At 37.1% G+C, this 72,089-nt stretch overlaps 5 protein-coding genes across 9 annotated transcripts in view; 4 read left to right on the forward strand and 1 right to left on the reverse strand.

Annotated features, from left to right (window-relative positions):
- The first annotated feature begins 7,314 nt into the window (after window positions 1-7,314).
- On the forward strand, window positions 7,315-11,340 carry LOC115430592 (dnaJ homolog subfamily B member 5). The gene is made up of 4 exons (XM_030150685.1): window positions 7,315-7,579; window positions 8,323-8,581; window positions 8,948-9,483; window positions 10,455-11,340. The coding sequence occupies exons 1-4, from the start codon at window positions 7,472-7,474 to the stop codon at window positions 10,686-10,688; spliced, it is 1,137 nt and encodes a 378-aa protein (XP_030006545.1). The 5' UTR covers window positions 7,315-7,471; the 3' UTR covers window positions 10,689-11,340.
- A 4,445-nt stretch (window positions 11,341-15,785) lies between these two features.
- On the forward strand, window positions 15,786-22,895 carry hwa (huluwa). The gene is made up of 3 exons (XM_030150262.1): window positions 15,786-16,439; window positions 20,064-20,262; window positions 22,729-22,895. The coding sequence occupies exons 1-3, from the start codon at window positions 15,786-15,788 to the stop codon at window positions 22,893-22,895; spliced, it is 1,020 nt and encodes a 339-aa protein (XP_030006122.1).
- A 1,526-nt stretch (window positions 22,896-24,421) lies between these two features.
- On the reverse strand, window positions 24,422-37,374 carry atp5fa1 (ATP synthase F1 subunit alpha). Its single transcript, XM_030149961.1, is given in 12 exon segments — window positions 24,422-24,641; window positions 24,724-24,874; window positions 27,564-27,708; window positions 27,787-27,894; window positions 27,981-28,163; window positions 28,165-28,206; window positions 28,334-28,634; window positions 29,855-30,021; window positions 30,924-31,097; window positions 32,361-32,530; window positions 33,631-33,706; window positions 37,222-37,374. Coding segments are annotated over 12 exon segments (1,656 nt in total). The 5' UTR covers window positions 37,282-37,374; the 3' UTR covers window positions 24,422-24,562.
- A 6,738-nt stretch (window positions 37,375-44,112) lies between these two features.
- Window positions 44,113-53,754, forward strand: ark2n (arkadia (rnf111) N-terminal like PKA signaling regulator 2n). Of its 3 annotated transcripts, XM_030148601.1 has the most exons (5): window positions 44,122-44,372; window positions 45,112-46,011; window positions 50,571-50,741; window positions 51,238-51,349; window positions 51,441-53,754. In XM_030148601.1, exons 2-5 carry the CDS (start codon window positions 45,177-45,179, stop codon window positions 51,628-51,630), a joined length of 1,308 nt encoding a protein of 435 aa, XP_030004461.1. In that variant the 5' UTR covers window positions 44,122-44,372; window positions 45,112-45,176; the 3' UTR covers window positions 51,631-53,754. The 3 variants fall into 3 exon arrangements, with proteins under 3 accessions (XP_030004462.1, XP_030004461.1, XP_030004463.1); XM_030148603.1 differs by lacking the exon at window positions 50,571-50,741 and having other exon boundaries at window positions 44,128-44,372; XM_030148602.1 differs by lacking the exons at window positions 50,571-50,741; window positions 51,238-51,349; window positions 51,441-53,754 and adding an exon at window positions 47,616-50,243 and having other exon boundaries at window positions 44,113-44,372.
- Window positions 53,755-60,022: 6,268 nt separating this feature from the next.
- Window positions 60,023-72,089, forward strand: part of ark2ca (arkadia (RNF111) C-terminal like ring finger ubiquitin ligase 2Ca) — a 27,888-nt gene continuing 15,821 nt past the window's right edge. The window contains exons 1-5 of one of the 3 annotated variants that reach the window (XM_030149266.1): window positions 60,057-60,249; window positions 61,315-62,940; window positions 65,850-66,150; window positions 70,649-70,774; window positions 70,919-71,048. In XM_030149266.1, coding sequence (XP_030005126.1) covers window positions 62,919-62,940; window positions 65,850-66,150; window positions 70,649-70,774; window positions 70,919-71,048 — 579 coding nt within the window. In that variant the 5' untranslated portion in view covers window positions 60,057-60,249; window positions 61,315-62,918. The other 2 variants (XM_030149267.1, XM_030149265.1) reach the window with 2 other exon arrangements.

Raw genomic sequence — 72,089 nt, forward strand, 5'->3', positions numbered from 1 at the left:
TGATTGGTCGATTGGTTGGTTGGTTGGTTGGTTGGTCGGTCGGTCGGTCAGTTGGTTGATTCATGTTCTTTCTGGACCATGAATAACTTGCCTGGTGTAATTAAGTCCTAGACCTGAAAAAAGCTGATCACAAAGGTCTGCTTTTGTTTGTCCAAGAAGAAATGAGTGGCTAAAAATGACACCAGATGGAAGGCTATAAGTTTACTGGTCCCAGTTCAGCTAACTGACATAAGCTGATGGTTAAGATAACTATATCTTAGTCAAACCACCACTCAACAAATTGAGTCAATAAGAGCCAAGTTGTCAAACCAAGGTGTAACTCCACCAAATACACCAGTCTGGGAGAACTGAAGATAATAATTTTAGTATTTACACTTCTCCGATAGAGAATACTAAGACTGTAAACAGATGCATGTACATATAAATACTGAGAAAAGTCCATTTTCTCCTCCAAACTATATTTAATTTCGAGCTGGCGCCATTGCTGATATGTGATGTACAGCCTGTTCCATCTCCTATTTTCATCCCATGTCATGAATACAGCTGATAAACCCTGACTGACAGGGGTGGAGTGATGTGGGCTGTCACACATCTTTAAATAGTGTTAGAACCATCTCTTCATATAAATCCTTTGCCGCTGAGATGTCCTGGCCTATGATTCAGATTCTCCAGATGCAAAAGAACATGTTGTTTTGTACAGACACCAGCTGAAATCACATATTTAGGCTTTTTTTTTTTAATATTTTGTTCTGTGAAAATTAACACTCGCATTAAAATGATGATTCATACCACAGTTGTTATATCATTTTTATATCATTCTGCCCTACTTGTAATAGTTGTTTTATCTCAGTAGACCACTTTTGAGGGGCATATCACAAAGCGGGGGCTTCGGTATTTATTTTATTTATTTATTTATCTTACTTGTTATTATCATCAGGTGTGATCGTACAATTACTCCACAGGCAGGACACAAGTACAAATTAGCTCAGGGGCAGCAAATGGATTCCTGCGATGTTCACATACAGCTCCATAAAGACTGAAGAACATGAGAAAGAAATGAGAGAGGAAGGAAAAAGAGAGAAAACAAACGGCTTCTTGTTTTTGTTGCTTTTGTTTAAATGGTGCATCTTACCCAGGGAACACCATGTACCTGACATTAAAGCTCACTGCTGTTGCAGAATAAGAACACAGGCATTGTGTTAGACTCACTTTACTTAAAAGACTGGGAGTTTTATTCTTTACTGTTGTATTTGTTACAATTTCAGCAGAATTACTGCAAAATTTAAATGAATTTTGCATTAATTAGTTAGTTTCCATATTGTTTCAGAAAAAATTGCAATAATATGTGAGACTCGTCACATCAGGATTATTTAGGTGGATTTGTTGCTGATTTTCCACAGTTTTGTTCATTTTGTTTCATTTGCGCCTGTTTTGTTCTTTTTTTATTTTTATGCATATTATGTATATTTCTATCTGTTATATCAAAAATTTGGCTCATTTTTGTTTTTTTCACTGATTATTTTGCTCATCATTTACTAATTTTGCCACTTAATTTTTCATTTTATAGAGTATTTCCTTCATTTTCCTGTATTGTTTATTCTTTTGCTCACTTTAAGTTCATTTTCTTACTGATTTGATCATATTTTTTATTGTTTATTTTATTTTGCTCATTGTTGCTTAATTCTTCTTTTTTCATTTTGGTGATTATCCTTTCATTTAATTGGTTATTTTGTTCATTTTGGTTATTTGTTTTGTACATTTTTGTTCTTTTCATTGGTTCTTTTCATATTCTTTTATTCATAATATTGATTTTCTGACCATTTTTATGCAGATTTTTATGCATATTATCTATTACTGTGTTTATTCTTGTCTATTTTATTGAGTATTTTGTTAATTTTTGTTTTTTTATTGATTATTTTGTTCATCATTTGTTAATTTTGTCACATATTTTTTCATTGTATGGATTATTTTTGCTTTTTTTTTTTTTTTAAGTTTTAAGTGAGTGACAGATGCTGAAGAAAAAGCGTTAGGCTAAAAACCTTACCCAATGTATGTAGTATATGTGTTAACCCTTAAAGACCCAAACAGCCACCGCCAACCAAAACCATCTACTGATCTAAAATGTTTAATATGTGTTGATCCATTAATTCTATCAATACATGTAAATAATTGGTGTAAAATATAGTTTATCATCTTTTCATGGTCATCAGATATGATCCATATGGACGTTCAGAGGCTCCGTAATTACTATGGAAACATTGTCATCTTCTACAACATTGATTCACCAGGAGTTGGATCAATGACAGTGGATGGACACACTGGCTTTATGTTCAGTTAACCCAGAGCTACTTTTGTGGCAGTTCCCAAATGATTTTTTTCTTTATATTTTATCTTAAGTGATTTATCCCTATTGATTCCTTATTTAGCATTTTTTCCAGTGTAAATCATGCATTTTTCTATATTTAATTTACTGATCATAGATGTTCATTAAAGCTCAGAGTAAAGTTGAGGGTTATTATATCAGAAACAGAGAAAACTAAAGAAAAAGTGACTTTTTCAGCAAAATATATCATTAATTGAACATAAACCCAGTGTGTCCATCCACTGTCACTGATCCAACTTCATGGGTTTTACTGGTGAATCAATGTTGTAGAAGATGATGGTGTTTCCATGGTAACTATGGAGCCTCTGAACATCCAAATGGGCCATATCTGATGACCATGAAAAGATGAAAAACTGTATTTTACACCAATTATTTACATGTATTGATAGGATTAGTGGATCAACAGGTGCTAAACAGTTTAGATCAGTAGATGGTTTAAGTCGTCGGTGGAGGTTTGGGTCTTTATGGGTTAATAATAGATTTGACTAAAAAAGTAACTTTTTCATCAGTTTTCTCTGTTTTGATATAAAAACCTTTGAATTTACTCTGAGCTTTAATGGACATCTACATGATCAGTAAATTAAATGTAGGAAATTAAATGATTTACGCTGAAAAAACTCAAAATAAAGAGGATAATATTACAATAAATGATGATAAAACACTCGAGAAAGTTTATATAGAGAGAAATATTCATTTGGGAACTGCCACTGTATATTGATATTGTATTATGTGAGACTGATTGTTCTGTTGATATGTAGATATGTACACTTCTGTTGCAAATCAAATTGCTCTGCGGGGACATTAAAGACTTTTCAATTCTGTGCAATTCACAAAAATACACAAAACTTGGAGACCTCTCCAATTATATTGAAACCTTGACATCACTGCCTGATCGTGATGACTGAGCCCCCCCACCTCCTTTTTTTGTTTTGTTTTGTTGTATTTTAGCTACTTTTTTTTAATTAGACAATTGTTGTATCTATTCTGTACTGATTACATGTCAATAATGGGTTTAGATTAAGAATTGTCTTCTTTTGGGTAGGGTGGGATTGTGGGAGGGATAAAAGAAAAATGAAAGAATCCTTTTATCTCATTGCACTGTCATGCTGCTGCCTGTGAAATTACCTCCAATAAAGACAGTTAATAAAAAAAGGACCACTGAGTCTGTATGCACTAAGGAGCTCCATCAGTGACAGAATATGATACTCCCCAAGTGTGTGAAGGAGAGGTATCGAAGGTCTTTCCTTCCTGCAGCTGTCAGGTTCTACAATAAGAAATGCTCCAAAAATTCTGTGCAATAAATAATACAGTAAACTGTGCAATAAACCTGTGGCATGATCAGCATGTACACAGCTGTAAATAATGTATATAGCTTTCTTGATTGTGTATATCTTGTTTTTGCACTTCCTTTGCTCTTGTGTGTTTTTGTTCTTTGCTGCTGTAAACCTGGAATTTCCCCTTGTTGGACTAATGAAGGTACACTATTTTGCCAAAAGTATTGGCTCACCCATCCAAATAATCAGAATCAGGTGTTCCAATCCCTTCCATGTCCACAGGTGTATAAAATCCAGCCCCTAGGCATGCAGACTGCTTTTACAAACATTTGTGACAGAATGGGTCGCTCTCAGGAGCTCAGTGAATTCCAGCGTGGAACTGTGATAGGATGCCACCTGTGCAACAAATCCAGTGGTGAAATTTCCCGGCTCCTAAATATTCCACAGTCGACTGTCAGCTGTATTATAAGAAAGTGGAAGTGTTTGGGAACGACAGCAACTCAGCCACGAAGTGGTAGGCCACGGAAACTGACGGAGCGGGGTCAGCGGATGCTGAGGCGCAGAGTGCGAAGAGGTCGCCAACTTTCTGCAGAGTCAATGGCTACAGACCTCCAAACTTCATGTGGCCTTCAGATCAGCTCCAGAACAGTGCGCAGAGAGCTTCATGGAATGGGTTTCCATGGCCGAGCAGCTGCATCCAAGCCATACATCACCAAGTGCAATGCAAAGCGCCAGATGCAGTGGTGTAAAGCACGCCGCCACTGGACTGTAGAGCAGAGGAGGAGCCTTCTCTGGACTGACCGATCGCGCTTCTCCATCTGGCAATCTGATGGACGGGTCTGGGTTTGGCGGTCACCAGGAGAACGATACTTGTGGGAGCGCATTGTGCCAAGTGTAAAGTTTGGTGGAGGGGGGATTATGGTGTGGGGTTGTTTTTCAGGAGCTGGGCTGGGCCCCTTAGTTCCAGTGAAAGGAACTGGGAATGCTTCAGCAGACCAAGACATTTTGGACAATTCCATGCTCCCAACTTTGTGGGAACAGTTTGGAGCTGGCCCCCTTCCTCTTCCAACATGACTGTGCACCAGTGCACAAAGCAAGGTCCATAAAGACATGGATGACAGAGTCTGGTGTGGATGAACTGGACTGGCCTGCACACAGTCCTGACCTCAACCCCATAGAACACCTTTGGATGAATTAGAGCGCAGACTGAGAGCCAGGCCTTCTGTCCAACATCAGTGTGTGACCTCACAAATGCACTTCTGGAAGAATGGTCCAAAATTCCCATGAACACACTCCTAAACCTTGTGGACAGCCTTCCCAGAAGAGTTGAAGCTGTTATAGCTGCAAAGGGTGGACCCACGTCAGATTGAACCCATAGACTAGGAATGGGATGGACCTGAAATTCATATGGGAGTCAAAGCAGGTGAGGGAATACTTTTGGCAGTATAGTGTATATCTTCTGTTTAGATATGTTCATTAAATTTCAAATACAGAATACACACAGCTATTCAAACACATTAAAAAAAACAATAAACAAACAGAAAAAGAAAAAGGAAAGAATAAAAAATCAAACAAATCCCACTTAACCCCTTCAAACCCCTTGCTGTCACCAGATCCATATGCATGTACAATATGGCACTGCAAATATAAATAAAGTCACATATCAGAGTGTTACATACACATACATCTTAACTTGTTAAGGGCCTTGTACATGCGTCATAGGATTGTCAAAAAAAGATTAAAAAAGATTTCCACACTTTATGACAGTTCTGTTCAGATCCACGTAATGTATATCGGATTTTTTCGAGTTTAAGGTTGGAGATCACCTCTCTGACCCAGTGTCCAACAGAGGGTGTAATAAAGGTATATCTTATCTTATCTTATCTTATCTTATCAAAAGTCCCTCCATAAGCTGCAAATGGTCCATAACTCTGCCGCCCGTATCATCACCAAAACCCCCTCCTACCACCACATCAACCCCATCCTCCAGGAACTACACTGGCTCCCAATCAAACAGAGAATTGAATCCAAACTCCTCCTGTACACATTTGAATCCATCCACAATCTCGCTCCTCAGTACCTGTCAGACCTCCTCCATGTCACCACTCCAGTCCGTTCCCTCAGGTCCTCCTCCTCTATCCACCTCACCGTGCCCCCCTGTCCGCCTCAGCACCATGGGAGGCCGAGCCTTCAGCCACTCTGCTCCTCAGCTCTGGAACTCCCTCCCATCATCCATCCATAACTGTGATTCTCTTCCCACATTCAAATCCAGACTCAAAACTCACCTTTTCAGAACAGCCTACCCCCCATAAGCTCTACTCTCCATTCTACATCTTCATTTCTAGATATGGTAATTATTTTTTAATCTGTTTATTTCTTTGTAGTTTATGGATTGTTTATTTTATCTTTTTGCACAGTGTCCTTGGGTGTCTTGAAAGGCGCTTATAAATAAAATTAATTACACTGGGTTACAAAAAATTGTTTTTTGCAAGTTGTCTAGGTTTTTTCAACTGAATTAGGACCATTTTGCACCGCTAAATCCAAAAATGACATCTGTTTTTCTCAATCAGGTCAGGTTTTTTTTGCTAATTTGATTTTGAAAAATTTGATCTTCTCACAATCTGCACCCAAACTTTATCTTGGTCACCAAGTTTAAAACCAAAATAACATTGGTAAGCACACTTCATGAAACTTGTGACTTGATTCCTGTTAGGTCCAATGGTGTATTCACCACAGATGTAGCAGAATATGTCAGGCTTATTTTTGCAAGATCTTCTAGTCGAAGCCATTTCATTCACCTGTAATATTAAAAAAACCATTAATCATAAATTGGCAAAAGTAAAATCTTCAGAACTCATTTATTGCAAGAAATATGAAAGAATTTTGTATCATATGATGTGAAAATGCCCATAAATGTAAGCAAAAATGTTAAAAAGCTAATATGTAGCATAGTTCAGAAAGTTGACCTGATTGAGCAAAATTAATATGATTTTTGGATTCAGCACACCAAAATTATCCTAAATCAGCTCAAAAAACTTAAACAATAAATTTGTTGTTGACCAGAGTTATCATTATTATTATTATTATTATTATTATTATTATTATTATTATTATTATCTTATCTTATCTTATCTTAGCTTAGCTTATCTTAAATATGTTAGAATAGCGGTGTGCTAAATCCATCCAAACAATCAAACCATCTAACTTCTGCATCATCTCTTTTATTAGGCTCAGGTAGCTGCTCAAACATAAAGAAGCTATAATAAATAGTGTCTTAATAAAAGCATCCATGTCTAACTATGAGTGTGCTGGATGTAGATGCAGGGGTGTTTAAGGACACAGTTCCATCGCTGAGCAGCTGACTGTCTGGGGCTTGTCTGGGCATCCATCACATCGTTATTATTTGTCTGTTCTCAATGTTCCCAGTTTAACAAAAAAAACAAAAAAGGACTCTCTGTACTGAGTCGTGACTGTCTGCTCAGCCCGTCTTCAAGAACTCCGGAAACAAGTCTCGAGATGGCGAAGGAGGCCGCAACATCCGAGTGATCATCCACCGAGCACCAATCGCTGCTCACCGAGGAAACTGAGGACACGGTATCCCCTGCCGCGCGTGAGGAAATGGGCGGGCCCGGGGAAATCTCTGTCACGGTGCGTGGGCGGTCGAGCGTATAGTAAGGAGCTGCCGCGGCAGTATTTATGAGAGAAGCGAGCAGATCTCAGACAAGACGAACCGAAGCAGTCCCGATAAGAGGAGACTTTTCAGATTTCAGCACCACATCACTGGACAGCGCCCCGTAGCCTCAGCCTCATCACCATGGTTCTGATCTGGACTCAGTTTGGTGTCAATCACAAAAATGTCAATGTGAAGTGTAAAGTACGGATGATGCACAGAGGTGACAGCTCAGGATCCTCATCATCAGCGGTAAGTCCAGCTCATTCTACAAAGTATTTTTAACTGTTATTTCTAAAGCTTTTGTCGCATTGTCTTATGTTAAAAAAACAAAAAAACGCTAAATCCTAAACCATTTATATATATATATATATATATATATATATATATATATATATATATATATATATATATACATATATATATATATATTTTTTTTTTTTTTTTTTTTACGAAATAGAGAATATCACATTTAAATACAGCATGTGTCCTGTTTTAAAGGTTTCCCTCTGTAAATTAGTGATCTTGTCTTTACTGTAAATTACCGCTAATGAACCGGCATCACTCTCGTCACTGATGCTGCGTTCATTCACATGCAAAAGTCGCTGTTGTGTGATCAGCCAATCACTGCAGAGGATCTCGGTCGTTGGGGGAAGTCTTTTAGCCCCTCATGATACCTACACAGACGACTAAACCCCCTCTCACGTTGTTGGCTTCAGCCTATGAATGGCAAACATGGTTTAATGCAGCACAGTGATCAGGATGCTGTCCCACAGTGTCATAGCTGGAGGCTGTTTTTTTTTTCCTGTGAATTCATACATAGCCTACAGCAGATGATGTGGAGGATGCTGACTGCATCATCATTTTAGGGCCTGAACATTTTAATTTACATATGTATTAATTATTCAGCATCCCTTTGGCTTGATACAGAATGTAGCATCACCAGTGTTGTCATATGAAGATGATTTAACTCATGCTTGTATTTGTTTCTGCAGGAAAGCACCAAGTCTGAGCAAGACACGCCCTGCCTGTCCATCAAACCCACAGGCAAAGACTTCTACAAAGTCCTGGGTGTGTCACCTGACTCCAATGAAGACGAGATTAAGAAGGCCTACAGGAAGTTGGCTCTGAAGTTCCACCCGGACAAGAACAGCGATGCTGATGCAGAGGACAAGTTCAAGGAGATCGCAGAAGCCTATGAGATCTTGACCGACCCCAAAAAGAGAACCATATATGACCAGTATGGAGAAGAAGGTGAGAGCCATGGAGTTTGTGTTCTGAGCTAAATAACTCCAATTATTTAAACTTTTACCTATAAAAAGGGAAGTCTCCTGGTTTAATTAAGTGATGAACCTTTAGTGCTTTAATGGAGTAAAGCTGACATGAACTATTTATGTAATCATCAACACTCAATACTGGAGTGGGAGGATCATGACTTAAACACTCCCAAGTAAAACAGCTAAATATCTGCAGCATACACAGCTGTGGGGTTCATCAATTATTCAGGCAGCAATACAAGTATTTTCTTGCAAACTGGTCCAGATTTAGAAAACATCTCAGAGGAAGAGGCTGCACCGAGCTGAACTTAACATGATTCTCTGTTTCCTTTGTGTTGTTTAGGTCTTAAGAATGGAATGTCTATGGCGGGCCCAGGCAGCGTGTTCCGCAACAACTATCAGAATGACCCCCATGCCACCTTCTCATCCTTCTTCCATGGCTCCGACCACTTCGACATCTTCTTTGGCTCTGACTTTGATGCCGAAGAAGACTCCTTTAGACGGTACACCTACAGCAACATGGGGGGCCACGAGGGTGGGCAGAGGAGAGGCCAGCAACGTCTGCAGACTGAAGCTGTGGTGCACGACCTCCTGGTGTCCCTGGAGGAGGTACTTCACGGGTGCACAAAGCATGTGAAGATCACCCGCAGCCGCATCAACCCCGACGGCCGTAGCGTACGTTCTGAAGACAAGGTGTTGAACGTGGTGGTGAAGAAAGGATGGAAGGCCGGGACCAAGATCACCTTCCCTAGAGAAGGGGATGAGACGCCCAACAACACTCCTGCAGACATCACCTTCGTTCTCAAGGACGAGGAGCACCCACAGTACAAGAGAGACGGCTCCAACATCGTCTACACAGCCAAGATCACTCTGAAAGAGGTGAGTTAGGTTCAGAAGTTCTTCAAGGTGAAGGCACTGATTGCCAGAGAGCCCTCAGTTCTGGCCCACTGTAGCCATTAAGTCACACAGCACGTAAATAATATATTATATAACACATGACTGGTGTATAAATAGATATACTATGCAATTGTGCCAGCTCCTACACCTACTCAGAGAAAGGTTAGATCCATCCACTCGTTGTCTTTTACATAAGCGCTGAATAAGGCGTTCAGTGGAATGCCAAACAAAATCGATTACAGAAAAACATGGCTGGTAGGGAAAAAAACATCTAGAATTGTAGTCTGAGAGCAGAACACAGTGTTCTTTTCTGGGCATCTGAGTCCTCAGCTCAGACTGGGCTGACAGACCCCTGCTAACATCGCAGTAGCAGCAGCCTGCAAACGCCTCCGTTCCCTCATCAGCCCCTGCAGAGCCAGAGAAGAGCACAAGCTAAATTTAGACTCAGTGCTGACTGCCCCCATGAATTGCATTGCACTCCACACTCTCCCTCTCAACTACTATGCAGGCTGCAGACTCCTCTGCCTCTACATGGCAGGCTGAAAGGCTGGAGAGGCTTTTTTTTTTTTTTACTTGTTCTGTTTCTGGCTCTCACTTCTTACCAACCCACACACAGATTAGCTAGGTAGCAGTCACAGAGACTGGCATTTCAAAGCTCTCCTCCATCTTTCTTTGGCACCTCTCAGTCACCAAAGCACTTAACTCCCACACACAGAACAGCAAATAGAGCAGCCATTATAACATCTGTAACACTAGGTTATTGCATAACATAAATGTGTTATGTTGTTTCAAAGACACACATTCCAAATTTATCCGTTATGTAACTTGACACTTTAAAAGTTCATTTAATTGATTTTGGGTCCAACCATAATGAGGCCATACAGCTATTATAAAACCTGTTCCAAATAACGGATCTGGAGAACTAACTCTTTCTTCTTTTTTTGTCTCTGCAGGCGCTCTGTGGCTGCACAGTTAACGTGCCTACACTTGACAGCCGGATGATGCCTCTCCCATGCAGCGACGTCATTAAACCTGGTGCTGTCCGGCGGCTCAGGGGTGAGGGTCTGCCCCTGCCCAAGAGCCCGTCCCAGCGAGGCGACTTGGTGGTGGAGTTCCAGGTGCTCTTCCCTGACAGGATCCCACCTCAGTCCCGCGAGATAATCAAGCACAGCCTGGCCAAGTGCTAGACTGCATCCCCAATACTTGATCGACACAGCTTCACCGTATGTGTGTTGTTAACAATTCACAGCCTTGCCCAAGGTGCTAAACTCACAACCAATCACAACCTCTTATTGTGTTTGGAAATGGCAAGCAGCACTGAAGTGAGTTGTAGCTTAGAGAGAGAAGGTGAACCTCTGCAGGAAGACGCACTTTAAACAGAATAACATGCGCAGTGAGTTCAGACATGATGAATGGGGTCTTTGGTATCTGAGGTCATCCACTGACTTAATTCTCTGGAAGGAGAAGGTTATCTGTACTGTTATACTTGCAAACCTACAGCAGGATATCAGTGTGCTATTCGAGTCTATATAGACTTCAACCTGAATGGTAGACACATGTGAAAAGAAACTTTATATTATAGTTATATGGTGCTCATATGACTGATTTTGCATTGATTTATTACAATAGCAAGAAGTATACTTGTGTACAAAGATCTACTTTGTGTACAAAAAGCTAAAACATTGTCTCTAAGAGAGATTCATCTGTCAAATGTTCTATTGAATTACTTGAGATGTTTGTACATATTCTGCAATGAGCCAGTTGTTGATGTATTATTACCTTATATACTGCACATATATTTGGAGAGCATGTAAAATAAAGATGAACAAACCATTTGAACTTGTGTTTCCAGTAGTTCTTTGTGATAAATGATTCATAACCTGCTACACTTCTCTGAAAAATGACCTAGGAAACATCATTAAAGTCCATAGAATCTAGTTATGTAATGGAACTATGTACATTTAGAGATTAGAAGTATTTTCATTTTCATCTCAGAGGCAAAGATTGTACTTTTTCTTCCAATGTATTTGTGAGAAACAAAACAAAAAAAAAAAAAAAGAAAAAAACACCACTTTTTACATCTACTTTTTTTTAATCTCCTTCCTATGAAGTGAAACCCAGGTAATTGTTAATGTATTGATTTTGAATGTTCATGATAAACTGAGGGATGAAGTGTCCATTTATGGATGAAGTTTCAATTTATTATACTCCTTAATCTAAATAAACTCTTTGACTCTCTAGAAAATGCTTAGTCACTGAGGTGAAAACTCCTGCCCATGAAACGTGACACAAACATGACATGATCTAGTAGAATATGATGCATTGGTGTAATTAAAGTGTAGATTGAGTTCACACTGAAACATGTACAGCAGTGATATATAAGTATCCTCTTTCCCTTTGCATTAGTATATTAGCAGGCTCTGATAAGAACAAAAATAAGCATGACTGACATCTTCATATGGGAACAGTGGGTAACAAAGTATAAAACTGTGTATTTGAATGACTGGACAAGGCTGTGCCAAAAACTAAATTGCCAACAAAATTAAAAGGCATGATTTATTCCATACTTTGAAACCGAGTACATTTTCCTCACTCCATGTTCCAGACTTGAACTGTTCTTTTTGTCTGCAGCGTCGGTCTGTCTCATTTATCAGCCAGTGTGAAATACTGCCTCGTTGTGTTCAATTTTCAAAGCACAGGAACACTTCACGTCACACAATTTCTCAGCAACACAATGGCTCTGATTTCCACACTTCCACAATTATCAAGGTCTCCGTGTCCCCAAATGAGTACATCTCGCCCGTAACTATTTCTAAACTTGACATTTTTTCCTGCCACATCATAACTAGGCATAATTTGTCTAGTTTCTAGTCTCTACCCTTGGATTTGAGAAAGTTTTGTGCTTTTATCCACTTTCATCCTTAATGTGACTGTGGCAGACTGTCCACTGAGCATTCTGGGTAAATCACAGGGGTCTGTGAGCATGTCCACTTTTAGCCAGACGGAATGATTCAATTGGTAGCATTCAGTCCCTCTTATATTTGACACTGACCCTCAATTATATTCTTGTATAACATGGCCCTATAGTAGTGGTTCCTAACCTTTTTTGGCTCGTGACCCCATTTTAACATCGAAAATTTCTGGTGACCCCAGACATTCAAAACAGAGACATTTTTTTGCTAAAATGTATTTGTTTTTGATTATGTAATGGTTTGCTGTACTATGTTGCAAATAACACTAATTTTAGTCAACATTTAGTCTATATAATGTAAATCAGGGGTGTCAAACATGCGGCCCGGGGGCCAAAACCGGCCCGCCAAAGGTTCCAGTAAGGCCCACGGGATGAATTTGCAAAGCGCAAAAATTACACTTAAGATATTCACAATCAAGGATGTCAAACTCGTTTTAGTTCAGGTTCCACATACAGAACAATGTGATCCCAACTACAATAATAGCATAATAACCTAAAAGTAAATGACTCCAAATTTTCTTAGTGTAATGAGAAAAATATAATATTACATTACACCTCTAAATAATGACAACTCCAAATTTTTCTCTTTGTTGTAGTGCAAAAAGTTACATTAAATTATGAAAATATTAACATTTACAAACTATCCTGAATGTGAAAAACCTGAAAAGTGAAACTTTAACATTATTCTTCCTGTTATTAAATATTTTGTGCCTTTGTGGATCCAATCCGTAATATGTGATAATAGGTGGTAAGTTGAGGTGTAATAATGTTAAAATTGCATTTATTTTTCTCTAGAAATTTCCATTTTTTCAGGTTATTCACATCATTTTTGTTTTGATAGTTTGTAAATGTACATATTTTCATAATTTCATTTTGATTGCACTGAAACAAAGACAAAAATTTGGAGTCGTCATTATTTACAGATTATTATGCTGTTGTTTTACTGGTCCGGCCCACTGGAGATCAATTTGGGCTGAATGTGGCCCCTGAACTAAAATGAGTTTGACACCCCTGATGTAAATTATTCTGGACGGAGGCAGTAAATCCAGGTGTAGATTACTGCACAAAGGGAGAATTGGATTTTCCTTGGTCAGGATATGTACAGTCAGTCCAGCTTGGATTTACAAGGCTGACAATTAATACTGAACAAACAAGAACTCAAACTATGAAATATGAAAGAGCTGCAGCATCTGAAACTGACCACAATGAACATGTGACAGATAAACAGAACCACAGTGCTGCAGTTTCACACTCACAGTTTGTCATGTCTTTAATGGATGTGATTGTCTCTCTCATCTCACCATATGTTTTTAATTAGTAAGTTTTTTGTGTTTTTTTATATCAATTATCAGAGATTTCAGGTGACTCCATTTGAATTCCAGGCGACCCCACATGGGGTCCCGACCCCAAGGTTGAAAAACACTGGATTAAACATTTTAAATCACTAGATGGCTTTGGTTGCTGGTGGATGTTTGGGTCTTTATGGGCAAATTTTACTTGTAGTGGAGTTCTTTCAAAGTATGGTATGAATACATTTACTGAAGTGGAGGGTCTGAACACTTCACCCACCACTGATAAAATAACAACCCAGATCTGAGTACCTACAGGACTGACTGCAGACCTGACGCACTGAGTAGACTGGACCTCTGCTGCCATCTAGCGACGCAAACAGCCTGTAAATAATAGGACACACCTGCTGATGGGGGGGGGGGGGCTCCAGTCCAGTCGACCCTCATCAACTGTTTTCTTTGTTAAACTGTGGTGGTGTTACAGTCTACAGTGATGAAGACTGCGGTGATGAAGCACAACACTTGCTTTAGGATAGTGTCCACATGTGAGAGGGGGCTGATGGGAAAACCTTTTTGTTTGTTTGTTTTGTTTTAACTTTATTGAAAATATTTGAGTATACAAGACATAAATACTGAACAAACAATAAGATGTCAAAAAGAAAAAAAGTATTTGAATAAATAAGTTTAAGAAAATAATACATAGATTTAAAGACACAAAGCAGAATAAACAAATAATAGTATAAATAAATAAATAAATAAATAAATGAATATCTAACAAAAATAAATAAATAAATGCAACAGAGAGTTCAGTCTATTTTAAAGAATTGTTTAGAAATAGCCAGGGTGCTAGAGCTTTTTCTGTTGAAGATAAATTCTAAAGATTTAATATATTTTTCAAATAGAGGGTACACACGTGACATCATCTGTTGTGCCATTGATCGCACAAATAGGTTTAAAAAGCACTGGGAGCTATTGTTTTAGCGGCGACCTAAAGCCAAAGACAGAAGAAGCAGATGAATCGCTGCAATTCCTAGAAATAACTGGAATCTAGGCAACGAAACCTGGATTTGTGTCAGGTAACGTTAATTTATGCTGTGTTCTTGCGTAAAATCATCCCTTAAATTCCATATGGTTTTGGCTAACATTCCTTCTTAGTAAAGCTCTTAATGTTAGCATCTGTCATTTAGTTCTAGATTTCAGAACTGAAACGTTTATGTCTTCAGTTGTGTGATTCTGAACCTTGTGCTCTACATGATTTGTAAACTAGCTTAAACTGAGGCTAACCTAGTTTTCCAAATAAGGGGCTACTCTAGCACAAAGCTGTTGGATCTGTGTTAGATCCAGTATTTGATGTGAACTCTCCTTAAATCTCCACAGTACCAGTAGATCATCCACTCACTTGGGTCAATACTAAGGGTTCAACTCCAGTAAATCAGTAGTGAACTGTGAGCACTACTGCTGGGCCTTTACCGCCGAAATCACCACCAACAAAATCCGTCTGCACTGACACAAAACCTCCAAAACAATAGTATGTTGAATTAAAGCACTCACAAGCTGGAATCCTCTAAGTAACGATGACCAGGATGGACACAACTCTGGGTCTGTTGGATGCTTTCAGCCTTTGCTTTGGGGATTTTCCCAGTGTTGAACTCAGGTTCATATAAATGTCAGGATAGGTGATTTCTGTCCCAGATCAGTGTTGGTAGAACACTTGTTGTTTGGTAGCTTGTATGGATCCATGTCCAGTCCAACTGTCTTTAATTTCATGTTATATTCCACATTTTTCCTGGTCTCGCTGTAGTTACTGCTATACTCCGCCACGTTGAGCCGGTTTGTTTTTGCCGCTCAGTCTGACTGAGAGGGGCGTGGCCCAGGGCGGAAGTGACGTATGTGCATTCCCACCTCCAAACCTGTCCAAGCTGATTGACGCCTCAGTCCACCTGTGCACAGACACAGACAATGCAAACCCGGGCTGGGACATGAGCCCTTCAGCTCCATGTGTCCTCCATGTCCTCTGAGATGAGATGTCGCAGGTAGGTCAGACCAGGCCCCCAGACCTGAGTGAGGGTCCCCCCGTGGCCCAGCTGACCGTGGTGGTCCTTCTGCTCATCCCCTGTGTGCTCCTGCTGCTGCTGCTCAACTGCCTGTTTCTGGGATACAAGGTCCTGGTCCTGTCCAAGCAGACCCGCAGACAGGTGAGGCCAGACCCGGAGCAGGTTCTTCTGCAGACCCGCAGACAGGTGAGGCCAGACCCGGAGCAGGTTCTTCTGCAGTCCCCTGTGCACAGGGTCCCACGGCTGTCCGACCTGGTCTTCCCCCAGCAGCTGCAGGATGGGACCAGAGCCTACATGTCCCTGTCCGAGCCGGTTCTGCCTCATCCGGTCACCTCTTCCAGGGCCTCGTCCAGGGAGAGGCCGGGTCTTGGTCCGGGTCCGGGTCACAGGATCCGGCTCCTGAGGCCGGACGGAGCCACAGGTGGGGGGTCAGGGTCCCTCAGGGCGCCCAGTACCATCCCGGCCGCCTCCTCCGGGTTCAGTCCCAGACTGGACCTGGCCTCCGGGTCCCGGACCTACAGCACCAGCAAAGGCGAGTGGAGGAAAAGCGGCCCGGTTCCGCCCCGGTCCAGTGGCTCAGAGACGGACACCAGAGTGGACATTGTACCGCCCAACTCTCCAATGGTGAGCGGGTCCTGGACCCTCTGAAACCGGATCCAAAGTTGTGGAGCTTGAACCCACAGGTGTCAAACATAAGGCCCGCGGGCCCAAACCGGCCCACCAAAGGGTCCAGTCCGGCCCGTGGGATGAATTTGTGAAATGCAAAAATTACACTGAAGATATTAACAATCATTTTTAGTTCAAATCAAGGTTATAACACTTTTGGATTTTTCAGTGAAATGAATCACTTTCGTATCAATCCGACATTGACAAAGATTTTCATCTTTGAGGGGAATTTCATCCATAACTTTTATATGTTTTAGTTAGTTTTGTAAGTGCACAATGCAGTTTCAGTTAGTTATCTTTTTCTTTTAATTATATATATATTTTTTTTAAATTTCAGTTAACGAAAATGTTTTTTTAATACTAGTTTTCGTCATTTCATTAGTTTTCGTTGATGATAATAACTTTGCTTCAAATCAAATCAAATTTTACTTATATAACACCAAATCATAACAAAAATTACCTCATAACACTTTACATATACGAAACCAGACTCTCAAGCAAGGTTATTATTGTTAACGAAAACTAACGAAATCATGAAAACTAGAATTGAAAAAACATTTTCATTAACTGAAAGAAATAAAAACTATAATTAAAAGAAAAAAACTAAAACTAACTGAAACTGTATTGTGTGCTTACAAAACTAACTAAAACATATAAAAATGATGGATAAAATTCCCTTCGTTTTCATCTTTGTCAATGTCGGACTGATACGAAATCGATTTATTTAGCTCTAGCAATTTTAGCTAGCGGCACCATACGACATTTAATGGTCTGTTACTTGTGGTTTCCAGTCGTCTTCTGGTTCCCACTCTACCTGGAAACATGGAGACTAAAGTTGGGAGAAAGCAGCAGAGTCCTGTCTGGGATTTATTTGAATACAACGACAGAGAAGAAGAGAAAAGATATTAAAAAAACCTAAAATTAAAACTAAGCATTTAGGAAAAAAAAGAAAACTAGTAAAAACTAGCAAACCTGCTCTAAAAATAATAATAATAATGATAATACATCGGTTTTATATAGTGCTTTTCTAAGTACTCAAAGACGCTTTACAATAAAATGAAATTAAAACTATTATTAAAATGAATTAAAACTAACTGAATTAGAGGAAAAAAAAGTCAAAACTAAATAAAACTAAACTACAATGAAAACTCCAAAACTATTATAACCTTGGTTCAAATCAAATCAAATTTTACTTATATAACACCAAATCATAACAAAAGTTATCTCATGACACTTTACATATACAAAACCAGACTCTCAAGCCAATTTACAGAAACCCAACAGAAGCCTCCAGGAGCAAACACTTGTGACTGCTGACAGTGGAAGGAAAAACTTCCTTTAACAGGCAGAAAACTGGAGCAGACCCAGACTCCTGGAGGATGGACGACTGACAGGACCAGTTCAGGGTCCACATTCAGCCCAGTTTGATCTGAAGTGGGTCAGACCAGTAAAATACTCTCATAATAACCAATAAATAATGACAACTGCAAATTCTTTGTTTTAATGTAAAAATGTAAAATTTACATGAAAATGTTTACATATTTACAAACTATCCTTTCACAAAAAATGTGAATAACCTGAACAAATATAAACAACCTGAAATGTCTTAAGAAAAATAAGTGCAATTTTGACAATATTCTGTCTGTCATTAAATGTTTTGTGTATTGTAGGTCCACTGTGATCTGTAAGTTGTTTTTGTTGAAATTGCACTGATTTTTCTTGAAAATTTCAGTTTTTTCATTGGTTATTCCCATTTTTTTAAAGGTTGTTCTTAGATGCAAATGTTTTCATAATGGAATTTTACTTTATTTCATTCTAAGACATAGAGAAAAGCATGGAGTTGACATTATTTCTAAATCATTTTTTTGTTTTACGGTCCACTTCAGATTGTATTGGGAGGATGTGGCCCCTGGTCCAAAATGAGTTTGACAGCCCTGCTTTAACCCATGGAGACCCAAACATCCAGCAATGATCAAACGTATCTGCTGATCTAAACTGTTTAATACCTGTTGAAGATTGTGAATGCACCGCAGATGATATAAACAAATACACTGAGCTGTGGGAAAGTCAAAGTAACAGATAACAAATAAAGAAATGATGGTAAAAATGATAGAAACTATCAAAAGGCATCCCACCACATCAAATAAGAAACAAAAGGAATCAGAAAAATACATTCAAAGGCACAGTATTTGACCCCTCTATCTTACCATCAATTTAGATACACACTTCTGTCAGTCAGTAAAGTAAATAAATACAGTAAGCCAAAAAATGTTTGGGAAGGAATGCTTCTCGGACCAAAAAAGACTGTTCGAGGTGCTCTTTGGAAAAAGGGATTCAAAAAGTATTTATCACACTGGAAGAAAAATCCAAGGCACTCTCTTTAAACATTAAAAGGCCTTTATTATCATGGCATGGTCATATCTAGACCTAAAAAACTTCAACGCATTTCGGCTTCAAGCCTTCATCAGGAAGTCAAACAGGAGCCTGAAAAACTGTAGGTTGGGTCTAACCAGTAGGATCTAACCAACCCTGGCAGGTTCCTACTGGTTAGACCCTACTATATAGGAACGTACAGTTTTTCAGGCTCCTGTTTGACTTCCTGATGAAGGCTTGAAGCTGAAACGCGTTGAAGTTTTTTAGGTCTTGATATGACCATGCCATGATAATAAAGGCATTTTAATGTTTAAAGAGAGTGCCTTGGATTTTTCTTCCAGTGTGATAAATAAATACAGTAAGCCGTTTGGACTTCTTTGTAATGATAATTCTACTTTTCTTATTTAGTTTCTCCCAAACTGCTTCTGTAGCTCTTAGAGGCTGGTGTCACATTAACTGTGCCATAAATGACATTCTGTGGCTTCTTTATTTAGACCCGTGTTTTTCAACCATGGGGTCGGGACCCCACATGGGGTCGCCTAAAATTCAAATGGGGTTGCCTGAAATTTCTAGTAACTGATAAAAATAGGAAAAAACTTATGAATAAAAAATTATATGGTGAGTTGACAGAGACAATCCTAATCCATAAAAGACATGACAAACTGTGAGTGTGAAACTGCAGCACTGTGGTTCTGTTTATCTGTCACATGTTCATTGTGGTCGGTTTCAGATGCTGCAGCTCTTTCATAATTCATAGTTGGAGTTCTTGTTTGTTCAGTATTAATTGTCAGCCTTGTAAATCCAAGCTGGACTGACTGTACAGATCCTGATCAAGGAAAATCAAATTCTCAGTTTGTGCAGTAATCTACACCTGGATTTACTGCCTCCGTCCATAATAATGTACATTATATAGACTAAATGTCAACTAAAATTAGTGTTTATTTGCAACATAGTATAGCAAATGATGACATGATAAAAAAAAAAAAAAAAAATACATTTTAGCAAAAAAAAAAAGTCTGTTTTGAATGTCTGGGGTCACCAAAAATTTGAGATGATAAAATGGGGTCACGAGCCAAAAAAGGTTGGGAACCACTGATATAGACTGTGGGCTTTCAGTAGAATAAACTCTCATTATCTGATGTGAAATGTCAGTTCAGGTGGATTTTGTTTGTTTTTGTTTTAATGCCTCTCGTGTTTTTCTATCCACAGCCAGAGGCAGAGGATGTGGCTCATATTCATCGCAGTAGTACTTATGACATGCTCACAGATGTGAATCCAGGTGTCGTAGTGCATCTGTTTGACAAAGTCGATACGCAGTGTGGGTACCCGGACCCACCTTCAGAGGGGTCCGGCCTCAACGTGTCTACAGTGGGACCAGGACTGGACAGTGACTTTGGTGCCAGTGCAGGTACACTTCAACACTCAGCTGCTTTTATACTGATCACGTCTGATCTGGTTAAAAAAAAACAATGACCCTGTATTTCACTGGCATGTTCTATCAAGAATCAATAGTCGTTTTTCCATTGACCCTCAAATTACGTGAATATAACTTGCGCATAAAAATCGTCTCATTTATCGATTAAAAGTTTTTGCGTTGGCAAGAGGTGGTTTTTCGGGTGTAGCACAAATGGTATATCACACAAAACTGTAACGGAAAGATCTTTTTCGCAACTGGAGTCAGGTGAATTAAAAAAACTGATGCAATCAGGAAACTTGCATCATTTCCATATTCAAAATAAATCCATTAAAAAAAAGTCATCAGTCAATAATATACAAAGCATTTTGAGTTTTCACATCAGGTTTATGAATGTTTATCTGTGCATTTAATTCAGTTTTTCTGCACGAGTCATAGGATCATATGGGTCTAATAAGGAAAATGCATTATAACTATAATGTTGTACAGCTTGTTTGATGTTGCTGATTTCTCCACATGACATCCACACTTATAAAGTCTGACCTTACACATCGACTGAGTGGTTTTGTAAATGACTGAATATGACATGTGCATGTTTCCTCAGATGTTACTAACCTCAGGAATTTAACCTTTGACCTTAGACTCCTCAGAAATGCAGACTGTGTGAGAGAAATTAGCACAGAGTTCTAAAATGTCTACCATTTATTTATAGAATAGAATAGAATAGAATGGCCTTTATTGTCATTGTGTGTACTCTGAAATTATGAGTGCAACTCTAGTCAGTGCAGCAGTATTTATAAACACCAGTGCTACAAAAATAAGAATAGTGGGAATATAAAATTACAAAAACTAAAAAATAAGAGAATATAATTTTAAAAATAAAATAGAATTTAACAAAGTAACATAAGAATAGAGCTTAATGGAATAAAAAAATAAATAAATAAATAAATAAATAAATAATAATAATAATAATAATAATAATAAACTGGATAAAATATGAATTTACAGTATTAACAGTATTAAGAGCATGTGTATCTATGAACAGTATGTATTACTATAAATACCAGTATGTATATCTATGAATACAATATGTATCTGTATTAACAGTATTAACAGCGTGTATTTCCTATAAAAACAGCATGTACATCTATGTAAAACAGTATGTATACCTATGAACCAGGTCTTATATAAAAGTGCATTTATTTATTGATAAATATTGAATAAATAGTGCATTGTTTTTGCAGAACAGAAGATTATTGTAGTTATACTTATAGCACATAATTCACATTTGGGGGATTATTGTACAGTATGGGAAGTGATTCTGAGGATGCAAATAAGGGAAGCAGTAGAACAAGAAGAAACCAGAGTTATTACTTTACCCCAGAGTGTGAAATGAGTGTCAAATGTATATTTTCTCTTTTGGTTTCATTAGAACACATCCTGCAGATTTCATAACAGAATATGGATGTAATTGATTTGACAGCATCATGTTACATTATCCCTGCCCTCTTCACTCTGATTCACTTAATTTATTCAAAGTGTCATGTTTTTGTGTATGATGTACATGTCTCTTTTATTGTTGTTTCTGTTTTAGTGTCTTTACTTGCATCTTGTATCCTGCTGTTGTGCCCTCTGCTTTGTCTGCCAAAGCACTTTGTAAACTTCATTTTTAAAGGTGCTATATAAATAAAGCTATTATTATTATTATTGTTATTATTATCATCATCATCATTACCTCCCCCAGGAGGTATTGTGATCACTTTGCTTTGTGTGTTTGTCAGCAACTTTACAGGAAATCTATTCCAACCATCTTTACCAAATCTTCCCCACAGATAGGCCTAGGCCCTGGGACCAACCCATTAAATTTTGGGCCAAGTAGGCCAAAGTTCAAGGTCACAAAATCTACAATTTTCCTATCTCTCATCATTGAGCAATTTTTGAAAATTCATAAAAAATTCAAAACGACTCCAATTAGCCTCCAATTTTTGAAATTTGATCCACCAGTAACTTATTACTTTATCTTGTATCTGGCACAAAATTGTCCACATCCACTGTGGAATGTGGACTCTGTGGACATTTCAGTTTAACATTGAAAATCCCATTTACACACATTTTTCATTGTAACTCAACAAATATTGATTGGAATTTAATATAATTTGACAGACACATGACTGGTACCAAGCTTCATCTTTTTCTGCTGTATGGAACAACCTTGAAAGTGTTTAATTTAAAAAGAAATAGTCGATCCACACATGCACACTGTTCAGGGTGCTTGGCAGAGGTTTGCGTTCTCTGAACACTTGTTATTATTATTATCATTATTATTATTATAATGTATTGGCTTCATGCTGCAATATGTTCCAGAAATCTGAGATCTAAACACTGTCCCTGTATTGGACTAATTCAAGGCTGTCTTCATCATCGATAAGCTGACCAGTGAGGACCTGTCTGTGTTTTCAGGTGTCTCCCTGCGGATTCTATCGGCAGACAGTGATGGTTTGTCAAACGGTGTGCTGTCGTCTGTCCTGGAGTGGGATTATTACGACCCCTGCTACGTCAAACAGAATAATGTGCCCAAATATATACATCACAGACCTGCAATGCACATGAAACAGTACTGGGTCTAATATGTCCGAGCTGTCAGTTTGGTTGGAATTTTAACTAAATATTTATGTTTTATTTATTGCATTTTATTTATTTAATTTATACACCAACGTTGTATGATTTGTCTCACCTTTAATTATGTCACACTGATTCGAAGTCACATTTTTATCATAAGAGCACTCTGACACTGGATTACTTCAAATTCTAAAATATTCACTACGCACTACTGTTCATAGAAATGTGTTTTAAGTTCACCCTTTATTTCCACTGTTTAAGATGTAGGCACTAGTAAAAAGAAATTCCATCTGTTCTGAATTTCATTCATCACATTACAAATTACATCACTGCTGGATTTTTTGGGGGGGGTTGGGGGGGGTGGCCTCATTTTTATTCACTTGTACCAATAAAGTTTCATTTAAATATTTAACTTTATTATATTGATGTTATATTTAAAGCACTAAAGCTTTTCAGTTCGAGAGAGAGAGAGATTAGAATTTTAATTATTTATGTTTAATGTATTGCATTTTATTTGTTAGACTGAAAATCTTAAGAATCTGAAGATCTGGAAACTTCAGTTCAGTAACTCAATACTGAAGTCAATATGAAACAAATCAGGAAGGAGAGACATTCCAAATATGGTCACTGCTCTACAGAAACAGTCACAACCAAAGCAACAATAAATACAGAGTGTAAATAGCTAAAAAAAAAAAAAAGTTTGACTAAAAAGAAAAGTAGAATTAAAGACAGGTTACTGAAATTCAGATATTTAATAAAAATGCCACACTGGTGTACGTTAAAATGTTAAATTAATTTAACCAGCAGAGGGTGCTGGTTAATACATCTAGTTTCATTTACCATCTTCACCATTTATCTTCATTTACCATCAGTGAGGTATAGAGATGATACTGAGCCTGTACTGTAAGAATGTTGTACATGGATCTGATCTCAGTTCAACTGATGAAAGACTTGTCATAAATACTGTAGTCTTCCCTCACACAGAACCTTTTTGCTGAGGGTTGTTTGTGGTTTCCCCTTTTAATCTTTATTTTTTGCTGCCAGCTTTAATCTACACTTCTTGCTATAAGACCTGTACATGCACAGAATCTTAAATACATCAGTTCATACCCTTATACTTTTACAGCATCTCTCAGCAGTTTTACTTTTAGTAGAATCATAGCGTTTGTGCTCTCAGCTCTGCACTTTACCCGCTCACGCTGCATGTCATAAAAAAAAATTCAAAGATCTGCAAAAATGATCCATTCATCACTATAATGATGACACAAAGTATAGAAGTCCAAGACGTAGAATGGCTTTGATGTAGTGAAACTCACCCAGAAGTGAGGCTTTTATCAAAAGCAGGAAGGACACAGATCCCCCCCCTCACCCATTTACTCAAAATAAAAAGGGTAAAATTTTACTTTGGCAGACATTTGACTGAAACTAAGTGTTACAAAACTGTATGTTTAGAAGGAACTGTAGATCTTAATCAGTTGAAAGGGGATCCAAAAACGAACCTATGATTCTTCAAACACAAAGACCAAACAAATCAACTTGTTGGAATATTTTATTCTCTGAACAGAGATATCTGTACATTAAAGATCAAGTGCCACTTGAATTATTTTCTTTTATTGTTCATAGAAAGATCAAACTGACAAAGCACTAAGCAAAAATGAAAACAACCAGAATCACTTTACTCAAAGCTGGAGAGGAAATTCAACACAATTTGCTTGAGCTTGGCATCAGATGCCTCAGAGATTTTGCCATCGGCCCTGAAATGAACAGGACAGGATGGTTAGCACTGACTGATACTTGTATTCAGAATTATTTTAGCAGACAAGCTCACAGACTTACCTAATAGCTGCCAACAGGTCTTGGTGCTGGCTCAGAATGTGCTGCAGGAAAGCCTTCTCAAACTTGGTGATCTTGCTGGGCTCCATTTTGTCCAGGTGTCCCCTCACACCAGCGTAGATGACAGTTACCTGTTCTTCAATAGCCATTGGAGCTGACACAAACATCAAGAAGTTGACATCAAACTTCTATTTAGATGTAAAAGCTGAAATGCACAAATCAAGCATTTTTTGCCAAAAAAAAAAAGGGAGCAGTTTACGTGATTATTGAAAAAGAATAGTCGCCTATTATTTCCCCATTTACATTCATATTTGCTTCTATGGCAGCAGGATGGGGGAGTGGGTTGTAACTGCATCATGGTTATAGACATTACTCTTGCTAGGTTGTTCATAGTGATTCCTTAAACTCTATCAACATGAAAATTGTCCAGTTATTTCACTCAAATCAGCAAGTTTGTCTAACATGCTTTAGTGTCTCTTTAAAGTCATGATGTCCCAGTTTATGGTGTAATGTATAGTGTAAGTTATGGATGTTAACAAAACCATTAAACACAACAGACCTCATGAGGGAAGCATTCATACCAACATTTGTTCTAAAATACCATTAGAGACTGAGGAGAACTTGCCACCATCACTGTATTTTATACACGTTTAATTTTGTCCTTCTGGTTGACCCAGTTGGTGGTAAAGGTGGCAATCATGTCATTTACGGTTTTCTGAAGTTACAACTGTTTATTTGATACGATAGGTTTTACAAGTTCATCATACTAATAGAAATAAGAAGAGTTACGATGCAAATAAAGCGTTCTTGCCTCAGACTCATTTTCTCATGTGAAGTTGTGTTATTTACCTTTATGTTGGTTTGGTAAATTCGAGACACTGTGAGCAAGTGTCGCTGTTGAGCCCACGAGTTACTAAAGATAAGGTGTGAATAGACAGTGACACACTGTAATCTAAAGGTGTGTAGAAAAGGATCCAAGGAATTTTCTGCATTCCCCTTGTAATATTTTTAGTTTATTATGAGACTACGGCGGGTCAAGCCAAACCATAACAGGATCCACTGCATGATCCACTTGGCAGACATAGAAGTGTTGAAATATACAGGGTCTCCATAAAGTCTTAAATTACAAAAACAAATGAAGAGAGAAATCTGTGGAAATTATTACAAAATGAAAAGCCGATATTGAAGATTTTTTGCCTCATTTAATTCACCTCTATATGGACACCATTAGTTACATGAAGCACATCCAGACGGTACTGGATTTGTTTCCATGTTGTCTGTATCATAACCTCATCAATGGTGTCAATAACATCAATGATCTTTAGCTTCAGGTCGTTGATGTCCGGTATCTTTGTTTGATACACAATATCTTTAACATAACCCCATAGAAAGAAATCCAGGGGTGTAATATCTGTGAACGAGGTGTCCAGGGAATTTGGACCATCCCTTCTTATCCACCGGTGTGGAAATGTTTGATTTAGAACCCACGAACATGCAGAACCCAGTGTGGTGGTGCACCATCTGCCTGAAAATGCTGGTTGGTTGAAGGTCATCCAGTTGTGGTGACATGTATTCAGCCAAAAGGTCAAGGTCAACATTTGCACTAACTGATCTCTCGAAGAAAAACGGACCAATGATTCAAATGCACTTGATCCCACAATGTGATTAAAAACTTTGAAACCACTGAGTACACAGAACAGGGTTCCTACAGGTTTCTACAAGTTAAATTTTAGAATTTTTAAGACTACTTAGAACAGAATTTAACACCCATTTCACAGCCATACTGGCAAAAATTTGTGACTCCTAGAATTTAGGAAACTGTATTTGTTTACATCAGCAGAGATCGAATATTACATACACACTGTACACAGAACTGAATGTTGTGTGATCATTTCTCACTGGGGGCTGCAAAGTTAACAATAATTGGTTCCTAACTTCAATGTAAATTGTCAGGTTGTAACGGGTGGAACTGAGTAGACTGTTACTTTGCAGTTTGAACATTTAACTCTTTCAGTGCCATGGGCCGATTAAATCGGCTTTACGAATACAACCTTTAAAGTGCCACGGGCCGATCACATCGGCTTTGGAGAACACGCCATATTTGTGTACAAACAAACCATCCACCCCCATTTCTTTCTCACATTTCGATGACGTTCTTTCAAATCTTCTTGCAAATTACGATCAATAATGAATCGGCTGCGTCCGGTGCATTTTGAATCTAAGTAGCAATCGGTCGGATGTTACCGAGCGGTTTTTGACCAAGGAAGAGCTCGTGTTTCGTTTTCTGCTTGGGAAATTTCATGAATGAATTTATGAATGAAATCATATGCAAATTAGATGGCCATTTTGTAGTAATATCGTAAACACAGCGATCTGTCAAAACCGTCCCATCTGCTAGAAAATGAGTTCTGATGACGATTCAGACTTCAATTATAAAAACGACGCGGAATACTGAAGAACGGCCAAATTCTGTGGCACTTTTAAGGCTTATTAGCCCCTTAACTGTCTGGCACCGAAAGAGTTAACAGACACATTAAAACACGATACAGCTAACAACTTTATGACAACATAACTTAAGACCTACCATATCAAATTTAATACCTTAAAAAAAGTATTTTAGAAGGTATTAAATTTGATATGGCAGGTCTTAAGACTTTTAAGCCCCCGCAGGAACCCTGATAAAGCACATCTGATTAAAATCTCTCATCAGTTGCTTTTGTGATACACTTTAGAATTGTGAAGAGACTTTGTGGACACCCTGTGGTTTGGTTAATACACCTGCCTGTCCAAGTAAAGTATTTGTGGGGAAACACCGTGTGGTTTCAGATCTAGTGAATACTCACAGTATTGTCCCTGTTTGAGGAGCTCAGTGAGACGAACACCACGGTTCAGCAGCTGCTGAGTGGCTGCATCCAAGTCGGAACCAAACTGAGCGAAGGCAGCCACCTCACGGTACTGAGCCAGCTCCAGCTTCATGGTGCCAGCCACCTAACAGTGCATGAGACATTAGTCAGAGTCAGACACTTTCATCATGACTACCCCAGATGGAGATGAGGGTTGACAAACCTGCTTCATGGCTCTGGTCTGGGCAGCGGATCCGACACGTGACACAGACAGACCGACGTTGATGGCTGGGCGAATACCCTTGTAGAACAGCTCAGTCTCCAAGAAGATCTAAGTGAAGTGAGAAAGCAGTGTTTACAGGCTGCTTTGAGTTTTTATTTGGAATAAAGACGTGGCAGCCAGTCGCCCACACAAACCTGTCCGTCTGTGATAGAGATGACATTGGTTGGAATGTAGGCCGACACGTCACCGGCCTGCGTCTCAATGACAGGAAGCGCTGTGAGGGAGCCACCACCAAAGTTGTCATTCATCTTAGCGGCTCTCTCCAGCAGACGGGAATGCAAGTAGAAGACGTCTCCTGGGTAGGCTTCACGACCGGGGTGGACGACGCAGCAACAGGGACATCTGACGGTAAGCAACAGCCTGAACAAACAAACAAAAAAAAAAAAAACAGTCCCGGATTAATCTCCCAGGGCTTCAATGGCTGCTGCTCTCCTTCACAAAAACATGTTAAAGCTACTGGTTTCCTACATGTTTAAATAAAACTCACCTGCTTGGACAGATCATCATAAATGATAAGAGCGTGTTTGCCGTTGTCCCTGAAGTACTCTCCCATGGAGCAGCCAGAGTATGGAGCCAGGTACTGCAGAGGAGCAGCATCAGAGGCAGTCGCAGAAACCACAATGGTGTATTTCATGGCATCAGCGTCGGTCAGCCTCTTCACCAGCTGAGCCACTGTGGATCTCTTCTGGCCAATAGCAACATAGATACAGTACAGCTTCTTCTTCTCATCAGTTCCATCATTGAAGCGCTTCTGGTTGATGATTGTGTCGATGGCAATGGCAGTTTTCCTGGAACACAAAAGTTGAAATATTAAAGTTTTTCATACTTCAAAAAAAAGGTCAGGTAGGTTCCAGATTTTATACAGAAGCTATAGGGTGCTCTTGAACGGCATGCCCCCCCACTAATTCATCCTAAACTTAAATGTGGAGCCTAACCTCTGGTTTGTGGTGCTTTCATGCAGACATATTTTAATGTGTTTAGGCCAAACAAAATCTGCAGCTGCAAGCCAACTGGTTGGTCATTGGTCAGACCAAAAAAAGGGAGTCTGGGGTCAGATCATACTGAGTCGTGGTTTGGTTCATTTACAGCAGGGGTGTCAAACTCCGGTCCTCAAGGGCCGGTATCCTGCTTGTTTTAGACATTTCCCTGTTCCAGCACACCTGGTTCAATTAATGATCAGCTCATCATCATGCTCTGCAGAAGCCTGATAATGATGTAATGGCTTCCGGGTGTGATGGAAGAGGGAAATATCTAAAAACATGCAGGATACCGGCCCTCAAGGACCAGAGTATGACACCTCTAATTTGCAGAGTGAAAAAAAAAATTCTTGAATGGTTCCTGACTTTCAGACCAGTTACAGTTACAGTTATCACATTAAATGGTGAGAACAAGGATGATATTGTTAACACATAATATAGAAAGAGAGTCTGAGAACAATAGAATATGCTTGGATATCTTTACCAAAGACCATACTATAATAAAACTAAACATTCTTTTTGTTTCCTGAAAAAAGTGATTTTTTCAGATAGGAGGTTTTGTATTCTGGCCATCGATATGAGGTTTAGTTCTATAACTACACTTTGACAACAGGAATAAACGCTGCTGATGCACTCAGTCATTGACTTTACATCAAGCATGAAACTTGGTTAGGATTTGGACAGAATGTTTGGATGATTTAACACATCAGTGGGTTCCCAGAGTGTAATTTGTGCATCATCACCGTCAACATTTGCTGTCTTCTGTCTCACATTGCAAATTCAGACTGATCTCAAAGAACTTTCATTATAATCTTTGAAAAATAACCATATCTTTAACGTCATCAGCAGTGTAAGAATACAGCAAAAGATTGTAAACTTACTGTACTCTGTACTACAATTATTATTTCTCTATTAATTGGTAGCCGCTGTGTTTATATTATTATGAAGTTTAGTCCTATAACTGCACTTTGACAACAGGAATAAACACTGCTGATGTGCTCAGTCATTGACTTTGAGCAGTATCCTCTTACCCAGTCTGTCTGTCTCCAATAATGAGCTCACGCTGTCCACGACCAATAGGCACCAGACTATCCACGGCTTTGATACCGGTCTGCATGGGCTCTCTGACAGAGATACGAGGGATGATACCAGGGGCTTTCAGTCCAACACGCCTGCGGATTGTGGAGCCAAGGGGGCCCTAAGGGAAAAAAATGCAGCAGAACAGGAGCCGTTTGATCCATTTTGTTAATCAAGTATTCTTTCAAAAACAACACATTGCAAATAGGGATGTAACGATTACCGATATAACGATAAACCGCGGTAAAATTGCAGACGGTTAGTATTACTGTTTAAATTCTAATTATCATGATAACCGTGTTTGATTATCGCACTTTTAGGGGAAAAAAAAAAACCTATGTAAAGATACGCTTTTATGTCAAATATTTGAGAATAGTTTTAATTTATTCAAATTTTATTTTATATACCTAATATTTGGAATCAATATTCATTTTTAAAGTCTTTGAAAAGGTTCGTTAAGCATCATTGGGTTATTTATGCAATAAATTATATATATTTTTCAAATCGGATTTTATATATTTTTTGAGATTTCTGTCCTTTTGTGTTTTTATAGTAGGTTAAAGTGAAAAAAATAATAGGCAGATGATATGGATGAAGTTGTGCTGAAAAAAACAGATACCAAACATGGGTATAGTAAACATCTGTTTATATAGTATATAAAGGCAAAATCAAAAGTACTGAAAAACGGCCAAAATAGGCTCAGACCACAGAGGGTTAATACTTGACTGTTTCTGCAACAGAAGGTACATTGTGCCTATTATTTTATTAATTTTTTTTTTATACAACTTGGTTAAATTATTTCAGTGTGTGTATTGGTAGTTTTTGAACATTTTGAGCACAATTTCAACAATACTGCAATAATAATAATAATCGTGATAATTTTGGTCACAATAACCGTGATATGAAATTTTCATATTGTTACATCCCTAATTGCACAGAAGAAAACCTTCATATTGTAACAATTTGATCCTGTATTTCAAATACTGACAGATACAGCTTTTAAATTAATTCTTCTGCTTTTACCTTTCCATCGATGGCATTTCCCAGAGCATCAACAACGCGGCCCAGGAGCTCTTCACCAACAGGTACATCCACAATGGCGCCTGTTCTCTTCACAATGTCGCCCTCCTTGATGAGCTTATCATTACCAAACACCACAACACCAACGTTGTCAGGCTCCAAGTTCAGGGACATACCCTAAGAGTGAAAGAGAGCAAACATTACTGGGACTTTTCTCAATAGTTTACACTGAACAGTTAGAGTAATATGAAATTTATTTGAGCTGCACCAATAATTGAATTGCAATTTTCAGTTGTATAAATCACAAAAGGCTGCAATTTAAAAAAGTCCAGTGTGTGTTTCATATTTTGGAGTTTATTTTATAAAATAATCCACAACCCACCACCCTGCTGCCAATTGATTTCATCATTTTAAAAAAGTCTGTTCTGTATGCAAATCAAACAAAGCTGAGCACTAGAAATAGGCTGAACTGATAATGTGTATATATTTTTGAATTATCAAGGGATGGTGTTTATCTGTGTTGCATCAATTGTTGTATATGGATGGTTTCTAAAGCTGAGTATTATTAACTGTCTTCTATCCCAGACCCTCCCTCCAAAAAAAAAAAAAAAAAAAAAGCAAAATACAGCAATATCTTTAGTCATGTCTAAAGAAACAGGGTTGTATGATTGCAAGAGATACAGTCGTTGTCCTCGTCTTACAACACATCTACCTAACAACCAATAAGAAATCAGCAAGAAATGGCACACTGATCAACTTGACACATACATTTATGTAATATAAAATATTAGCCTCAAGCTTTCTTTGTAAAATTGTCATGCCAAGTTATCGTCTTTTCCTGAGCTACAGCTGCCATCAGAAATAAAATCCATCTCAGAGTTTAAGATGTTCACCACCAGAACCAAAACCTGGTTAAAGACAAAACACAACTGTTCTCATCTGTAAATATTGTGTATATTGTGTGGGAGAGTGAGTGAATGAATGCCTCATATCATATAAATGCAACACTGGATTACTGAACTGTATGGTGCGATTTTTTTAAATGATGTATATTTTACATTGTACTGCAATGCTGTAAAAGAGCCCAACTGGGGACTGGAGTTGAGAATTAGCACAATAAATATATAAACTCTATATGCATCACATCAGCTGCAACTATGTTTGACTGCATTGTCCCTGTCACATAAATAAATAAATCAATCCACATTCTCTTCCTCAATGATGGATGTTTTTTTTTTCCCATTCACATAAATATAACCATTTTAACAGCTTTATCTTTAGTCTAGCTGTATGTTTACAACTGCAGCAGTGCAGACAAGTCTAAAATTCAGTCCATGTGCGCGTATTTTTAGATGCACATCACACAGTGGGGCTGGCAAAAAAATTGTAGGACTGCTCACAACATTGAGAATACGTTTAAGTTTATAACATCTTCCTCACCTTAAGACCAGAGGAGAATTCCACCATCTCCTCGGCCTGCACATTCCTAAGACCGTACACTCTGGCAATACCATCACCGATGGACAACACACGGCCAGTCTCTTCCAAGTCAGCAGCAGTGTCAGCTCCCATGATCTTCTCTTCCAAAATGGAGGACACCTCGGCTGTGCCTGTAACAGGTGAATAACAGGTAGATATTAAGCAAAGTATTTGTATTTATTTATTTAGCACAATAAAAAAACAGTGCAGGGAGGGAACGAAGCCCAAAGGGCTTGTACAGAGTTCCACTCCCATCATCTATTATAAAATAAAAAAAAAAATAGAATGTACAAACATAAGAAAACAATAATTAAACAATTAACAATATAGAAAACACTGAAAAAGTCAGGACAGGAGATGTTTTTTCAGTGAGTTTTTGAAAGATGTAAATGACAATATAGACTTTAAAGACATGTCTAGATTGTTCCACAATTTAGGACCTCTAAATAAAATATTAAATTGATGACCAGATGTTCAACAGAAGGGTAAATGAAGATTGTCACTATGTCTAGTTGAGTATAAATCTAAATCAGATGAAAAACTAAAAAAAATTATGAAAAGTGTCCAGAAGATCTTGCTTATTATTGATAAACTTGTGCACAAATAAACATGAGTGATAAACACTGAGTTCATGAATGGGTAGTATTGAATATTTCCTAAAAATTGGTGCAGATGGTTCGTATCTACTAGACAGTGAGATTGTTCTCAGGAATCTCTTCTGGATTATCGAGAGTTTGCTGAGATAAGTTGGATAAGTTCCTGACCAGACAATATTGCAGTAATTCATATATGGAAACAGAAAACTATAATACAAAGTCAAGTGAGCAGAGTGATGAATCGGGGACAGACTTTTCTCAGTATACCAAGCATCTTCATTGATCTTTTGCATACATAATTGATATGGCTATTCCAATTAAGACCTTCATCCAGAACAACACCCAAAAATGTGGTGTGAGGTACTTGACGGATTTCAGTTCCAAAGTCCAATAATTTACTAATTTAAACTGCTTTTAACATTTTACATTTCACATTCCTTTTCACTAACATTATTACAGATTCATTTAGTTTAGTTTCTGGGATTAATAAAGTATTCTGATTGAAGATTCAAGGTACTTTATTATCCTCTAGGGGCAAATTATCCCACAGCCAGCATTATACACATAACAAACAAATGTACAATACAAAAACACAAACCTCTGATAATTCTGACAGTTCTTCCAGAAACACTGACCTGTTTTCTGCAGCCATGGGCGAGTGGTGTGTAGATTCTTGACACCTACACATGCTGCAGCAACATTCTTGGATACCTGTGGATAATCAAAAATCACAGAGTACTTAATCCAAGTGGGAGTAGACATGAGTCCAGCATTGACTTTATTTAAAAAAACTCATTTCACTCAATCATCTAAAAGTGCTGATGGACTAGTGGAGGGAACAGTAGCTCAGTTGCCTCACATTGTGGACAGGGCAAGGTCTTTCTCTGAGAAGTATGTATGTTGTGCCTGTTTGCAAGGTTTCTTCCACCATCAAAAGCATGTATGTTATGTCAGTACTTCTGTCACTGTCCCTGACCTAAGCACCAACTTAGATCTTAGGACTGGAGTAGGATGGGTTACATATAATATTAAGGAATCAGTGACAGGTAACATCAACAAATGTCTGCAAACGGCATATAAAATGGATCAAAAAAGAATAATATGAATAATATTATGAAAAATATATTAAGAACCTGTTCTTCTTGTTATTCACAATTATCCTACACAACACTCAAGCAAATGTTATCTTCCGTACTGCTGAACTTCTGTCTGTCAGTATTCTCCGAAATATCATGGACCCAATCTGTGGAATAATCTACGACCTGAACTTCAATCAACATCTACTTTATCATCGTTTAAAAAGCATCTGAAAAGGACTGTAATTTAAGAAAAAATGTAAGGCTGTATGTCATTTGATTTGATGATTTGTAATGTGATTTGCATTTTTACTTTAGTTTATTAATTCAGTTATATTGTATTTTTAATTCTTTTTCTTTTTTTTTTTTCCTTTGTATTGCTCATTTCCAGGTAGGTATTCATATAAGCCTTTTTTGGGCTTCTAACCTCTCCTTCACAATGATATTACTTGTTTGAATGTTGTTTTTTAAATTTTCTCTTGCCGTTTTATGATGTGCAAATAAATTAAAAAAAAAAAACAAAACATCCATTGTTCAAATATAGAGTTAAAGCAATGTCCAAGCATGAAAGAATTTAAAAGGAGGTACAAAGACATGGTTTTTCAGACGTACAGGGATGAGGGAGGGGTTGGGGATCACTGGGTGTTATAAAGATGTACAGGTATGTGGTATGTGTATGTATGTGCATATATATATATATATATATATATATATATATATATATATATATATATATATATATATATATATATATATATATATATATATATATAAGGGATGTAACGATTACCGGTATAATGATAAACTGCGGTAAAATTGCAGACAGTTAGTATTACCGTTTAAATTCAAATTATCATGATAACCATGTTTGATTACCGCACTTTTAGGGGAAAAACCCTATGTAAAGATCTGCTTTTATGTCAAATATTTGAGTATAGTTTTAATTTCTTACAATTTTAATTTTATATATCTAAATATGGAACCAATATTCATATTTAAAGTCTTTGAAAAGGTTCGTTAAGCATCTTTGTGTTATTTATGCAATAAAGTACATACATTTTTCAAATCGGATTGTATTTTTTGTGTTTTCTGTCCTTTTATGTTTTTATAGTAGGTTAAAGTGACAAAATAATAGGCAGATGATATAGATGAAGTTGTGCTGAAAAAAAAGATTCCAAACATGGGTATAGTAAACATTTTTTTTATATCATATATAAAGGCAAAATCAGAGGTACTGAAAAATGGTCAAAAAAGACTCAGACCGAATACTTGAACGTTTCTGCCAACGGAAAGTATATTGCTCCTATTATTATTATTATTATTATTTTTTTTTAAATACAACTTGGTTAAATTATTTCAGTGTGTATAAGTACTTTTTGAACATTCTGAGCACAATTTCAATAATACCGTAATAATGATAACCGTGATAATTTTGGTCATAATAACCGTGATATGAAATTTTCATATCGTTACATCCCTAATATATACAAGGGCCGTTCAATAAGTTTATGGCCTCACCCAGAAATACTGGTTGTTATAATACAGGATGTTACATTCTTTCGTGATGGGATAGTGATGCTTGAACATCGATGGACCAAGTGCATTGCTGTAAATGGAGATGTTGTTGAAAAATAAAATATAAATTATCAGTCTGTGTTGTTCTGTTCAGGGTGAGGCCATGAACTTATTGAATGGCCCTCGTACATATGTATGTGTATATGTGTGGGTGTATAGATCTGTGTCTGAATTAGGGCCGCACGATTTTGGCAAAAAATAAAATCCTGACTGTTTCCCCTAAAAACTCGATTTTCGATTTTGATTTTCGATTTTTGGGTCAAACTACAAAAGACAACAGAAGTCAGCATGTCGTTTTTGTGAGCAGCCCGCAATGTAAGCCACTGCTCCGACCTCAAATCTGTGATGGCACCACGTGATGAACCCACAGAAGTTTTTTTTTCTTCATTAAATCTATATTGAATGAAGTACAGTATACAAACAATGTATACAACAAGAAAATAACATAAGTTTGCCAGGGGGAATACACTACAATAAAATGTCATCAAAGCAAATACTGATGGTTGTTTTATAGCCTTTTTGTTTCCAGATTTATCTATCTTTTAAAAAATAAATAATATTTGGTTTTGTGTTCCAGAACGTACATTTGTGAATGAAAAATTTAGCAAGTAAGATGAAATCAATTTGACGATTTCCCATTTTTAAAAAATCATCCTTATTAAAAAATCCGATTTCAATTTAAAATCAATTAATCGTGCAGCCCTAGTCTGAATATATATTTACATATATGTGTTATTGTATTATGTGTTTATGTAAATCATATTACATTTGTTCATAATAATATACAGCCGGAAACCAGATTATTTAATAGTAAGTATCAGTCATATTATGGTATATAGTATAGATATGCTTAGACTAGGAAGGTTATTATTATTATTAATTATATAAGGAGAAGGGGTGGGAGTTTATAAGTTGTACTTCTTCTCACTCCTTTTCGAATATGTATCATATGTCTTATGTTTAAGTGTTTTGTTTATTCATTTTCCTCTGTTTGACATTCATATTTGAAATAAATACAGAAACAAAATTATTACTATAAACTAAATGTATGACTTTTTTTTTTTAAATGACATTGTTACAGATCCTAAGTCTGGTGCAATGCCTGCAGACCAACTCTCACTGGTACTTAACAGTAAAAAATAAAAGTATTTTGACCAATTTTACATTCATACAGGCAACAATCATTAAATGAGAACGTAATGTTAGTCCGTCTGCAAAATATATGAACAGTGCGAACAACCGTGCCAAGTAGTGTAAGTCAAAGCTGACCTTCAGTACTAGATTACATCCGCCACAGCTACATTTTAGCTTCGTCACATCCACTGACACTCGATTAACAACAAACAGAGGGCTACCATTAATGTTAGCCACTTGATGCGTTTTATATTAGTCCTAGCTTTGTGTCTGTTTAATAAATGTCTGGAGTGTGGAAGTAGCAGAGTGAAGGGCCCGGTGTCCTCCGGTGCACAGACGTGTGCATGCACGGCACCGCCATGGTGCTTCATTTCAATAAACTTCAACTGAACTCTGCGAAGTTGATCAAAAATTAACACAAAAGAGTCGGCGGGTGCTTACAAATCCAGCCCGGCGGGGTAGACTGCGGGCAAGGGCCGCTGCGACGCGTACTGACAGCATGTCGGTGTCCTACGGGGTCTGTCCTGCTCCCGGAGCGGAGAGAGAAGGATGGCGGACACGGCTGACGGTTTGGAGAAAGGTCACCGTGACCCGGAAGTGCTTCAAGTAAGACTTTTTTTCTGTTCTGTTCTTTTCTTTTCTTTTTTTTAAATAAAACTGGCACAATTAAATACTCAAAACAAGTAAAAAATAATAATAAGAAGAATTTTAAAAAAAATAAATTAAAAAAAAAATAAATAATAATAATAATAATAATAATAATAATAATAATAATAATAATAATAATAATAAATAATACTGGTCAACAACAAATTTATAGTTGAAGTTTTTTGAGCAGATTTAGATAATTTTGGTGTGCTGAATCCAAAAATCACATTAATTTTGCTCAATCAGGTCAACTTTCTGAACTATGCTACATATTGGCTTTTTAACATTTTTGCTTACATTTATGGGCATTTTCACATCATATGATACAAAATTCTTTCATATTTCTTGCAATAAACGAGTTCTGAAGATTTTACTTTTGCCAATTTATGATTAATGGTTTTTTAATATTACAGGTGAATGAAATGGCTTCGACTAGAAGATCTTGCAAAAATAAGCCTGACGTATTCTGCTACATCTGCGGTGAATACACCATTGTACCTAACAGGAATCAAGTGATCAAATGATTTTTTTTTTCTCTTAAAACCTATTTTGGGTGAGAACTATATAAAAAATCAACTGATAAAGTCACAAAAATGTAAACCGAGGTGAAGTTAGCAGCGGGTTGGATATTCGACGGACATTCAAAACCCGTCGCCTTAGGGACTATCAATAAATTACTGCTCTAAATGTTTTTCTTCAATACCTTCTCAGTCATGTGACCCAGAGACTCCAAATCAGTCTCAAATTATTAGAATACAGAGGACCTTTAGGAAACACCACTTAATATTTCTCTCCAGTCTATATTAATATTTTTATGAATATTATTCATATTTTTATGAAAAAAATGTCTGTTTTTTTTCAATAGCTTTTCAGTCATGTGACCCAGAGACTCCAAATCAGTCTCAAATTATTAAAATACGGAGGACCTTTAGGAAACACCACTTAATATTTCTCTACAGTCTATATTAATATTTTTATGAATATTATTCATATTTTTATGAAAAAAATGTCTTTATTTTTTTTTCAATAGCTTCTCAGTCATGTGACCCAGAGACTCCAAATCAGTCTCAAATTATTAGAATAAAGAGGACCTTTAGGAAACACCACTTAATATTTCTCTCCAGTCTATATTAATATTTTTTAAGAATATTATTCATATTTTTTAATAAAAATTTCTCTTTTTCTTCAATAGCTTCTCAGTCATGTGACCCACAGACTCCAAATCAGTCTCAAATTATTAGAATAAAGAGGACCTTTAGGAAACACCACTTAATATTTCTCTACAGTCTATATTAATATTTTTATGAATATTATTCATATTTTTATGAAAAAAATGTCTGTTTTTTTTCAATAGCTTCTCAGTCATGTGACCCAGAGACTCCAAATCTGTCTCAAATTATTAGAATAAAGAGGACCTTTAGGAAATACCACTTAATATTTCTTTCCAGTCTATATTCATATTTTTATGAATATTATTCATATTTTTATGAAAAAAATGTCTGTTTTTTTTCAATAGCTTTTCAGTCATGTGACCCAGAGACTCCAAATCAGTCTCAAATTATTAAAATACGGAGGACCTTTAGGAAACACCACTTAATTTTTCTTTCCAGTCTATATTAACATTTTTTTATGAATATTATTCATATTTTTTAATAAAAATGTCTCTTTTTCTTCAATAGCTTCTCAGTCATGTGACCCAGAGACTCCAAATCAGTCTCAAATTATTAGAATAAAGAGGACCTTTAGGAAACACCACTTAATATTTCTCTACAGTCTATATTAATATTTTTTATGAATATTATTCATATTTTTTAATAAAAATGTCTGTTTTTTTCAATAGCTTTTCAGTCATGTGACCCAGAGACTCCAAATCAGTCTCAAATTATTAGAATAAAGAGGACCTTTAGGAAACACCACTTAATATTTCTCTCCAGTCTATATTAATATTTTTTAAGAATATTATTCATATTTAAAAAAAAAAAATCTCTTTTTCTTCAATAGCTTCTCAGTCATGTGACCCAGAGACTCCAAATCAGTCTCAAATTATTAGAATAAAGAGGACCTTTAGCAAACACCACTTAATATTTCTCTCCAGTCTATATTAATATTTTTATGAATATTATTCATATTTTTTAATAAAAATTTCTCTTTTTCTTCAATAGCTTCTCAGTCATGTGACCCAGAGACTCCAAATCAGTCTCAAATCATTAGAATAAAGAGGACCTTTAGCAAACACCACTTAATATTTCTTTCCAGCCTGTATTAATATTTTTTTATGAATATTATTCATATTTTTTAATAAAATGTCTCTTTTTCTTCAATAGCTTTTCAGTCATGTGACCCAGAGACTCCAAATCAGTCTCAAATTATTAGAATAAAGAGGACCTTTAGGAAACACCACTTAATATTTCTTTCCAGACTATATTCATATTTTTATGAATATTATTCATATTTTTATGAAAAAAATGTCTCTTTTTCTTCAATAGCTTCTCAGTCATGTGACCCAGAGACTCCAAATCAGTCTCAAATTATTAGAATACAGAGGACCTTTAGGAAACACCACTTAATATTTCTTTCCAGTCTGTATTAATATTTTTTATGAATATTATTCATATTTTTTGATAAAAATGTCTCCTTTTCTTCAATAGCTTCTCAGTCATGTGACCCAGAGACTCCAAATCAGTCTCAAATTATTAGAATAAAGAGGACCTTTAGGAAACACCACTTAATATTTCTCTCCAGTCTATATTAATATTTTTTATGAATATTATTCATATTTTTTATTAAAAATGTCTGGTTTTTTTCAATAGCTTTTCAGTCATGTGACCCAGAGACTCCAAATCAGTCTCAAATTATTAGAATAAAGAGGACCTTTAGGAAACACCACTTAATATTTCTCTCCAGTCTATATTAATATTTTTTATGAATATTATTCATATTTTTTAATAAAAATGTCTGTTTTTTTTTTCAATAGCTTCTCAGTCATGTGACCCAGAGACTCCAAATCAGTCTCAAATTATTAGAATAAAGAGGACCTTTAGGAAACACCACTTAATATTTCTCTCCAGTCTATATTAATATTTTTTAAGAATATTATTCATATTTTTTAATAAAAATTTCTCTTTTTCTTAAATAGCTTCTCAGTCATGTGACCCAGAGACTCCAAATCAGTCTCAAATTATTAGAATAAAGAGGACCTTTAGCAAACACCACTTAATATTTCTTTCCAGCCTGTATTAATATTTTTTTATGAATATTATTCATATTTTTTAATAAAATGTCTCTTTTTCTTCAATAGCTTTTCAGTCATGTGACCCAGAGACTCCAAATCAGTCTCAAATTATTATAATAAAGAGGACCTTTAGGAAACACCACTTAATTTTTCCCTCCAGTCTATATTAATATTTTTTATGAATATTATTCATATTTTTTAATAAAAATGTCTCTTTTTCTTCAATAGCTTCTCAGTCATGTGACCCAGAGACTCCAAATCAGTCTCAAATTATTAGAATAAAGAGGACCTTTAGGAAACAACACTTAATATTTCTCTCCAGTCTATATTAATATTTTTATGAATATTATTCATATTTTTTAATAAAAATGTCTGTTTTTTTCAATAGCTTTTCAGTCATGTGACCCAGAGACTCCAAATCAGTCTCAAATTATAAAAATAAAGAGGAACTTTAGGAAACACCACTTAATTTTTCTCTACAGTCTATATTCATATTTTTATGAATATTATTCATATTTTTATGAAAAAAATGTCTGTTTTTTTCAATAGCTTTTCAGTCATGTGACCCAGAGACTCCAAATCAGTCTCAAATTATTATAATAAAGAGGACCTTTAGGAAACACCACTTAATATTTCTCTCCAGTCTATATTAATATTTTTTATGAATATTATTCATATTTTTTAATAAAAATGTCTGTTTTTTTTTTCAATAGCTTCTCAGTCATGTGACCCAGAGACTCCAAATCAGTCTCAAATTATTAGAATACAGAGGACCTTTAGCAAACACCACTTAATATTTCTTTCCAGTCTGTATTAATATTTTTTTATGAATATTATTCATATTTTTTAATAAAATGTCTCTTTTTCTTCAATAGCTTCTCAGTCATGTGACCCAGAGACTCCAAATCAGTCTCAAATTATTATAATAAAGAGGACCTTTAGGAAACACCACTTAATATTTCTCTCCAGTCTATATTAATATTTTTTATGAATATTATTCATATTTTTAATACAAATGTCTGTTTTTCTTCAATAGCTTCTTAGTCATGTGACCCAGAGACTCCAAATCAGTCTCAAATTATTAGAATACAGAGGACCTTTAGGAAACACCACTTAATATTTCTCTACAGTCTATATTAATATTTTTATGAATATTATTCATATTTTTATGAAAAAAATGTCTGTTTTTTTCAATAGCTTCTCAGTCATGTGACCCAGAGACTCCAAATCAGTCTCAAATTATTAGATATATATTAAATATTATATATATATATATATATATATATATATATATATATATATATATATATATATATATATATATTCATAAAAAATAATAATATAGACTGGAAATAAATAATAGAAGCTATTGAAGAAAAACAGACATTTTTATTAAAAAATATGAATAATATTCATAAAAATATTAATATAGTCTGTAGAGAAATATTAAGTGGTGTTTCCTAAAGGTCCTCTTTATTCTAATAATTTGAGACTGATTTGGAGTCTCTGGGTCACATGACTGAGAAGCTATTGAAGAAAAACAGACATTTGTATTAAAAATATGAATAATATTCATAAAAAATTTTAATATAGACTGGAGAGAAAAATTAAGTGGTGTTTCCTAAAGGTCCTCTTTATTATAATAATTTGAGACTGATTTGGAGTCTCTGGGTCACATGACTGAGAAGCTATTTAAGAAAAAGAGACATTTTTTGTAAAAAAAAAATATGAATAATATTCATGAAAATATTAATATAGACTGGAGAGAAATATGAAGTGGTGTTTCCTAAAGGTCCTCTTTATTCTAATAATTTGAGACTGATTCGGAGTCTCTGGGTCACATGACTGAGAAGCTATTGAAGAAAAAGAGACATTTTCATTAAAAAATATGAATAATATTCATAAAAAATAATAATATAGACTGGAAATAAATATTAAGTGGTGTTTCCTAAAGGTCCTCTTTATTATAATAATTTGAGACTGATTTGGAGTCTCTGGGTCACATGACTGAGAAGCTATTGAAGAAAAACAGACATTTTTATTAAAAAAATATGAATAATATTCATAAAAAATATTAATATAGACTGTAGAGAAATATTAAATGCTGTTTCCTAAAGGTCCTCTTTATTCTAATAATTTGAGACTGATTTGGAGTCTCTGGGTCACATGACTGAGAAGCTATTGGAAAAAAAAGACTTTTTTTTCATAAAAATATGAATAATATTCATAAAAAATATTAATATAGACTGGAGAGAAAAATTAAGTGGTGTTTCCTAAAGGTCCTCTTTATTCTAATAATTTGAGACTGATTTGGAGTCTGTGGGTCACATGGCTAAGAAGCTATTGAAGAAAAAGAGACATTTTTATTAAAAAATAAGAATAATATTCATAAAAAATATTAATATAGACTGTAGAGAAATATTAAGTGGTGTTTCCTAAAGGTCCTCTTTATTCTAATAATTTGAGACTGATTTGGAGTCTCTGGGTCACATGACTGAGAAGGTATTGAAGAAAAACATTTAGAGCAGTAATTTATTGATAGTCCCTAAGGCGACGGGTTTTGAATGTCCGTCGAATATCCAACCCGCTGCTAACTTCACCTCGGTAAAATGTAATTAATTTTGTGAGAAGATCCAATTTTTCAAAATCAAATTAGCAAAAAAAACCCTGACCTGATTGAGAAAAACAGATGTCATTTTTGGATTTAGCGGTGCAAAATGGTCCTAATTCAGTTGAAAAAACCTAGACAACTTGCAAAAAACATTTTTTTGTAACCCAGTGTAATAAAAGGATTAAAAAGTTAATATACAAAAATTCAAACTTAATAAATTCCACATTAGATTTTGAGTAAAGGACAGATCTAAAGCCCCCGATGAAATTTTGTGATTGGTCTTGACTTATTGTTATTTTTGTACTTTATTTTGTTACCCGCACCTCCAGATTTAGCAGTACGTTCTATCCAAATGCAATACGGGTACTGAACACACTGCAATGACAATACCTCACAAAGGACATATATTTAACATATATTCATAGTGTTCAGCCAGGGTCAAAGTGCAATATATACTTATCTCTACTGTTTCTTGGTTGGTGACATGCCTGTTTTTATTCTGTATATATATTTACTATTTTCTTTCTTCTTCTTCTTTCTCTTACAATTTCGTTGTACATATGTATAATGACAATAAAGGCATTCTATTCTATTCTATTCTATTCTACTTGTCCAATAGCTCCCAAAGATCCGCTTTGATGCCCAGTGGTTGGAGTCAGAATTAATAACAGCTCCATGTCTCTGCTTGGAAAACGCCCTGTCTCATTCTTTTAACGTGTTTGCTGAATGAAACCTTAATTCGTGTATCTGAATTCTGTGGTTAAATAGTAGCTTTGTTCAAACCCTTTGCCCTTTTGTGGGCTGTAGGGGCGCTCGGCCACCAAAAACCGACCGGAAGTGGCGCACATCGCTTTGTAACGACGAACGGCTGATGGAGACATTTTAAAATAAACACACAGCTAACTGCCTGCTAAAGGCTAACAGTGCTCGCAGAGCTACGAGTACACTGCGCCAAATACGGTGAAATTCTTCCAGACTGTACATACGCAAAGTGCATTTTTTCAGCAAGTTACTTAAACATCGCGAACCAAGGAGGCAACAAATTACCTAAGATGTCGAAAAGTCTGACACTGGCAAAAGAAGAATATAACTAACGCCGCGGTAAGTTGGCTGTAAGCAGCATAGCCGATTGTAGCTATTAGATGCTAAGTCGGCTATCGTTGACTGGAATAGGGTTAGCTGTTAGCTGCGGACATTGTCCTGCCTGTTAACGCCTCTGGGTGGATAGATACTGCTTCCATTTTTGGGTTCTAGTAAGGCAGCTGTGTTGCAACCTGAATATTTTTCCATGACTTGGCGTCGTCCTCTCGCCAAGTATACGGGGTGTACGGTTATGACCGAGGTTAGCTTCACTACGCAGCTAAAAGTGGTGTCTGGATCCGAGTCTGTTAGCCTCAGGCTGCAATAGGTAGAAGTAACTTTGCTGATTTATTTCTGCTCTAATTCATGTGTCATAGTACATTCGCATAGTTTAATAGCCAGGAATAAATTCTTCTAATAGTCACCCATGTATCGTCGGATCGTAAGATAGGGTAATAACAATGTAATAGCAATCCTCATTACGTTTAGTAATTAGCCAAATGTAACTGCTGGTAACCTATACGGCAACGTCTTGACTAAGTTGTGTCATACTTATGAATAGGCGTTTTTTGTTTTTATTGTGAGAGCTTGACCCAAATAAATGTGCACTTTGGCTTTGCTAGTTGTATTAACCAATGTAACAGTTGAACTTAAGAGGTCCGCTCCAAAAAAGTAAGACTTCGTAAAGCCCAGTCATCCTTTTGCCCAGATAAAGAGTTATGTGATTCTGGATGGTGATGTTATGGTTTCCCTCCCCCAGGTGCGTTCCTGTCCAGGCACATTGGTCCATGTTTGTTGGACCTTTGGGCTCTGGGCTCAACTAGCATGAAGATGGCTGATTCAGAGAAGGCAGAGGAATTTGTGGATGCAGAGTGTCCCCCAGAGTGCCTTGCAGAAGCACAGTCAACCACTGCATCAGTTCAGGGAGAGCATGATGAGCACTTAAAGACAGAGACCACCACCAGTACCAGCTCACCACCAAGGGAAAAGGAGGGAGATAGCCCCTTGCATACAGAGGGTGAGCAGAGCCTCCTCTCCATGCCATGCTTGATGAAGGAGCTTCGGCGAGACTCCCCAGAGTCCCAGCATGCCTCTACAGGAAGTGACAAGCCTGTTACTCGTCGCGCCTATGAGAGTGACTCCTCTAACCCATGCATGCTGTCCCCCTCATCCAGTGGTCACCTTGCTGACTCGGACACACTCTCTTCAGGGGAAGAGATGGCTGCTCCTCCTGCAGCAGGAGAAGAGGACAACATGGAAGCTGCCCCTGATTCTGGACAGACAACAGGAAAGCAAACATCTGCCGCAGCTACAGGAGGAAGAAAGTCTCGGCGGTCGCGTTCAGAGAGCGAGATGCCTCCTAATGCAATGGCTGCAAAGAAAAACCGCTGCCAGCCAACTGTTGTGGCAGCAGGAGGGCAGGAAAAACAAACAAATGGCAAAGTGGGAAAAGTGAAAGGTCACCGGAGCCAGAAACACAAGGAGAGGATTCGTTTGCTGAGGCAAAAACGTGAGGCAGCAGCCCGGAAGAAGTATAACCTGCTGCAGGACAGCAGTACGAGTGACAGCGAGCTCACATGTGACTCCAGCACCAGCTCCTCTGAAGATGAGGATGATGATACTTCAGGAGGTAGCAAGACAATCAAGACAGATATTCCAGGTAACATCCAGCTTCCACAACACAAACTTATTGCACCATGTCACAATAGTAACCTGCTACATGTAAAATATTGTATGACATAGTAGTAAAAATTTAGGCCTGCTGTATGTAGCAGTCATAGATGATTAGGCACCAGAGTCAAAGAAGGAGCCGACAGGTAAGAATGCTGCCTCCGTAAAACAGGCAGAAAAATTGATCAGGCTACCCAAATCAAATTGTTACTAATTACCACATATAGGACGAACATATCATGGCCTGGTACTATCCCTGATTTTTGGCAGATAAATATAAGCACTGCTTTGATTTTGTGTTTTTAAATAATCTCTTCTTTTAAGTTATTTTCTCACTCATCATGTGTCTCCATTCACTCTGTCTTTAGATATTTAGACTGTATGTTTAGAAGGGCCTACGCCCCAGTCACTTGTAGTTTCGTGTTGTGCTGGAAAGTTGTCCCATCATTTGCATGCTCTGAAAGTCAAGTGGACATTCTTCAACTCATACAGAATTATGTAAAGGGAATGGTGTACATCTAACCTAAGTTGTGAGTTGCGCATTTCAACAAGTGAGCCATTTTTATCAGCATCCTTTGCTGTAAATAGATAATGGTGTGTAAGCTTATTGTGTTAGTCAAACTAGCAAGAGTATGTGGCTCCTGTTCACCAGGGGTGTGCTTATAGAATTATGTGCATATGCTTCAGATGTTGAGATTTAATACTACATGGATTGTCTTACTACTTTTGTTTCTGGCTTTTTTTCTGAAGTGTGCTAGGTTAATTGTTTTTCTGTCCTTATCAAATCACACTGTTGCTTTTGAGTGATGTTAAGCTTTGACCTCTTCTACACTACACTGACACACAAGGGATTTGTAGTTCTTATAGAAATGCAAACAGGTGGTTCTTTAAAATGGTATCATTTTGGAGGAAGAAAATATTAAGGTATATACAGCTTGGACTCTTCTGATATTATCTGATGATAGCAATCTGTTGGGTGAGTCCAGTCCTTTTTTGTACCTTTCGACAGGGTGTTTTTATAAGCGTGCTGCTGCTGTTGAATGAGGAGTAACTTTGTTGACTTAAAACTGATCTTTCACCTTGACTGCAAATCTTATGGTCTAACTCTGCACACCACTTTTTGCTTGAAGTGTTTCTATAAGAGAACCAGTTTATGTTCTTCACAGGTATTTTTTCACAAATACTGTGTAATTTTGGAAAATTACACAGACATAATGACATTTTAGCAGCAAAAGACAGTAGACACATTGGACATCCTTTGGATTGCAGGATTTTACTTTGTTTGTATTAGATGGAAGTGTTTGCATTTCACCAGGTCTCAACACCTGACACAAAGACACTGCTACCGAGTTGCCAAGACATCCAGTTACCGTCCCGTAGGGAGCCGTAGTACATGAAGTGTTTTCAACCATTTTTACATCTCACACACAGATGTGAGTGCTACAACTGCATGATGTAGTCCATCAGCATGACAGAGTCGATCTGCACGTAACCCAAAACAAACTGTCATTTTCTCTTTAATACAAAAGTCCACCTCCGAAGCATGAAAGTGCTACTGTATTTTCTTATCGCTTGGCCTCAATGTCTTTAAAGCTGGCTTCAGACGTGCATCGGAGAGATCCAGAGTGGGTGCCCAGATTCATGGGCTGCTGGACAGCGGTTCGTGGGACAGGAACGGCATCGGCAGCGTTCTGGAGGAGGCCATGACACGCTTTGCTGTGATGCAGCGCCAGACTGAGGAGCGCTTTCGCATCTGGATGGAAAAGCTTGCACACCTCGACTCCGACAACGACTCGTCAAAACGGTCAAGTGATGCCCTAGAAGGGCAGCATCACTCCCAGGGGGCACGCCCTTCTCCTCCGAGTTCTTTTCTGCCATCGTCTGAGTCTGCAGAGACTATGGCTGCCTACATGTTGGCACGAGAGAACAACAGTCTGACTCCTACCCCAATAAACAACAACAACATCCTACCTGAAGTGGTGACTCAGAATGGAAATCTAGGTGGTCCAGACCCTGGACTCTTGAATGTTTAGATTTCACTTCTCTTCACTCTTCGCAGTTTCACATTTTGATCTTAAAACTAGTTGATGCAGAATATATTGGTAATGGCTATTTATGGGTAAAAGATTTGAGGTCACTAAACAAATACACATCAACTGCATCTGGGCCCGAGACGGTCATTTGAAGACTTCTTGATGCTGACCAGACCTGAGGCCCAGTGCATCTGCTGGCACTGAATCACTGTGAGACTTCTGAATAATTCAACTCACTTGTCTGATTTGTGAAGCATCTGAGTTACAGATACTGTATAGCTTACTGTATGGCTTGGTTGTTTTTGTTTACCAGCTACCCAGACACACACAGAGCTACTGACTATGTGTCATAAATGCACAATGTGCATTACAGCACCTGGGCAGAAATCATTAGAATGCTTGGTAGGGTGCTGCTTCATGATAGCATGTGCCTTGTCATTCTGAGTTCATGCTGGGAATGATGGATCAGACAGAACAACATAGTGTTATTTCTTTAGAAATCAGGTTAAAACTAAACATTAATCTTTATCCCCCTGAACTGTGTTTGCACTTTGCTTGGTTCAGGACTCATAAACTCTTGTAACAACCTTTATTTTGGTGGCATAGCTTTACTAACGTAAAAAAAAAAAACATTTAAACATAGATTTGCCTATAAATATAAATGCAATATACTAATCCACAGTTTTTGCTTTTTAAACTCATATTACACAATTAGATTAGATGTGTTTACATTTTAAAGTCTTTGCCTTTCTGTTACATTTGCTGCTATTGCTGCCTTTGTGCAGTGTCAAATGAAACTAGTGATGGGAGAGCTGACTCCCAGTGTTTATTTTAGTAGCCTATGTATAGATTATGGGCATCGGATATGGCATGTTCATTTGTTGTGAGTACTGGCAGCAGTGTCAAAAGCCTGAAATCTTTACTTCTATAATACTTGTCTAGTTAATCTTTTATTTGCACTGGCCTGCCAGCTTGGCCCGTGTCTCCACCAGGCACTGCGTGTTTCGCAGCTTGTCTTTAGAAATCCAGGCATCAAATTAATAGATACACAGCAGTAATACAGCTGCGGTGTGGCGCATGGCAATGTTTACCAATTCCCAAGTCTCTGAGACTGACTGACCTGGGTGATCAAGTGGCCTTCTCTGGTTCAGATCCTGTGGTCTTAAAGGAGGAATCACTCCTCCTTAGCCCTCTTCTCTCTCTACTGTTACTAATGTGGATGACCACAGTGTCACAGTTCATAACACTGCACACTCTAACCATCACAGACAATGATGAAGGAAATATTGGTCTAATCATATTTATAGATAGGATGTTACATTTTCTGTACGTGTATATGTAGCTCTATGACTGTCAGTTTAACAAAACTGCAAAAAACGCATCTTTTCCCACCCGTTTGCATGTGATAATATTAGTATATAGAATGTGCAAGGCCAAATTAGTTTACATCAGTGGCATGTGTGCAAGGTATAGCTTTGCTTATGCTGATAAGTGGTGACTGACAGAACATTGTTTTTTAAAAAAAACTCTTTTTAGTTGTTTTTTTTTTTTTTTTTTGTCTTGGCCTATTGAATTCACTTTGAAATGTGTGAAAAGTGGTGTGTTTTTTGTTTGTTTCACGGTGCATCAATACTTTGCCATTTGGGCTCAAAGTGGTCCCATATTTCTTAAAACTCAAATTACCTTTAAATTTTAGCAACACAGTAAAGGGAGCCTTGTGCATACATGACAAACGCTGTGCATTAAAAACACTAAGGACAGTCTATTGTTTACCAAAGAGGCTCTCCTGGTTTACATTAGTCCTTTTTCTATCTTTAATACATGGCCTTTACATTGGCAAGTGCTTGGTTTGACTGGTAACCCTAGTACCTGTGCAATTCAGCCCAATCTGCTATTCATAGGCAGTGTTCTTCTCTCATAGTACATGCTGTCCAGATGATTCTCACGCACCCACACACACTAACGTCTGGATAGCAGTGTGTGTCTCTCACTCTCCCAGGGACTCCTTTTACAGGGTAGAACAAAGCTATACGTTCCCGCTCTTCCAGAAGTTATTGTTGTGTTGTCTGCTTTTGATTAATCAATTCATTCACTAAGGTTATTTTGAAGTGTTTTGTAATGACTGTATTCAAGTGTAGTTTTTATGTGAATGGCTGTTATTTTAAAAGCAATAAAAGAAGGAAAAAAAAATGCCTCATAAGACTTTGTCCATCCAATGCAAAAACAACTCCGTTTACAAATAACCTTTCTTAGTTTTAGTACCTTTGAAAATTGATGGCTGTTTACAGCAGTTATATATTTATACACACTGTGATACTGAATACATCAATGTTTTAGTTCTTCAACAGAGATGCATTTTAATCAGTTCTCAGCATACAGTAGGGTGTGTTGCTTTGTGTTATATTGTATGGCTGTAACTAGCAGGACTAAGGACACATTGTCCACTCTGTTCCAAACACACCAACTATTTGCAAGCATGATTTGAATAATGAAGTATTTTCTTTGTTTTCTGCAGACGGGCCTCCAGTAGTGGGTCACTATGATATTTCAGACACTGATTCTAACCAGGAGAGTATGAGTGTGGAGACAGTCCGGCCCAGCGTGATAAAGCATGAGCTAAAAACACACAGAGGCCAGGATATGGCAGCTCACTCTGGGTGTATAAGAGCTCTGAGCTCTCTCTCAGGTCAGTTACAAACCCGGTATATATCCAAACTGATAATTTCCACTCCTCCTCCTCCTCTCAGGGAAGACAGGACATTTAGACGCATGGGTGTCATCAGTAAGCAGCGTGCTATGTGGGGAAACGGTCTATTTAATCACAGCAAGACTCCTTTGAAGTACTATTGCCCTCATTCCACGCGGCACTGGCTTGCATTTGGTGCTTTTAAAAAGTCTTGCCCTTTGCTTCAGAACAGAAAATTGACTTTTCAAGACTGGCATTATCAAAACATGAATATGGAGTTCACTATTTATGTTTTGTTCAATGCATCACTCCATGCCAACCAATCAGCACTTCAGACTCAAGTGTCAGATTCATCATTGTTCTGTTCTTGTCTGTCAAAGCAGCTGCAGTCTTTATGTGTCAGGCGAGGCCTGAAGCTCTCCGCAGCTCTGGCTCTCCTTACAATGTGTGACTGTTCCTCGTTCTTTTTTTTTCTTTTTTTTCTTTTTCGTTTTAGGCCACGTGGAGGCAGAACTGTCGCACAAGGAAGGTTCTCAACACAAGGGCCAGATTAACATCGCCTCCTCCGACAGTGAGGTGGAAATTGTTGGAGTGCAGGAGAAAGCACGGTAAAAAGACAGGCCTCAGTAGGAACATTGGTAATGGTTTGTGTGTTTTAAGGAAGCGTGTTTTTCTAATGATTTCTGTTTTCAAATCCAGATGTGCCCACCCGTGTGGAGGGGTGATAAAGAGCTTGTCCTCATGGAAGGAGAATTCAGTGGAGCAGTTAAACAGCACAAATCAGCCACAGCTCTGGACTACTGTTTCCCCTCAGCCCAACTGGGTGTCCCCTCCTGAAGTGGTGGACCTCACACTGGACGAGGACACCGGACACAAATACCTACTTTAAACAACCTGTACACTGAAGACTCGTTGTTCCTTCCGCTCACTCCCTCCTCATCCTTCTTGCCTCGCCTCCTTGTTACAGTTGAACTCCTTCCTCGAGCTGCAGCCACGCCTGTAACCGCTCATGGACTCTTCCTGCTCCACAACACTGTTGTTTTTAAACTTACTGTTGAACAATCATATATCAAAGCCATTCTACTGATGTGAGTCCCTGATCTTGGCTTGTCGGCTATCAGTTTAGTTGTAATGAAACAGCACAGCACTTCACGTTCAGTTGGAAATATAACAGTGATTTATCTGTTAATAGCAATATCCTTCTTTCATTTAATACCTCAGTTACCCCTTTCACCCCTCGATAACAGGCATAGGTAGTCGTTTTGTGTTGTGCGCTTGCAGGCTGTATAGTAAAATCTTACAAGTTGCTGCTTGAGGGTCAGTATCACAACACAGTGCTGGTATGCTACACTACAAACAGAACGGCATATTTTCAGACTGGATTCAGCATTTTATCTGCGGTCAAGACAAAACGGCAGCTGGTACACTTTCTGTTGTACATAAATAGATGGTCTACTTTGCTTTGTACCTGTCTAGGGTTAATATATTTCAAAGTCTCACCACTGGTTTCATATTCAGTTGATAGCTTTGTATTATCATGCAGTGCACAGCACGCATACGTTGTATGAGCTGTTGCAGGAGTGTGTTGTTACTCAAATTCACCTTTTTTTTTTGTTTTGTTTTGTTTTTTCTTTTTAAAAGAAAATGCAACCACTGGTTAAATCACACTCTCATGGGCAAGATGCAGACATAAAAAAAATACCATGGAACTAAAACCAGTGCTTTTGTTGGCATATTGGCAATACAAAGTAATACCTTTTGGTTTGGAAACATCTTTCTGTTGAATGCTATGTTTTTCCTGGAAGGTGTCCCTAGTTATCAGTCGTTGAATGTATGATCCTACAGTGCTAACTTGTTGCACCTGTAGTTTGCATGCTTGTCCTGAGTGGATGCAAACTCCTTTAAACCTCTGGGGACCCCTTTATAACAACTAAGGAAATGTATCTTCCATTGAATACTGCAAAGCAAGATGGCCTGAATGCCTTGAAATGTGCACTATTTTCTTTTACAATCGTACAAAGCTTATTCTTTTACCTTATAAACTAGTGGATTTTGCTATCTCAACAATGAATATTTTAATAATAGATGTGAATTTAGCACACACAAAACAGTAAAAAATGATGCTGAGTTTGTGCCCACATGAGGGGCATTTTAGAAAAGACATTTCCTGAATGGACTTCTTACCCTGATCCTCAGGGCTTGTTTTCTTTCCCTGTGGTCTTGCGTTTTGTCCACATGCAGTACTGCAGCCCTGGTTAGACTGCAGCCACTCTGGTAAATTTTTATCGATGATCTAACTTTACACACTGTTTTAACACGTTAGTTTGTCTTATCACATATTGAATAATATCTACTTTACGAAGTGATGCTTGAAATTCATAGATGATTATTTTACTTCTGCTGGTCACAGAAAGGGAAAAAATACAAGGAGTTTAACCAAAGTCTAAATTGAAAGTTGTCTTTCGAGTTTGTTTTCTTTCCCTGTTTTAATTTTGCCTCCAGATCTTTCTTTCAACACTTTCCTCATATTTCTATGTTTTAATTTGAAAAATACAGTATAATGTGATGTTTTCGGTTTTCCATTGGCCAGTTTGTCCACTATGAGCTACCACTGTAACCGTGATTCTTTTACCAGACCACTTTTGCTTGCAAAACAGCTTTTTCCCATGTTGCTCTTGTTCCTTAGGTTTTAATAAATGTTAGTAAGGCATCATTTTCTGTCTTTACAGATCTTGGTTTGGTAGGAAATAAGTCAGTGATGCTCGACTGTGGTTGCACAGCATGTTTGGTCGCATTTTTAACCTCAACTCGGATATTATCCTCATTACCAGTAATTTAGCTTCGCTCTTCCATTATTACTTTCAATTTATTATTTTTTTTGTCAGTATTTTAAATTAATTAACAAGAAATGTGTTTTATTTTGTTGCTTCTGCAAGCCCTTGACCTCCTTGAAAATATGTCTGTAGAACAAAAAGAAACTATTTTAAAACTAAATAAATAGAGCGTTATTTAATGACTGTCTTGTTGTGATTTCTTTTTGTGTGTTGTGATAAACTGCTTTGCATTTATTACCTCCGCCAAGGAGGTTATGTTTTTGCCAGGGTTTGTTTATTTGTTGGTTAGTTAGCAAGATAACTCAAAAACTTATGGTTGGATTTTCATGAAATTTTCAGGAAATGTTGATACTGGCACAGGGAAGAAATGATTAAATTTTGGTGGTGATCGGGGTGGGGTCGGGGGGCACACAGATCTGCCTTGGCGGAGGTCTGCGCTCTCTGAGTGCTTTTCTAGTTCATGTAATGTCACAAAAACTGTATGAGAGTGTAATGGCAGGTTTGGGAAAAAGAAGTGGTATTTGAAATAATCTTTTTGAAAAACAGGAATAAAGTCTAAAAACTAAATGATTTCAACTGATTCACACTTAAACTTAATAAATCTGTTACTTTTTAAACTTAACCTCCTCAGACCCAGCTATTGTGGACAAGAGTTTCACAAATTTATACAAAAAAAAAAAAAAACTGTCCACCACAAAGGACATTCCATAAAAATTTTAAAAACTGCATTTGAAAAAAACTGTCGCATCATGATGTTTCCAATATAGGCACTGATTTCATAAAAAACAAAAAAAGCTGGTACTTTGCTGGCATTTCCTGGGTCTTAGGAGGTTAAAGAATGTCAACACTTTTGATTCTAATGTATTAATGAATACAATAAGAAAGGCTCAAAGACATGATTCACAAGCCTGGGCCTAACTTACCATCATAAAATACTTGATGACATGTCTTATTGTTTTCCTTTCTCCTATGGCCAAACAGTCTAGACAAACCGCCTCGCTGTGAACAATACAACTTCACCCTCACTCACAAAAGTGGCATGCGGGGTCAGAGGTCATACTGTGACACCTGCCGCTAGGGGGACATATGGAGTTCACATGAAGAGGACAATGAAGGAGTGAAGTAATGCAGTCTGCGGGGCCCTGTTCCTTAAAGCAAAGCCCTTTTGCCACCTCTTTTCACCCTCGGGGCAGAACATCAGCTGTATGCTAATTTTTACAGGGCGGTGGCGGCGGTGCTTCACGGTGCAGGGAATGTGCTGGACCAGTCCCAAAGACACAAGCCAGTCTTTCTCCTTGAGTACATGATATCAGTTACAGAATGAATAAATGACTGATGCAGATTAACAGCGCAGTGTTGCAGACGTGCTCTGTTCTGGTATGTATATATATATCCTGGTTTATTTCAAATGACAGCTCAGTGGTTTATAATGACTGCTCTAACCACCGCCAGAGGGCTTCCCCCCACCCACCCAAACAAAAACAGTACATGAGCTCTTCCTTATCACCAGTGGGAGCCATGCCGAAGCAACTCATTGTCTCCAAATTAAAGAGCTCTTCATCTTCGCAATTACTGTTTTGCTACTTTTGAACAAGATGGAAGAAAAGTAATGATATTTTCAAGAAAACACAATATTGCGGCGGCTGTAGAAGAGAAAGGTCATTGTTTCTCCTACATGTAATGACTATGAAGTGATAGTTACTATAGCGTAAAGGATCAACAGCCTGTTATTTGCGAGTAAAGGAAACTGATTGACCTATACTTAAAAGTAAACTATTGTGAGAAGCTCTTTGTGTGGCGCTGCAGGCTTAAAGCATTAGGTGGTGGGAACTGGAGGACAAGAACATATGGGGCTAGAGTTTTCAGACCCCCTCAGCCTTCCCATGCCCATCTGTTCCTTCTCCCCTCAGGCTTACTGCTAAAGGCTAAGAGGGTTCTGGATGCAGACCACTTCCGGCATTTTAGTCGACACAAAAATATGTTATGTCACTAAATTTGACCGTAAATGTTAGGTATAAAAACTAACTTTAAGATAACTTTACAAAAAAAGGTTAATTTATGATACCCCTTACTTAACCCTTTCATGGATCCTGGTCACTACAGTGGACAGCTATTCTATAGCTGTTCTCTTGTATATTCATGGATTTTGTTGTTCTTTTCGTTGTTGTTGTTGTTGTTGTTTTTTACACATATCTTTATTAAAGTTTTAAGACACTACATATCTTTTCTGACATGAATTGGTAACATTATGTAGATCTCTCCTGAGCATAAACCCCCGGAATGACAAGCTCTCCCCATAGTTTTCATACAATTTATCAGTAAATTCATGTTTCTGTGCATCAAAAATTAAATGTGGTGTCCAGCTGAGTGGACATTTTTGCAACTTAACTCTTTCGTGCACAGTGGTCACTCCAGTGGACAGTTCTTCTACAGCTGTTCTCTTGTATATTCATGGGTTTTGTTGTTTTAGTTCCATAGCAGCCAACACAGTGGATGCTTATGCACCATCCCATACACTGACATTCAGACCATTACTGTAACTTTGCTGTTCTTGATAAACCTGATCTGCAGTGACATGTTTGAATGTAAATTAATTGTTATTTGTTAGACAAAAAGTTTTTTTTTTTTTTGCATATTATCTCCATGAAGTGAGTAATAACTAGCATTAGAATATGTTAAAATGTGAGAAAACATCAGATTAGCTGCATTAAAAATGTTTTTATTTCATTGTTTTCATCTCACTTTCTGATATTGGGTTTTAAACACGTTTCTTTACTTCAAAAATTAAATGCGTGGACATTATGTAACTCCATGAAAAGGGGAAAAAAAACTCAATCACATTGTTTTTTTCATGCCCAAGGAGGAATAAAAACACTCAAGAAAAAAAATCTTGATGAAAGTTGTCATAGTTCATGCATGAAAGGGTTAATGAAAAATAGGTTCATAAGAATTTTTTTGTCATTATTATTATTATTATTTTTTTTTTTACTTATTTTTATTTTTTATTTTATTTTATTGTATTTTAATGTATTTTTCAGAAGAATTTTTTCAATCGCATTGTTTTTTTCATGCCTAAAGAGGAATAAAAACACTCAGGAAAAAATTTTGATTAAGGTTCTCATAATTCGTGCATGAAAGGGTTAAACTTACTCATCTATTTTTTAGACCATGACAGGAAAAAGTTGTATTTCTTTCAGAGAATTAAGATGAAAGTTGACATTTATTTCATCCATTTTGTCACTGAGATTGGCGCTTCTTCTTCAGGTGAATCCTGTGCATAAAAAAACATTAAAAACAAACAAATGTAAAACTGAGCACGTAGATCTTGTGTTATTTCTAACAGAACGTATGATCCCTCATTATCTGGAGTACAGAGACTACATTAGACTCATGTATTGTTCAGGTGGAGCCTCGTTTGGATGTCATCAGATGATATAGGTCAGGGGTGTCAAACTCATTTTAGTTCAGTTCCACATTCAGCTAAATTTGATCTGAAATGGGCCGGACCAGTAAAATAATAACATAATAATATATAAATTATGTCAACTCCAAACTTTTCTTTATGTTTTACAGTGAAAAAAGTAAAATTACATTATGAAAATGTTTGCATCTACAAACTATCCTTTCAAACAATGTGAATAACATGAACAAACTGAAAAAAAAAATTGTAATTTTAACAATATTATGCTTCAGTTTATCATTTCCACACGTACATTATAACTTACAGACCACAGTGGATCTACAGATAAACAAAATATTTAGTAACAGGTGAAATATTATTAAAATTGCACTTCTCTTAAGACATTTCAGGTTGTTCATTTGTTCAGGTTATTCAGACTTTTTTTGCAAAATTATACCTGTTTTAGTCTAAATACATGAAAACATTTACATTTACAAAGAGAAAACATTGGAGTTGTGAGTATTTATGGGTTATTATGACACTGAATTGGTCTGAATGTGGAACCTGAACTAAAATGATAGTTAAAATCTTAGTGTAATTTTTGCATTTCACAAATTCATCCCAGCGGCCGGATTGAATCCTTTGGCGGGCTGGATTTGGCTCCTGGGCCGCATGTTTGACACCTGTGATATAGGTTAACCCATAAAGACAATGTGGCAACCCCCAAATTAATTTTTCTCTCCATTTAACCTTTCTTAAGTGATTTCTCACCATTTATTATAATATTATCTGTATTTTCCATTTTTTCAGTGACAATATGTTATTTTCTTATATTTAATTTATTGATCATGTCAATGTTCATACAAGATCAGATTAAAGCTGAAGGTTATTAAATCAGAAACAGAGCAAACTGAAGAAAAAGTGACTTTTTCAGCAAAGATAACAATAACTGAATGTAAAACCCAGGTGTCTCCATCCACTGTCATTGATCCAACTCCATGGGTTTTACTGGTGAATCAATGTTGTAGAAGGTGACGGTGTTTCCACGTTCACTACGGAGCCTCTGAACGTCCAAATGGGTCATATCTGATGACCGTGAAAAAATGACAAACTGTATTTTACACCAATTATTTACATGTATTGATAGGATTAGAGGCTAAGAAGTTATTAAACAGTTTTCTACCAGTGGAAGGTTTTGCTTGCCAGTAGGGGTGTGTATTGGCAAGAATCTGGTGATACGATACAAATCACAATACTAGGATCACGATACAATATATCCCGATATATCACAATACTGTTAAAAAGGCAATTTTTTGTTTGTTTCTTTTTTTAAATGATTATTTCCTGTAAGAATTGAATCACACCAGAAATCTGCACAAATACTAAACACATTTTTATTTGATCACAACAGGATCTGATGCTGTATCACAAAATGTTCCTATGTTCAAACCAAGGTTATAATAGTTTTGGATTTTTCATTATGGTTAGTTTTATTTAATTTAGACTTTTTTTTTTTTTTCTCTAATTCAGATAGTTTTAATTTGTTTTTAGAGCAGGTTTGCTAATTTTTATTAGTTTTTTTCCCAAATGCTTAGTTTTAGTTTACTTTTAGTATTAGTTTTTCCATATCTTTTCTCTTCCTCACCGTTGTATCCAAATAAATCCCAGACAGGACTCTGCTGCTTTCTCCCAACTTTAGTCTCCATGTTTCCAGGTAGAGTGGGGACAAGAAACTGACTCTAAACCACAAGTGACGAGAAGTGATGAACCGTGGAGTGTCTTATGGTGCCACCAACTAAAATTGCTTGAGCAAAATAAATTGATTTCATATCAGTTTGACATTTACAAAGACAAAAACGAAGAGAATTTTATCCATAATTTTTATCTGTTTTAGTTAGTTTTGTAAGCACACACTACAGTTTCAGTTAGTTATCGTTGTTTCTTTTAATTATAGTTTTTATTTATTTCAGTTAACGAAAATGTTTTTTCAATTCTAGTTTTCGTCATTTTGTTAGTTTTTGTTAACGATAATAACCTTGGTTAAAACGTTCAGAGGCTCCGTAGTGAACGTGGCAACTAGGGCTGTGTATCGGCGGTGATACGATACAAATCACAATACTAGGATCACGATACGATATATCACAATATATCATGATACTGTTAAAAAGGCAATTTTTTTGTTTGTTTCTTTTTTTTTAAATGGTTATTTCCTTGAAGAATTGAATTACACCAGAAATATGCACAAATACTAAACACATTTTATTTGATCAGAACAGGATCTAATGCTACATCACAAAATGTTCCTGTGTTCAAACTTAAATGATGTTTTACAGACATTACAGTTTAAGATCCTGTTCAAATGTTCATATTCTATTAGTTCATAACTAACATCAGAACATTATTACCTCCGCCAGGAGGTATTGTGATCACTTTGCTTTGTGGGTGTGCGTGCTTGTTTGTTTTTTTGTTGTTAGGAAGATAACTCAAAAAGTTATGGATGGATTTTCATGAAATTTTCAGGAAATGCTGATACTGGCACAAGGAAGAAATGATTAAATTTTGGTGGTGATGGGGGGTGGGGGGGTGGCAGATCTGTCTTGGTGGAGGTCTGTACTCTCCAAGTGCTTTTCTTGTTTTTTGTGCAATCCCAACACAGGAACTAACATTATTTAATAAAAGAGTGTTAAATAATAATAAATAAGATATAAACAATAAAGAAAACCAAAAAACAAAAATGAACCTCCGCCATATCTGCATTTGAATAAATACTTTAAAATATCGATACAGTGCTTTTTAATATCGATTCAGTATTGTGAAATTAAATATCGCGATATTTTCTAACACCCCTGCTTGCCAGTAGCAGTTTGGGTCTTTGTAGGTTAAATAGGATGTATACATGTGTGTTCAGAGGGTCCAAGAAAAACAAACATACCAACAAACAAATCAGGGCTACCAAGTGTCTTTCTAGGCCAGTGGATTGAGTCAAGGTGGGCGGTCCTGGGCGCAAATACCCCGCCCCCAGTCATGCTCCTATTGGTGGAGGTGGGTGCCAAAGCCGGAGGGTCCTGATCACAGGGATGCAGGGATTGGTCGCCGTGAAGTGTGTGTTAAAGCAGCGCAGCCTGTGTGTTTGAATGTGCTGGGGACTGGAGGGGATCATTTCCATGGACCATCTGCCTCACTGGCTGCCTACACAACAAAGAAGGACCCAGGATGGTGTTAGTACATGTTGGATATCTGGTTCTCCCCGTCTTCGGCTCAGTTAGAAATAGAGGTATGCCTAGTTATACATATATATCTTTTATCATAACTCTAACAATTTCTCGACGTTCCTTCTTTTTACATGTCCACGGTGGATGTAAACATCAGAGCAGACACCTGCTAGCAAAAGGCAAAGCCAGCGTAATAGCGTGAATCCAGCTTAGACACCGTTAGCCGCTTTGCTAATAGTAGCAACCGCGTTAATTCAGACTAATACGAGTAAAGCGTCCAATGAAAATAATTGAGAAACGCTGTGAAAATCCCTGTTCGGGTTTGCCCGGGGCCTTTTAACCGGATCAAATGACCGCAGCTGTCAAATGGCAGCCGCCGTTCTCCTCCCTCAGCTGTGTGTCCGGTTTTGCTAGCGGTGCGCGCGGTCGGTCTGCGCGCGGTGTTTACGTGCGCTCTGCGGCTCGAGCGGCGGCGGCTCGAGCTTAACGGTAAACCGAACAATAACCAGTAGCACGACTCAAACCGCACTGACTAGCTGAGCTTTAGCTAATAATAATAATACCCAGGGCTCGGTCTGGATTTGGCTTCATTTAGCCCAGACGAGCCGAGCCAAGCAGCTGTGCCCGTGGACTGACAACCGGCAACACAAGGCTTATTTTTGTGTGTGTTTATTTGATCTACCAGAGCTTTTAGTGACTAACCATCCATTCATTACAGTTGTTTAATGAACCCGGTGTAATGGCCGTACCTCAGATTAGGAGCTATGGCTGGCTATTGTAAAAGGCAGTAAAATGGTGGCATTTTGCCCATAACCTTATGAATATTTGCAGCGACAAAACAATGAATCCTGCTGTATTTTCCTCGCAGGTGCATCTTTGAACACATCGAATCCTCCATTTAAAATAAGGCGATTAATCCCACTTGCTGAATTGGAAATAAGATAAAAAATAAAAAATAAAAATAAAAACAATAACCTCTCCAATGCAGTAGGCTATCTGTGTTGATTATGTAATAATAATAGTAGTGGTAGTGGTAGTAGTAGTAGTAATTGATTGTTAAAACTACATGCAGTAGCACCAATGATTTCATTGTGCTTTTATTTGTGTTCTTTTTTCCTGTTCCATAGTATCGAGGCTGGCTCTACATTCCGCATTTCTCAGACCTTTGTCCCCCTCCATTGTGTAGCTAACGATCATCTGCTGCTGTCTGCCGTAGCCTCTGCCTGTTCTCTGCATCTAGCTGTATTGTGAATCCCTTCTTCCTCATTTCCTCCTTCCATCTGAAGACGACATTGGCATTAAAAAAAACCGAGTTCCCACTCATACCGTATCCTTCTGTGTAACAGACTAAAGAATAACACCTTCTTTGTAGAAAACAGTTTGTCTTTATTTAAACTGTCATGTTGCTCTTTAGTGAATAACCCATTGTAGCATTAGACTTTACTACAGACTGTCATTGTGATTCTCCCATTCAGTGTGGATAGACTACATTCTGCTGTAAATTTCTGTAAAGTGGATACATTTTGACTCCTCCCTGATTCGATTACAGCCAGGCTTGATCGAAGTCATTGGATTTTGTCTCCATTCCCCCCCCCCCTATTTGCAAAGGTGCATTGTACCAGCAGGTGTATGATCACCGTCTCCAAAACATCTAATTATCCTGTTAACTTTCACCAATTGGCCGGTACCTGCAGAGCTCAAAGCACAGTAGTCTGTGTCATGTGTAGTTTCATATTTGATGGTCCACTGCACCTGTTACAGTGGTGTATACAAACAGCTAATTATAATCCTCTCCATGAGTCAAAGACTGTGTTCCTGCTAGATGAATTGGTTTTGACGGGAACAGTAAATTGGCAGGAGTCTGGGTCTAAATCATCCTATTTGAGAAATCCCTGTTTTTGATCCACTTATCATGCACAGCCCCTTCTCAAATCGTTCAGACGCCTCCAGAATGCTATCCATTTTACAGGGATGTGTATATCCTGCACTGCTGTAGAACTCCTTTTTAGATTTACAATGTCTTTTATTCTTTGGTTGTGGTTTTCTACCTTATGTTCTTGTATTAGATCCTAATGCATGGTCATTTTATACATTTTGTTTTTCTACATTGAACAGCAGATTCCAATGTAATCTTTGTGTAGAGATGTCCCTGCTGTACTGAAATGTGCTGTAAGCATACACATCTACTCATTGGATGCTGCTTCTGTTCTGTTAACCCTACAGAGAGCATGGTTGGGCCTTGCCTTTGGTCTTTATTTGCATGGTATTATTCTGGTTATATAGGCCTTATTACTCTTATTATTACTATTATCACACAGTGCCACACATACTAATATTTTCCAATAAAGACTGTAGTTTTCTTCCTAACCTTCAGTGTGCTTTTTGCTGATTTCCATGTGTGCTCCCCCTCTTCCCTTCTTCACTCTGTGCTGTCACTGAGACGGTCCCCTCACTCTATATGTGCTCTCATTTCTCAGCTGTCTTTGACAGAGTTTTCTGCAAGTTGCTACTCTGCTTCTATTGGAGCGGGGGCAACCAAATTTTCTTATTCATTGAAACAAAACGCATGTTTATACCAGAACACGCAGACATTGGTAATGTAGTGTCACATGCTTTCATTTTCCTTCTAATCCATACACAGTTTTTTATTAAACAAACATAGCCTCCCTCACATCCACTCATTGGTGTTCATTGGTGTTGAAATTGTAGCATTGGAACCACTTCAGGCAATATGGATCTAATTCTCTATCAAGGTACATGACAAAGTACATTTTCTGTCAATTCAACTAAAACGCTCTTTTAATATATTAAATAAGGAAGGGCTGCTTTTGTTATTCTCTAAAAAAAAAGTGCTGATTGATTCAGACACTTTAGCATATCATACAAAAAATAATTCAGTATTGAAGAGGTTGTGGTAACTGAGTTCTAATTTTGCCTGAAATGGCTTATGATACAGACAAGTAGTGCAATAAAGGGAATCGTATAACTTGTGAAGAGAGACAAATGTATATTAATAATGGTGTCTCATTGTACCTTATACCACCAGCCCTACTCTGAGATATTGGCAGAAAAGAATCTTAAAGCTAACAAACCTTCATTTATCATAAAACCTGTGATAAATATTTCTAACACGATAGTCTTCAAATGTGTGATATAATAAAACAATGGGAAACCTTTGGGACTATACCATGCCTACTGGTGTAAGTAATTGTTTACCTTTATTTATTAGTAAACTGTAAGCAATTACAATTACTGTGTTAATATTTCAAGGGTGTACAATGTCATTTATGGGTTTTATTTTTAACCTACAGTGTCTTTTTACTGTGTTGTCTTTTGTGAAAGGGTTTTCCATTCTTAAATTATTTGCTTCTTTGAAGGGTGATAAAATGGAATAATGTGTCACAAGACTCATGGCATCGATTTGAAGTATTAAGCTTCAAGTTTTAACCATGAATTTGGCAGTTAAATGAGTTAAATGTTTTTCTGTATGTTGGAGTCTGCTGAGCCAGTCGAGCCATACGGCTGTCCATAATGTCTAAAATAGTTGGAGTTATTTATGTGCAGACAGAAGGTGTCTCAAATTTCTTCACTGAGAGCAGCAGGAGCAGACTTAAAAAGAAAAAAAGCACAACAGCTGTAATGTATTCATTCTCCATCCTGCATGCACACAGTGTTCGACGCTGCACTGATAAAACCTACATTGAATCATTTTTTTCTCACAGCCTGTCCTTATTTGACCAATGAAAGGCATCAAGGTCAGTGAGTGGTGTGCAAAGTATGTTTCATTTAGAGCTGTGTGTTTGCAGCTTTTCAATGTGGCTGTACATCAAAGAGACTGATCTCTCTCATTAGTTCAGTGCTCGGATTGTGAGTGAGGTAATCGGTGATATCAGCAGGTTTGTGATGGCTGCATTGGAAATCTGCATGCACACAGCTGAATACGTCACATGATGGAAGACCACTGGCCTAAGCCTAAAAGACAGGATTATGGGTGAGAGGAGATGTGATTGTAAAGCTGCAGTGATAGAAGCCAGGGAGGGGGTTAGAGAGAGAGAGAGAGAGAGAGAGAGAGACAGGTTCGATGTCAGACTGCTGCAGTCGCAGATGGGAGGGGCTTCCAGGCCGTCACTCAGACAGGGACACCATGCCGCAGCCATACCGTGGGGGAGGGGCTGCCTGTGCAGCAGCTCAGGGGTGACTGGAGGTGCATGGGTATATATGTGTGTGTGTGTGTGTGTGTGTGTGCGTGCGTGCGCACATGTGTGAGGATGGGTGGGGGTCTCTTCTGCACCAATCGTCAAACTTGAAGCAGAGATTAAACAATAAAAGCATCGCAGCTGTTATTGCTGGAAGCAATGCAGAATGTCAAATACTGATGTGAGTAGTTCATGCATTAAAATGCGTATGATATTTAATCTAAGCCTCACTGTGAGTCCAGACTTATCAGGTCACAGAGTTTGTACAAAACCAATATGCACTTTTTACCAATCCAAACCACAAGTCTACCATTTCTGCTCTACTTCCTCAGCCAAACAGGGTTTTCAAGTTCTCAAGGTTCACTGGCCTCGCATGGCCTGCAGCTATATGTAACAAAGCAGATCAACCAAGCAAATATGTCATATTGGAATTAATGAAATAAATAAGTAGATTTAGGGGGTAATATCAGGACACTATTAAATGCTACTTTGCCGTTACATATTTTTGCTGCTGGAAGATGTTTCAGAATAATTCTATAAAGGGTATATCTTCTATTTTCATCTTCCCTGCCAAAAGGACAAAAGCTGACACAACAGAGGAAAGGCAGATGTCTCCTCCAGGAAACATAATTTGATTGGGGCTTTTCAAGAGCAAATGTACATTGCACTCATCATCTCCCAACGCTGCTGTCTGCCTCCTGTTGCAGAAAAAGCATTAATACAACCGTAATTGGAAGTTGAAGTAGTAACTGTATGTCCCCGCCTAACTCCTCCTTCAAGCCTCCTTTATTTGAGCCTGGAGTAATTCATATTGATTGTTTGGTGCAACTCGACACTGAGGTGACTCAGTGGGACTACCACGCAATCTCATCTCTCCTACACCGCTGGTAGAACAGGATGGGGGAAGGTAGACAGAGGTGGATAATCTTTAGAGCCCACCTCAGCTGCAGTGAGGCTTGACTGTTATCTAAGAAGCAAACTGTGTTATGGAGGTCTGTATGAAAAACCTGCAGCTGAGTATTTGCCCCTTTAAGTAGCAGACATAATACAGCCTCAGAATCAATTCCAGTGGCTAGCTATGAACAAAAGACAACCCTTGGTGCTATAGATTGACTTGGAAACAGTCCAAGCTGTTATGGAAGATTCATCTCTCCTAAAGGCTGTGCTATGGCAGGACATTGGGTGCAATCTGTCTGTGGGTTTAGATAGTGCTCCACAGGGGTCTCACAGTCTGTATCCTCCATCTGTTGTCTTGTCTCGACTCTTCCTGTGTCACATCTCGACCATAGTTTGGTGGTAATAGTCAGTATTTGTGTGAGTGTGTGTACGTCTCATCGTACACTTTTCTATCAGTGTGACCGGTATGTGTGCACTCTCCACTGGTTTGTCCTGGTCTTTCTGCAGTTAATTGAACTAGTGATCACAGGCGAATCTCCGTTCTGATCACTCGCATTTATTCCCAATAGGAGCACACTTTACCAGGCACCAACACAGCCATGCTACCTCCTGCCGACACTTTCACTTGGGCGCTCCGCAGGCACCCATTTCAGCTGAGTTCCCCCTAGGACATGCCAGCCAACCGCCCCAGACAGGCCTGGCCACCCACCTGCCCCCAGCACACCATCCGCCCCTCACTGCCCTGCCTGCACCCCCTCAGTTCCAGGATATGCCAGGGCCTCCATTCCTACCTCAGGCCTTACACCAGCAATACCTCATCCAACAGCAGCTTCTTGAAGCGCAGCACCGCAGAATTCTCCCACACTCCAGGTAAAACTTTACAAATGCATATGCAATCAAATCAAAAGTCTTTAACTCATATTCAGGGTTGGGAGGACTGATTTGAAAAGGTATTTTATCACAATGTGAAGAAAGTTTAAAGTAAATAAGGTTGATTGGTAATGCTGATTGCTCAAAGTGAGCAATGTGTTTTGCTGTGCAATACTTCAAATTATCGTACACTATTATTGCCTGTAACATTGTTGATTGTTCACATAAAACTGCTTCTGCACCGATTATAAATGAACTCTAAGTGTGCAAATCTAACCCATAAGTAGAGTTTACATGTTAAATAGAAGCAGTATACTTTGTCTAGCAAAAAGAAACAATTTTTCCATTTTCACTGAAGCAAAGTACAGTCACAGAAAAAAATATTAGGCCACCCTTGTTTTCTTCAATTTCTTGTTCATTTTGATGCCTGGTACAACTAAAGGTACTTTTTTTTTTTTTTGACAAATATAATGATAATAACAAAAATAGCTCATATGAGTTTAATTTCAGAGCTGATATCTATCCATTTTCCATGTTTTCTTGAAAAAAACCAAAATCACTTCAGTTCTTCCATCAATAGCTATGGCATTGTACTGACAAAAACAGTGCTTTTAGGCTTTTTTTTCTCTTTTCTGTCTATTTTAGTCACATGATACACACAGGAGTTAGTACTTGATTGCATAACCATTGTTTTGATGACTTTTGATGGTCTAATTTTTTTTTTTTCCACGGCTGTACAATGAAATCTAGAAAAAAAAAAAAAAAAAGTGAAAATACAACTATATAAACACAGAATTCCATCCTCTGTGACATTAGCCACTGGTTATGGACTGAAAATTTGAAGCCTTGTGATGCAGTCCCCATTGTTATAGTATTATTATTATTATTATTATTAATAATAATAATAATAATAATAATAATAATAATAATAATAATAATAATTATTATTATTATTATTATTATTATTATTATTATTATTATTATTATCACACAGGTCTACAAGGAAAATGCTTCCAGAATAAAAATAATGAAATTTTACCACATGAGAGTCACTGATAAAGAAAAATCAAGTAAAAAATGCTGGTTGGCTGAACTTTCCAAGATACAGCCTTGGGTCAAAATGTGAAACTCAAGAATTAACAAGAGAATGGGTTTGACTCAAAAGGAATATTTGTCTCAGAGCTACAAGATCTACTTCAAAACACTGTCTGCACATTAGAATACATTCACTTTACAGGTTCTATTTAGTGGAAGATTTATAAAACTATTATATAAATGTACATAAACCAATATATATGTGTAATAACACTTCATCATACACCTTGGAAACATCAGCAAACCGGCACTTTTGTCATTTATTTTCCAATTAATCTTATTAAAATACGTAACATTTAACACATTTAATCTCTGAAGCAAATCATTTCTAAAAAATTGTAGACCAGTGTTATCATTATTATTATTATTATTATTATTATTATTATTATTATTATTATTATTATTATTATTTGGACAAGATGGTGAAGCTGGGGCAGTATGGGGCTGAAGGAGCTCACTAAGCTAATGCTAACATAGTGAAAACTCAGACCACATCAACAGTTTCATGTAAAAAAAAAAAAAAACGAGTCATTTCAGATTGATAATAAATGTAACCACATACACCTCTGTGTGATAACAGTAATGTCACATTTGCATAGTGTCTGTACACACTAATTAGGGCTAGCTGGCCTAATTAGCTGGCTAACTGACAGAACATATAGTATTAGTCCAATATAAGTTAATGCTAATATTAGCTAATGAAGCTTAGTTACACTAATTGTATGCTAAGGTAATTATGTAGCATTAAACTTAATGTCAGAATACTGTGATGGTCTCATTAGTGTGACTTGTAAACATATCTACAGTAGAGCTGTCTGTCTGGGTTAAAGTTTTATTCAACAAACAAGAGGTCCAGACGTCCGACTGGAGCTGAGCTAATCAAAGCCCACAGGTCAGATGATACTCACCTGTCAATCAGGCAACCATGCCATTAATTATGTATACATTTAACCCTGATGTAATCTGAAGAGGTCTGTCATACCAGTGTCATGAATGGGGAAGTTAGTTATAGAAACCAAAACTGTTTTTATTACCAGGCTGTGAATATAAATATTTATTTGTTTTGGAGCTAGCTCAAATGGACACTCAAGGAACACGTCAGCCCAGGAGATTTCCACTGGGTGCAACTTTGTTTTAAACTACAGACTCATAGGAAATGAGGAATGCATTTTAAATTTAAGGAGAAATGCAGACTTTTTATTCTGATTGCTTTTTAACCCATAAAGACCCAAACATCCACTGGCGACCAAAATAATTTACTGATATAAAATGTTAAATAACTGTTGATCTACTAATCTTATAAATGCATGTAAATAAATTCATGGTCATCAGATATGACCCATTTGGATGTTCAGAGACTTTGTAGTGAATATGGAAACATCTTCATCTTCTACAACATTCACCCTTTCATGCATGAATTATGAGAACCTTAGTCAATATTTTTTTCTTGAGTGTTTTTATTCCTCTTTAGGCATTAAAAAAGCAATGCAATTGAATTTTTTTTTTTTTTTTTTTTATGAACCTATTTTTCGTGGAGTCACAAAAATGTCCACTCAGCTGGACACCATGCGTTTAATTTTTGAAGCCAAGAAACATGTATTTAAAACTCATCATCAGACAGTGATATACTGTGTGAAAACTTTGAAATAAAAACATTTTTAATGCCGTTAACCTGATGTTTTCTCACATTTTATCCTACTCTAATACTAGTTATTACTCATTTCATGGAGATAATATCCTCTGAGACCCAGGAAATTGACAATTTTAGCTTTTTTACACTATAAAATTGTCTTGATTGGAAACTGCAATGCAACAGTTTTTTCCAGATACATTTTTTAAAAAATAATTTTTATTTATTGATTGATTTTTTTTAATGGAATGTCCTTTGCAATGGACAGCATTTTAGTTAAACTGCCAAACTTTTGTTCCCTATAGAGGACACAATGCATTGCTGGGTCTCAGGAGGATATGCAAAAAAAAACAAAAAAAACCAAACTTTTTGTTTCAGAAAACTATTAATTACAGTATCATAGCAATTAGCAATTGATTTACACTAAAACATGTTACTGCAGATCAGGTTTATCTAGAACACCAAAGTTACAGTAATGGTATGAATTGCACTGTATGAGATGATGCATGAGTGTCCACTGTGTTGGCTGATATGAAACTAAAACAACAAAACCCATGAATATATAAGAGAACAGCTGTAGAAGAACTGTCCACTGTACTGACCACTATGCATGAAAGGGTTAATTCACCAGGAAAATCCATAGAGTTTGATAAATGACAGTGGATGGACACACTTGATTCATGTTCAGCTAATGATATATTTTGCACAAAAAGTCACTTTTTCTTCAGTTGTCTTTGTTTTTGATGTAACCCTCAAGTTTAATCTGATCTTGAATGAACATCTATATCACAGGTGTCAAACATGTGGCCCGGGGGCCAAAACCAGCACGCCAAAGGTTCCAATCCGGCCCACAGGATGAATTTGCAAAGTGCAGAAAATATTAACGGTCAAGGGCGTCGAACTTGAAAATAATAGCATAATAACCTCAAAATTATGACTCCAAATTTTCTTCTTGGTTTAATGTGAAAAAAATAATATGATGTTATGCCTATAAATAATGGCACCACCAATATTTTCTCTTTGATTTATTCCAACGAACATTAAATTCTGATATTCTTTAATGATAAAACATCAATAATAAATAACTAATTATAAATAGTAAAATAAATTAACAATATTCTGCTTGTTTTGTTTCTTGGTAGAACTGATCTGTAATGCACATGTATAAATCATAAGCTGAGGCAAAATACTGATCAAATTTTTCTTATTTTTATTTCTTCTTATTTTTCTTCTTCAGAAATTTCAGTTTTTTCAGGTTATTCACATCCTTTTTGTTTGGATAGTTTATAAAATATAAATGTTTTTCATAATTTAATGTTATTTTTTGCATTGAAAAAATTTGGAGTTGTCATTATTTATAGGCTACTATGCCATTATTTTTCTGGTTCTGGCCCACTGGAGATCAAATTGGGCTGAATGTGGCCCCTGAAAGAAAATGAGTTTGACACCCCTGATCTACATGATCAGTGAATTAAATATAAGAAAAAACATTAGGAACTGCCACAAAAGCAGCACTGGGTCTTCATGAATTAAAAAGATTCTGTTGGGTTTCTGTAAATTGGCTTAGAGTCTGGTTTTGACCAACTCTATATATAAAGTGTCATGAGATAACTTTTTTGTTGCGATCTGGCGCTATATAAATAAAATTTGATTGATTGAGTGATTTAATTGGTTTTCCCCTGTAAGTCGCTTTGGAAAAAAGCATCTGCCAAATGCATAAACATAAAAAGTGACTCTTATTCTCAATGTCATTTTACATTTTGTTATGTGCAGAAGAACCCAGGAGCGTATTCCCCTGAACCCGCACCGGCTGCGTTCAGGTTATGAGTACTCCCCTCCCCTCCATGTCCCCCAGCCAATGACACAACAGCCACGCTACCTGGCCGAAGGCACTGACTGGTGAGTCACAGCAGGAGCTTAACCAGAGTCCTGTAGAGTCTAGAAATGATCCTGTCCTTTCATTATGCGTCCATCTGTCCGTCCATGGGCCTGCATGGGCTGGCTGAAGTGCGTTACTTTAGCCACCTGTCTGTGTGCCTGCAGGGACCTCAGTGTAGATGCTGGCCTCCCTCACCACCAGTACCAGCTCCAGCAGCTTCCACAGCACTATCAGCATTACCTGGGCTCCCCGCGAATGCACCACTTTCCCAGGAACACATCCTCAGCACAAGTGGTGCGTTGTTCACAAACTCTCATCCCTAGGGGTGTTAGAAAATATCAGTTCTGCAATATATCACAATATTTCACTTCACAATACTGTATCGTTGTTAAAAAGTACTATATCGATATTTTTGGGTATTTATTCAAATGCAGATATGGTGGAAGTTCACTTTTGCTTTTTGTCTTTCTTTATTGTTTATATTTTATTTATTGTTATTATTTAACACTGTTTTATTAAATAATGGTTATTTGAAGCATCCCAAAAGCACTTTTTACTGTCTGAGCAGGTCAGATGTTCAGTTTTACTCATTTTGTTGATTATTTTGTTCACTGTCCTTGAATTCACTGATTAATTTGTTTATTTGTTGATTATTTTGTTCATTTTGTTGATTATTTTGTTCATTTTACTCATTTTGTTGATTATTTTGTTCATTTTGTTGATTATTTTGTTCATTTTTACTCATTTTGTTGATTAGTTTGCTCATTTTGTTGATTATTTTGTTCATTTTTACTCATTTTGTTGATTATTTTGTTCATTTTCACTCATTTTGTTGATTATTTTGTTCACTGTCCTTGAATTCATTGATTAATTTGTTTATTTGTTGATTATTTTGTTCATTTTGTTGATTATTTTGTTCATTTTTACTCATTTTGTTGATTATTTTGCTCATTTTGTTGATTATTTTGTTCATTTTACTCATTTTGTCGATTATTTTGTTGATTTTTACTCATTTTGTTGATTATTTTGCTCATTTTGTTGATTATTTTGTACATTTTTACTCATTTTGTTGATTATTTTGTTCATTTTCACTCATTTTGTTGATTATTTTGTTCACTGTCCTTGAATTCATTGATTAATTCATTTATTTGTTGATTATTTTGTTCATTTTTACTCATTTTGTTGATTATTTTGTTCACTGTCCTCGAATTCATTGATTAATTTGTTTATTTGTTGATTATTTTGTTAATTTAGTTGATTATTTTGTTCATTCTTTACTCATTTTGTTGATTATTTTGTTCATTTTCACTCATTTTGTTGATTATTTTGTTCACT

Source organism: Sphaeramia orbicularis, chromosome 12, assembly GCF_902148855.1.
Source record: "Sphaeramia orbicularis chromosome 12, fSphaOr1.1, whole genome shotgun sequence".
In the NCBI taxonomy this organism is placed as follows: Eukaryota; Metazoa; Chordata; class Actinopteri; order Kurtiformes; family Apogonidae; genus Sphaeramia; species Sphaeramia orbicularis.

Coding starts and splice junctions, on each gene's coding strand:
- hwa (XM_030150262.1), top strand. CDS start 15,786: ATGTCGCAGGTAGGTCAGACCAGGCCCCCAGACCTGAGTGAGGGTCCC. Junction 16,440..20,063: donor TACCGCCCAACTCTCCAATG/GTGAGCGGGTCC, acceptor TTCTATCCACAG/CCAGAGGCAGAGGATGTGGC. Junction 20,263..22,728: donor TGACTTTGGTGCCAGTGCAG/GTACACTTCAAC, acceptor CTGTGTTTTCAG/GTGTCTCCCTGCGGATTCTA.
- ark2n (XM_030148601.1), top strand. CDS start 45,177: ATGAAGATGGCTGATTCAGAGAAGGCAGAGGAATTTGTGGATGCAGAG. Junction 46,012..50,570: donor AATCAAGACAGATATTCCAG/GTAACATCCAGC, acceptor TGTTTTCTGCAG/ACGGGCCTCCAGTAGTGGGT. Junction 51,350..51,440: donor GGAGTGCAGGAGAAAGCACG/GTAAAAAGACAG, acceptor TTTCAAATCCAG/ATGTGCCCACCCGTGTGGAG.
- LOC115430592 (XM_030150685.1), top strand. CDS start 7,472: ATGGTTCTGATCTGGACTCAGTTTGGTGTCAATCACAAAAATGTCAAT. Junction 7,580..8,322: donor CAGGATCCTCATCATCAGCG/GTAAGTCCAGCT, acceptor TTGTTTCTGCAG/GAAAGCACCAAGTCTGAGCA. Junction 9,484..10,454: donor CCAAGATCACTCTGAAAGAG/GTGAGTTAGGTT, acceptor TTGTCTCTGCAG/GCGCTCTGTGGCTGCACAGT.